Consider the following 72089-nt stretch of genomic DNA (forward strand, 5'->3'; position numbering starts at 1 on the left):
ATAAAAACAACTTCCCTTTCATAATGCTGTAGGCATGTGGTACCTCAGGTGTAACATCTAACAAAGATTAGAAAGTAAAGAAAGCATTCAGAGAAGAGATTAAGGATAGAGAGATTGCTGCTAACAGATTAGGGACTACCAGTAACAGAGAAATATAGGAGTTAGTAAGATTAGGAGGGTTACAAAAATAATAATAATAAAGAATAATTCTTCAACTATATATAATTCAGCAATATGGAATGTTCTCACTTACAATACTGTTTTTAGACAGGCAGCAGTTATGTCATGATGTCACAGAACACCATGTAATTTATTAATAGAATTGTCCCTGGCTCTGAAAAACATTCAACCTACATTATTTGATTTGCAACCAAACTGCAGGTTGAACTCAGTAAATTGAAAGGAGTAAAAACCAGAAAAAAAAAATTTTTAAGTGGCAAAAGTAATAATATGAAAACCTGGCAACCCTTCAGAAGAAGATGAGAAAAACATTCTTTTTGAGGTTAGTGTGTTCATTTAAATCACTACTGTTATATGCTTATCTATTATCTTGCATTTCTTAAGTGCTTTATAAACCAGAGAAGATCTCATATTATTAAGTGTACATAATTTCTTTGCTTTAATGAGTTGTAAATCTTTCAGCCTCATGCTAGCTTTGCAACCCAAGAATGCCTTTCTCAAGGACCTGAAGAGGTTCATTTCTGGACTCTGTTCTGTTTCATTTGTTGTTATGTCTATTTTTCTGTCTGTACATTACTGTTTTGATTACTATTTTTTTGTAATATATTTTGAACTCACAGGTAGTGCTTGCTTTTACTTTGTTCAAAAAGACATTTTTAAATCAGTCAGAGGTGTTTTGTTATGGACTGGGAGTTGTATGAAATCAATATGTCCTTTTAAAAATTTTGGCTAAAAATCACTACTCTTTTGTGAAAATATTCTTATCTTCATGCATTTTGGCAATATATCCAGAAATATATGTGGAGATGAAATCATTTGATATCTACAATATGCATTCATACACAGCCACAAAAGAACAGCTTCTCTTTCTCCTTCCTTTTTCTTCCTAGGTCTCTTCCTTTCATCTCTGAGAACACCCAGATCACATAGAAAACAGACCTTGGTTTCAACATACCTTGGAAAAATGGTTGATTTCAGGAGCAAGGCAAGGAAAGAACAATTTGAGCCTGAAATTATGTGTTTTGGGAAAAGTAAGGAATTTCTCATACAATGATGGAGACATATCAAAAGAATACAGAAGCCAATTTTAATGGGCCTCTGTTAATTAAAGCTAGGGAAATTTAGAATGAAGATGCTCCTAAAAATGGGTTATTACTCCTTGAATACAATAGTAATCTGTAAATCAATGCTGAAATTAATAAAGGATAAACAAATGGAAAGAAGGATATCTGTTCCTTACTATAGAATATCAAGTAGTAGCTATAGGATAAAATATTAAATTACAAAATCACAATTGCCAGTTAGGCATCTATCATATTAATCACTAATTCATTCAACAAATATCAATAGATGCAATAGAAATTGCAATAGAAAATGAGATTTTACATAGTCTAAAAGATCTTGTCATCAAGCTCTTATTAATCTTAATAGGAGTGGGATGGGGAAAAAGTAATGTTTTTCAGAACTGTGGTTTGAATTTAGGATTTCATGCATGCAAGGCAGGTACTATACACCTTGAGTTACACCTATAGCCAACAAGTCACTTTTTGGTAAAGAAACCTGGCAAATGTCATCTTCATTAATATCCCAAGTAAACATGATAATGGGTCAAATGAAGAACGGCTGTCATCTGATAAAATGCAATGAAAAGGTAATTCTATTTTTGTAGTAAATTAGCTAAACAATCCATTGTTATGGGATGTTGAAGAAACATCCCATAAATATAAATGCAGAAATAATCTACAAAATTGCTGCTTTGTGTTGAAGTCTCATCATCATGAAAGCCAAGAAAGATTGCTAAACTATTCTTGATTGAAGTCAAGAAGTTCAAAAGTCTGCACTTGCTAGGCAGACTCTTGGCCATTGTGCACACCCCCAGCCCTTTTTACTTTGGTTATTTTTCAAATATAGTCTTTTATTTTTTGCTCTGGACTGGCCTTGTATGATTTATTGGCTATACCTCCCATGTAGCTTGAAGGAGGAATGCACTCCCACACCTGGCTTTGCAACTTTTAATCAAGCATTTATTTGCAAATATTAGTGCATTTGAATAGTCTAACAGATATGTAAATTTCAATGAGTTTAGAAAATAGTTATTCAGGATTGGTACATTTTCTGTATTCTAAGTTTGAAACTTTGGTCATTTAGGTCATATAGAAGTAAATTTAATAATATAAAATGTGTTCTTTCATTAAAAAATACACAATAAAAAGTTGAAACACATAAAATTAGAGAGAATTAGAAATTAACTCCCCCATTTTCTCCTCTTGACTATTTTTAAATCACTGACAAAAACAAAACATGGAAGCTTCTTCTATTTTTTTTCAAAATACTGTTTATTTTAAATTTTGAAATATTTTCAAATTTATACAGTTGAATGAAAGAGGAGTGAGGGTGGAAGGAAGCCAGAGGGTAGGAGGAAGCCAGAGGGTGGGGGGAGAGAGAGAGAGAAAGAGAGAGAAAAAGAGAGAAAACGAGTATTTTATGCTTTGAAAATTATCAGCAGACTCAAAGAACTAAGTTCTTTCTGGTTGTGGGTTAGAGTTTTTCATAACTCATATTACTACCTCGTTGTGTCTTATGTAATGTGATAGACGGAATTTTACCAACTTGAGATCATCTCTGCATCTCTTTGTATAACTTTATACTTAGGATAACTTTCACTCTTAGCAACATAACTTTCATGAACTCCTTCAACTGTAAAATCTGAGATGTAGCTTTTTATGAGTTACTACTCTATTTAGCCTATTATAAGTTCATTCATTGTGCCCCTTTAAATGAAGTGGTAATTCTATATTACATTTTATGCTGGTATTCAATCTCACCTATTACCTCAAAAAGTCAGACTAGAACTGTTTAGAAAATTAAGAGTTGAAAGCAAATACCTTTTATTATAGCAATAATTGTCACATAGCACTGATTAAGCGTCTGGTGAATACTGAATAATGTTGACATTTGCGTGTTCTTGTTTCTAACCACTTCCCAAAGTGTTTGTAGTACTTCCCTGTTGTGGTTTAATATAGACTTCCTTCGCATGTATACAGCTACCCAGGTAAATTTTTGGAATTAATTATTTTTCCTAAACAATTATATTAAAGTAGCTAAAGCCTGTAAGGAATTCAAATTACATATTGTAATGGTTAATGCCCTCTTTATTGTGGTTTTCCACTAGATGCAAATTTACTCTTTTTACTTTATAATTTATTATTTTTATAGTTAGCATAATTTAGCACCGTATTCTAAGGCAGAAACCTACTAGCTTTTGAAAGCTCTTCTTCTCTTGCCTTCCATACCAAATCAATTATTAATGTTTGCCAATCCTGCCATGTCAACATCTCTGGATCATTACATTATCATGATCCAGAAGCCGTTCAATGTCTCTCCTTCATTTAATGGATAAACATTAGATATTTTCAAATGCTGGTGTAAGGTCTCTATGACTTTTCTCCCATTTGCACTGTAAACAACATTTGATGCCTTTTTAGATACACTAAGGTCTTTCGTATGCCTACATAGGCCTATGTACCTGGAATTCAGGACTTTAAATTACTTAGTATTTTGTCATGCTATCTACTCTTCACTGTATAGTGTGACTACAAATCAAGACACAGCTTAAATATCTTCTTTGATACCTTTATCTTATCCAGTTATGAAATATAACAATCTTTCTTTTTGTAAACACTTGTATTTAATATCATCTTACAGTACTTGGGCTATTTATTTACATGCTTCTCTGTCACCATGACACATCTAACCTCTTTGAGGGCAAAAAATATTTCCAATTTTTCTTTGAGTTGCCAAAAAAATTAAGTGTTTATTCAAACTGTGTGCTCAAATGATTATATGAATTTAGAATAGGCTTATCATAAAAATGAAGGAGGGAAATAAGGGCAATATTTCAAATCCTATTAAAATAAAACCTGAAAGTGGGGGTAGAGAAAACTCAGTTGGTCTTGTTAATATTCCCTCAGTGTAATCCTAATGCCAATGTTAATATTGAAAATTTTCTTACTTTGCAAAGAAATTCTAAAATTTAACTTAATAATAATTAAATATTGAATAGATTTGATAGATGGAAAAAGATGCTACCCAAGTGACTATGAGTTCTAAGACAATATTTTGTGAACATTTTGAAGATGTTTGACTGAATCTTAGACTCGTGCGATGGAAACAAGATTCATGATTCACATTACTGGGCAATAAAGGGTGTCTGAAAACATCATTTCCTTGAAGAATATTATATTATTATGAACAAAGACATTCATGAACAATTAAATGTCTAGTCAAACTTATCTACTTTTAAAACACCACTCACCATAATCTTCTTGTTCAATAAAAAATCAATAGAAATATTTGATATTTAATGAACAATACTCTGTGCTAAGGATTATGCTTTGTCTCAGTTCTTTTAATCCTCAAAGAGTCATACAGAATAGGGACTATTAGGGATGAGAAATATATTTGCTCAATTGATTAGTAGTGCTATGACATTTCTTGTGTGTGTGTCAGTGCTGGGAGTTGAACTCAGGAACTTGCACTTGCTAGGCAGGTGTTCTACCACTTGAGCCACCCCCCAGCTCATGCTAAGCCATTTAACCAGGCAAAGTGGCTCCAGAAAAACTTGCTTTTAATACTAAAATCTTGAAACATTCTGGAACCATGCTTGTTGCTGGAGGAAATACATATAAATCAACATTTACTTTTCTTACTCATTAGTAAATGTCAGCACTTTTTTTGTAATTTCCTTGTTTTATCTTAAAACTACAAGATGCTAAGTTTTCTATATATTACTTCTTTGTTTTCCTTTCGATTATTGTAGTAGAAACACACAGATCTTCCTTCTATGTATTTGTACATCATTTTCACTTGATGGATAAGGTAACATACCTCTGCAAAACTGTGTGTTTTTAAAACATATTTCCTTCATTCATCTATGTAAAATATGTTTGGAATCCAAATTTCAGGCAACCTGTAACATTTTGAATTTTTTTTTCTTTTTATTTACTTCTTCTGGTATTTTACAACTCATTTTATAACTATCTCTATAATCAAACTTCAATTAATATAAATGTACGAGGTGTCAATTCAAGTTTCAGGTTCAACCATTATTGATGAAAAGGATTTTAAGGTCTTTGACTCAATCTAAAACCCATGCAAAGGAAACAAGATTTATGATTCACATTGCTGGTTAATAGAAGATGGCCGAAATGTGTCATTCTATTTTATAATTTCTCACAATGCAACAAATTTTTCTCATAAAATAAATAGGTAAACAAATGAAAGTGAAACGTAAATCTGGTGTGTCACCTATAAAATGCTCTCATCAGCCCAGAATTTTTTGTAGGTAAGATTGATATTATTTATCACATACAGTTTTAAAGTCTGGTGGGCACTGGTGGCACATGCCTAGCTACTCCTAGCTACTCCTAGCTACTCAGGAGGCAGAGATCAGAGGATCACTGTTCGAAGCCAGCCCAAGCAAATAGTTCCACAAGACCCTATCTCAAAAAGTTCCTCACAAAAATAGGGCTGGTGAAGTGGTTCAAAGTGAAGGCCTTGATTTTAAGCCCCAGTACCGCAAAAAATAAATAAGTAAATCAATAAAAATAAAGTCAGATGTTACTACTTCAGAAACAGGAAACTGTGTGGAACTCCTACACAACTGCCTCTTTCTCTCAAGTTTATTTTTTAATGGATTTAATGCCATTGTCTTACACACTGATTCCAGGTTCAAATATAGGTAAAAAACAGCAAACAATATATTTTCATTTACCCAGGTGCTACAAAGTAAACTTCAAAGTACTATGCCAGTCAATGTGGGCTATAATAACTCCAAAACATCAATATCTCAAAATCACAAGTTTTATTTCTTTTTCACACTGTACAGATTTATCATGGGAACTGATTCTCAAATGCATCTACCTATGTGTATCCTCTATCACTGCCATTAGGATTTCAGTGGACAGAATGCATCCAATGACTACACCTCCTCAAGGTAACTATTATATTCCAGTCTGCTCAGAAACAGAGAGGAAGGACAGAAAGGCAGACAGTAGAACATCTACCACAAGTCCAAAGATTAATAAGGAAAGTATTTTGTGATATACTTTCAGGTGATTCCTATTAGGGCTATTCTACTCTTTTTAGTATTTCCATATTTGTCATTTTTGGTATGTTTTTGTATTCTAAAAATATGAATGATTAATAATAAGTTATACTTCTGTATTATTGCAGCCCACTTTCTTCTCTTCCATTTTTGATCTTCTTCCATACTTAATGATAACCTCAAAGAAACACAGAAGTGTTGCCTACACTTATAAAAGAGGAACTTTTGTTTTAAAATATTTTGAGGGATTACTTACTGCTTGGTATGGATTGAGAGATTTTTAATTGAAAGATTAACAATACTTTATTCTATTGGAAACAATTTTATTTAAATTCTTAAGCATTTAATAGAGCTTGATTTTAGCAAGTAAGAAAAATATAGAAAGATATTGGGTACTTTTCTGGGGGGGAGTTAAGGAGGAAAAAAAAGTGCTTTTGGATGAGAAAGGATTTTGTAAGAGAAGGTTTTTCCTAAAGGAATGTCTCAAAAATAAAAAAAGAGGGATAAGAACACACTATCAGAAGATTCTGAATGTCATATAAAGTTCCTGAGTAAATCTTAAAAGTGTATGATGGATGGAGTTTAAAAATTTATGTGAATAATAAAGTTGATTGTAATTTGAGTTACCTAAAGAATTTCCTAAAGTCAAAACACAATAAATTATTATAAAGTTAACACCTAGTTCTCTGTTTTAATATTCTGCTCTTACTAGCTGCTAAAAAGTGGTTTAGAGGAAAGGTTTTGTTTTTTTTTGAGATAAATAATTGCTTGTGTTTTGCTAACTTATGGGTTTTTGACTAGGAACCTGAGTTCTAACTAAATCAGTTAAGTATGTCTTTTCGGCAATTTAATTACGTAAAGCATGCTAAAAATATGTGGGCTCTGTTTCTAGATTTCATTTAAATGCTATACAAAAGTTTATAGGGTTAAAGTTATAGAAGCTTAATACAAAATGACCAATACTCAGTCAATAGGAAGCAAGTCTATTTGGGGGCACTGGCCCTCTCTCCCTAAGCTTGTAAGAGGTCTAAAAGTGCTGCTAAATCCTACTCTAAAGGTAAAAATTTAAATTAACATATGACATCTGTGTGGCTGTGATGCTAATTATTACTGTCTTTAAATGTTAAATGTATGTAAGTTCTCTAAGTATGTGTTTCCTAAAATTAAAAACAGTGCCATTTAATTAAGGATTGGACATTGGTCACTCATAAAGTTTATCCAAATAAAATATATTGGTGTAGTTTATTAAAAATTATTTTACTTAAAGCCAAAATTAAAAAGGGAATTTATTCTATTAGCAAGGTGTATATTTTGTCATTATAACACTAAAATAGGAGTTTTAAAAATACACGTAAGAGATAAAAAGAGCTTAATGGTACTAATAAGTGCTATCCCATCATAATTGCTATCCTAAATGTTGTATATGTAAGGAACTGCCTAACAGAGACCACACCACATGTAGAAAAGAGAGATTTATTGGGGGCCAGACTGTCGGGCTGACTCTTGGGTTCAGAGTGCAGCAGCTCAGCTGGAATGGGTAGGGAGCTTTATAGGAGGGGCCACACCATGAGGAGGGGAGGGTGTTCCTCCCAGAGAACAGCCAGGCCACTGATCCTAGAGTATCTGTGACCACCAGATGGAACAGGTTGGCACGCCTAGCTAGTTGAGAAACTGGAAGTTCCTGTGGTTTTGCAAGCAGGAAAACAAGCAGGGGAGTTTTGTAAGTGGTCATTAATCCAGGGGTCTGGTTTCGATGTTAGCCTCAGGACTCTCTGCCTGCCCCAAGAATGCCAGGTACTGAACAATAAACAATGTAAAGTATTTTACTGATTGCTGAACATTTTAAAACATTCTAACTGACTGTTCTAAGTTTTTGTCATCTACAGTTTGGATCCTTCTTTGAGGCATTTACAACCAAACTCCCAGAAAATGTCTCCAACAAGTGTCTATTTCTGAAACAGTTGTCTGTTTAAATATTTGCCATCATTGTTTTTGCTTTGTATTTTCCTTATAAAAGTCTTCTCTGTTTACATTTTGTAAAGTACAACATAAACAGCATATTTTAAAAAATATCCCACATTATCTATAAAACAAGAAATTAAGTTTACTTAAAAATTGGTGCCTTATAAACCCAGCGTAAGGGCCAGTTATTCTAAACCTCTCAGTTTGCTTAAATTGGTCACAAAAAAGGGTTTTATTGGCACTGACTCTCAGCCTATCTGATACTTGTCCCCCAATGTGGGATCACAGCACACATCAAACTAACCGGGGAACCTTGACAATGAGGGACAGCTAAAGCCAGACCAGAATGATTGGTCAATGGATGTCTTCATGAGGAAACTGAAGAGAAAAAGGGAAAGTTGTCAGAATAAAAATAGTGGCACAGCCTGTAATCCCAGTGATTGAGAAGCGAAAACAGGAGATCATAAATTAAGGCCTGGTTGAGCTACATTGAGAGTTCCAGGCCAACCTAAAATGTATGAAACCCAAAACAGAGTCATTCCTGCCATCCCTTTCAAAGTAAAGCAAGAGGCTAAAAAGAATGGGTCACTTATGTGGGTATTTTGGATAGGCAATTTAATTAGAGGTTTTATTCTTAGAAATTAAATCTATTTCATCATGCTACATCAATTATTAAGTATTATTATTTTGGTTTATTTTTTGCAAGGGATAACATTTGTTCTAATGCCAAAGACAAAAACTTTGTTCTCTAAAGCTCAAATGTAGTATGCTAGATTCTAAACTTGTTTTAAAGTCCTTTACAAACTGGTACCTTACTGGAGTAAGCAAATGTGACGTTTTATACAACAGAAGGCAATCAGAGCTGCAGAGGCATTCCTCCCCTGCCCAAGAAGGTCTACAAGGTTATCCCAACTGTAAAACAAAATAGAATTTGGGGGATCCATAATTCAAGAAACACCACTTGTTTTCAATAAAGATGGAATTTTCTTTATATTTGATCCATGAGGTTTGTACAGTAACATTGCAATATAACTTTTGCTTATGGACAAATTATACCTGGTGGGCACTTAAACAACTTGACTCTTACACATGAACACCTAGTGACACTCTGCAAGTAACTTAAGTCTGGTCTGGGTTCTAACATAAATTACTCAATTCAGGCCCCCCAACAAAAATCATATTAAGATTTTTCATAAAAACCTATCTCTTGACTTATATACTACCATCTCAAATAGACAACAAAAGGATATTTGTTGCCATCTGTAAAATGCCATTAATCTACTGTAATTTTTCTATGTACAGCAAGTGTTTTCAGTAGGCTAAGATTACACACTTTATAAATTTCCTTAATGTCATTATGATTCTTCTTAAAAATCCTATTAACTTTACCCATACAAAAAGCTTTCTTTTTCTTTTTTTTTACTTTCAAGGATGGGTTTCACTAATTTCTCTTTTAGTAAAAGAATAATTTAATGTCTTCTGGTCTTGATTCTGACAGCCCTTCAACTAAATATGTTGCAAACTAAATTTCCCTTGTCACCTCCTAAATTTCTCTTTGTAGGTAGGGTGAGCTCCCAGACTCAGTAGGAAGCAGCTATAAATGATGGACTGTAGCCCCTCTGCACCCCTTTTAAGATTAAAAGGGACCAAAGTCATTTAGGGGGGAAATAAAGTGGGATAGATTGATGAGAAGACAGGGAAATTATATTTTAATCATATTTAAAGAGCCAGACTCTGACAATAAAACAAGGAGGGCCAGAGCCCTCTCATCTTTAGATGCTAAGTTATAGAAACAAGGAGACAAAGAGGAGCTACCTGCTTCTGCTTTCCACTTTGAGATGTTAAAAAGCTGTAGAGTTCCTCAGATGGGTGGAGAAATAATTATGTCTAGGAAAGGGAAGTTCTAAAGCTTCCTATTGTCTCTGATTTAGGGTGTGATTTGAGATGGTGACCCCCTCTCTGTCAGCCATCTCAGCCACCCAAACCCATTACTTTTGACCACTTGTATTTCCCCAGCTCTCCAGTATAAAACTAGGAGTTGGAGGCCACCATATTGAGTCTTTGTTCCCATTTCCTGCATGTGGAACAGGAAATGTTTCTCTCTCTTTTCCTCTCCCCCTCCTCCTCCAGTCTATACTTTATCCTGTTATACTAAAATAAATCCTTGCTAAAACTTTCCCTTAAAACATCCAATTCTGTATTGAAAACAATACATTTTTTTAACTAAATCAAGCCACTGCCTTACTGTTTGTACTGAGGTCTTGACGATGGTATGTAAAATGCAATTTGACTTATCTTTGGACACAATATCAGCATTATTTGCCCAGCTAGAACAGAGTCTTCACAGAATGTTAAACTGCTATAAACTAGAAGCTGAAACAAAAATAAAATAAACTTACTTTTCTCAAAAGGCAGATATCAATGTCCCTATGAGGCTCTTAAACACACTATTTCAAATGTGTTTTCCTTTATTTCCCACATGATATGAATATTATATTAACAGCTACAGGGTTATAAATGTATCATACAAGCTCAAGAATATAAAATCAAACAAATAGAAATGTAGTCTTTGAAGGAAAGTGTACATTTAAATCCTTTCCACTACAATATTAGAGTACTTAATTTCATTAAAACTCAAGTCTTGCTTCTAGCTAAAGAACAAAACCACTTTTCTTTTCTGAAATAAAACATTGTACTATTTAAATAAAAGTGTATTGTAAAGTTAAACTATAACCTGACCTGTATGCAAGAATAAATTTACTTTTGAGCTATAGTTGTAATTCTATTATTCTAAAAAAAAAGTGCTTAGCAAATTAAAGTGCATTGTGTTGCTTCATATTATTACTAAGGAGGTTGATTATATGTGTATACATGTGTCATTGTTATTATAAAACCCTTCTTGAAAATACATGCCATGGACTCCAGCATGGATGATAATTAATAACATTGAATAATTCAGGAATTCATCACCCAAAACAGTTCTAAGAAAACAGTTTAAAATTGAAATCTGAGATGCTAAAGTCATACTTCAGAGTATTTAGGCAATAAATGAATGTTATTCAAAACCAGTTATTAAATACCAACTATATGAAACAAATTAAATATATCTTATTTTCAAAATTTTAGAATCTTCTCTCTCTCTGCTCATTCTCATCTTTCTTGCTATAACTACTTTCAAAATGTATGACAGTTTATATTTATAGTTGAAAAAGTACAATTGTCAGAGATTTCAAATATTTTTAAGTTAAAGTTCCTTTGTTCTTATAAACTGCCAGCAGTCATATTGTCATATAGTCTTCTGTCAATTTTATTTTCTTTGTATATTAACAATTATGAAATAATAATCTCCTTTGATATATATATGTGAAAAAAATTTATATTATGTAGTATATAATTTTAAATTAGATATATATGCATATTATATATAGTATTTACTAGTAAATTAAAAGTATACACTTTTTAAAAGGTAGTAAGTATAATAATAATTTTGGACAGATAAAAAGCAAAGTAAAACTAAAACCAATCCACCCAAATCCCTCTCACCAATAACTACTTAATTTTGTTTTTTGGGTGGAAATATTCATGTTTGAAGTCTTCTTATTTGGATGAGACATTATTTAAGTGGGAATGGACTATGTATCCACCCTTGTGATGAATCTAAAATGCTAGTGTGAAAGATTTCTGTATTATGAGAAAAGTTCCCAGTTGAGGGTGTCTGACATAAAAGCACAGCTATGAAATATTTTTCATAGATAACATACTATATTAATGAAGATTCTCCAGAGGAACAGAAGCAACAGAATAAAAACATACAAATCATAACATAAAAATCCATTAACATTTAATATATTAGTATTTATATTGTATATATAATCATAAAGGGAGATTTCTCAGAATGTCTTACAGAGTTAGAAGCTAGATAGTCCAACAATGGTTGTCTACATGCTGGAGAACCAGCAAATTCAGTGACTGCTTAGTCTAAGAAACTGGAATCCCCAGAAACAGGGTAGACCATGATGCAGCCCCAATCTGAGGCTGAGGCTTCAGAGACATCCTGGAGAGTCACTGGTGTGAGTCCAAAGTGTAAGACTGAAGAAGCTAGAGTCTAATGCCCTTGGGCAATGGAAGCAGCAATGGATGCTCTCTCTGTGGAAAAATGGAGTTAACAAACTCTGGCTGGCCTTCTGTTTTCACACTTTTATTCTGTTTGGGACCCCAGCCTATTGGATGGTGCTACCCACATTCTGGTGGTCTTTCTTCTCACTTTCTCTCTCACATACCAATTCTCTTTAGAAATGACCTCAAAGACACACCTAAAAATGTACTTTAGTAATCTAGATATCTCTCAATCCAGTGAAGTTGTCAATTATGACTAACCATCCCACACATTAATCTTAATTGATATTTTTCTCAAAATTTCCTGTTCATCCATATTACTATTTCCTTTCATTGTCTCCAACTTGTTGGTACAACTTGGTATCCTATTTGAAAGCTATTAAACATACAGGTCATGTTTTAGAACCATTGTTTGCTACCACTTAGGCCAGTGGATGATACATATCAAGGCTTTAGGCACCATATATGAATTGGTAAAGCCCCACTTCTATTTATTTTCCTATGGACTTTTCTATTTTTTTAATATTTTAAGTTATTTTTTAAACTCCTCAGTTTGTCACAGTTACTCAAGATATCCTCTAAGCTCAAATAGAGCAAACCCATTGTCCTTTTGTTGGGTGTTTTCACTTAATTTATATATGTCCTTCTTCTGTCATTCACTCTGAAAGGTCACTTATTAAACACCAAAATATATCATTAGGTACCAGATCATCATTAAAAATTGTTTCCACTGACAAAAGACTCTTATTTAGATATATAAAACCAGACAGAGACATACATACACACATATATATAAATATAATATTGACATATATATCACTTATTAGCTTCATAGAAGGCTATCTCTCATTTACCCCTTTTACTACCCCAAAAACCTGTAACTCTGAATAAAACAAAGGTTATCAAGAGGGATAGGCATGGAAGCATATTTCTATAATCCTATCTACTTGGGAGACAGAGATCCAGAGGATTGAAGCACAAGGCAGGCCTGGGCAAAAAGTTAAGGCAACTCTATTTCAATCAGTAAGCAGGGTGTGGGCTGGGCACTGGTGGTTCAGATCTGCAATTCTAGTTACTTGGGAGGGTGAGATAAAGAGGATCAACATTTAAGGCCAGTACAGGCAAATGGCACAGGAGACCCCATTTACAAAATAACTGGAGCAAAATAGACTGGAGGTGTGACTCAAGCAGTGGAGTGCCTGCTTTGTAATTGTAGTGTTCAAACCCCAGTCCCACCTGTTAGATTCAAACTATTTAACGAAGAAAGGATACATGAGAAAGAAAATGAACTGACCTCAACAGACTGGATGGGACTTTATTAAAAGCCAGAGAGGGCACGGAATATGCCCAGATGAATTCAAAAGTAAGTGGTGCATGGTTGAGGTAAAGTGTTGTTCTTAAGTAGGGAGGGAGGAAGGAAAAAAAATGTCATTGGGTAGCTGGTTCCAGGAAGTAGAACAGGTGTCTGGGTGGGTGAAATAAGTCATGTTGCTGTAGCAGGGAGGAGGATCAAAAGAAAACAGACTAGATCTGAGTCCTGAGAAAGTAGCAGGAAGGTAAGGATGGTATAGCGAGAGATAAAACCTGAAAAATGTGAACATGAGGAAGGTCACATAGCACCAAGGAGGGGAAAGTCACATAGCACTAGTTAAAAGTAGCCAATAAAATTAAATATAACCCTATATGGATTAAACTTTGCTTTTGGCTTCTGTAACCTGCTTGCAAGGGTATAAAAGGTGAGACTCCTTTGTTCTAGGGGCTCATCCTTTGGACACGGGTCCACTGAGTTTGTGCTGGCACAATAAAATGTTGCTTCCTGCTAATCTGCTTCAGAATCATGTATCTCAGCTAGCAGCTTCCCACATCTGTTGGGAGCTTGTTGCCAGGATTGCGGAGATGGTGAGTTATCCCCTCCCTCGTCACTGGGGATGTGACCTCCGGATCACCAGGAGAAGATCTCACCAGGCACCAATGGACAGCATGATCTGGAGGGGAATTTATCCTCCTGGAGAGTAGAGGTGAGGACCTCGGATGCACAATGGTACCCAGTGAGGCACAGGAACCAGTGAGAGGAGGGGAGCACTGCTCATCAGACTGGTAAGAACTGGGCTTCAAATTCAGGCCTGCCCCAGGAGGCAGAAGGGGAGACTGATCATCTCCCAGAGACTGCTATTAACCACCTTTTTGGGGTGAAACCATGTCTTTCATGTTCAGGGAGTAGGATGGATATACTGCGCTGTGTGAGAGTATATGAAAATGCGAGCTGAGATGCAATCCAGCTGCAAAGTGGGTGAGGAGTTCCCTCCTGTTCTGTGTCTGTCAGGCAGTTTAGTAATGGGAGGAGATAGGTGGAAATCAGAGTAAAAACACCCCCTTGGAGTGTATGATTAATAATTTTAAAAAGGGATTTAATGGACACTATGGAGTTAACTCCTAACAAGCAAAAGGACCTTTGTGAAGTACATTAGGCTGCTTTTGGTATAGGATGGCTCCTGAAAGGGTCACTAGATAAAACTGTAGTTCATGAAGTTTACAGAGCAATTGTAAATAAATAAATAAAACAGTAGCCCATTATTTTCCCTTTAGCGCATTAAGTCATATGGTTGGGATAGTGGAGCTGCTGATAGTTTGGGATTCTGTCAGTGTGTATTCCAAAAGTGAGTGGCTCACAGCTGACTAGTATCCAACAGAACCAGTTGCAAAAGAGCCTGAGGAGTGGCAGGAAGGGTGGGAGAGTGCGTGATCTCAAGTTTTCAATCTGAGACGTCCTTAGGAAAACAACAACAACCAAAAAAAATACCCTAACATCGAGGAGAATGGGAAAAGCAAAGAGGCTGAAATTGGTCTTCAAAAACCAGACTCTGTCATGTATTTAAATTCAGGTACCAATTTATTGGGTGAACTTAGGAGAAATCAGAGTCTTTCAGTCTTGATGGGTAGCTTTGGTGGCCAAGTTTGCACATCTTCACCCAAAATGGGCATCCTGAAGGAAGACTAAGGCTCAGCACTAACTGAGCACTTAAAAAAATTAACACATGAAGGATGGACCTGCACTGATATGTGAGATCTGGTCTGACTTGAAAGAAAAGGAATGTTGCAGAAAGGTTGTGAATGTGGAGAGAGGGAAGTGGAGGAATGAAATCAAAATTGGGATGAGGTCTTCATGGATGAAGTGAAGAGAGAGAGAGTAGAAAAAGAGGGAAGAGTGAGAGAGGGAAGAGGGAGTGAAAAAATAAAATGTCATAAAATGTTTGGAGACAGAAAAGGAAGAAAGTTTTAATACACTCCTTCAGTTGAGTTTTAATGTCTTAAAGATAAAAAGTAAATTAAAAAAACAATTTAGGATTATTAAAATATACCAGAAATACAAAACATGCTGGCAATTTTACTTCTAGGGAGTATAAACATGTGAGAAAAAAGAGCAACTTTTAATGTTGCTCATAAAAAAAAAAAAAAAAAAAAAAACTATTCCAAAAAGTTGGTGCAGTAAGGTTGGTCTGTTATTGAGACAGTCATGAGGTGCTTATGTTTTCCTTGCTAATGGCTGGTCAGATTATGCATCTATCTAATGGTATGCATGTATGTGTAAGCATTTTCAAAATGTTTCTTAATTGCTGCTATGAGGTTAATATGATACGCAAGGTAACCAAAAACAGGGTATTTATTTTAAAGATCTCTGTTGTAAACTGCTTAGGCTTTTTACACATAAACATGTAAACATCTTGAGAACAGTTCTTATTAGAGGGGGATGGGGGAGAGCTAGGGGGTGGGGGCAGGGGGGAGAAACAGTCCAAACAATGCATGCACATACGAATAAATGAATAAAAATATATATATAAAAGGTAAAAAGAATACTTTTGGATAAAGAAAGGGGAAAGCAGTTCCCCCAAAGGGTTCATATTAAGTTGTCAGAAAGATATAGATGCTTATGTAAGTGATTAAGTTAACTAAAATCTAAGAGTTACATTAAAGGTTTTTTAAGGTCAAAATTTAATGTACTGATGTTAAACTAAAACTTAATTCTCTAAGCTCATAACAACAATACTATCTTTAACATATTGTATTGTTCTTGATAACATTTACAAAAAAATTGTCTTAAAAATGTTTTTTATTTTTTCAAGATGTAACTGTCAAGAATTTTTGATGCTACAGGTTAATCCACATATAACGTTCTACTTCAAGAGCAACAACTAAACTAATATGCATATATAACCTCTATAGAGCTGTGATGCTGTTGCTAGTTCTTATATATTATGTTTTTCAAGTATATCAAGCCTTCTAAAATACAAAATTTAGATAAACATGGTAACAAAAGATTAGTGGTACTGATATACTGTTCTGTTTGTTACTAAATTGTCCATCAAAATTTTAACCATGACTCTTAAGTTTTTGTCATTACACTTCTGATCCTTCTGAGTCGTTTACAATCAAGTCCATAAAAACTGACTCTAATAACTACTTTTGTGTCAACAAGGTTAGCTTTTTAGACATCTGCTTTCATTAGATTTTGTTTTGTATTGCCCTTCTGTAGAAGCCCACTACCTAAGAACAAATCCTTCTAAGCCTCTTTGTTGCTGAAATTTGGCCAAAATGGTCTAGTTGACACTAACTCCCACCTGATTTGTTCATTATTCCCCCTGCCCCCCACACGGGACCAAGACCAAACAAATAAGCAAAATGCAGGAAAGAATAAATCCTGATGATGAGAAAAAATGACCAGTCAATAAAGATATTCAGTCTAAGGCCATACCACCCTGAATGCACCATATCTCATCTGGTCTCGAAATCTAAGCAGGGTCAAGCTTGGTTAGTACTTGGTTGGAAGACAGATGTTCAGAAGAGACTGCTCAGAGACAGTTTTAAGACAATGAGGGAATGCCATTAAAGTTCAAATGAAATCACTCATGCCAGACCTCTCAAAAATAACCAAAGCCAAGAGGATTGAGGAAATGGTTCTAATGCTTGTGTGGCTATCTGGCATTAAAACCCTTCTAGACACAAACTCATATTTTTAGACAGGGTCTTCTACTTAAATAGAGACAAAATAACTATTTTTACTGGCTGTAAACATGTCCTTTGATATTTAAACATGGTGGCTTTAATTTTTTTAAAAAAACAATGTGTTTTCTTGGACATAGATACTGATAATATATTACTGCCATGGCAATTCTATTCAGTTAAAAAAAAAGACATTGTCTGGATAAAAAATAAAATTTCCACCCATTAAAACCCCATTGGAGGGGCTCTTTTGTTATCTTGTCTACTATTCCCACCACAATTAAAGTAGCAGTGATTGCGCCTTGGATCCACCACTGTTGAGTCAAGTCAGCTGCTCTTGAGTGGGAGTGTATCCCTGATCCAGCTTCGCAGTGTGGGATCACCACTGGAATCTGAGCACCATCTCTCAACAGAACTCTGCTTCCCAGGAAACAACAGGAAATCAAGAACAACAGGATGACAGCCCTGCTCTACTCATCCTGAAAGCTAACTAGTGTATGCATGGCAGAAGCTTGAAGAGTCGAATCTCCAACAGGACAAATGGGTTGATTTTCACACTGGTTATCTCACTGTAATGCATTGTCACCCCTTATCTGTATCTGTTGCTGTAGTTCTCACCCTAGTCTTTGCCATAGGTTTGGCAGAAACCACCCCCACTGATTGGTCTCATGGTGAAAGGTTTTTATTTGCTCTCTTCTATCTCTTTTGAGCAAGATGAATAATTACTATTTATGGCTATTGATCTGGTTTAACAGAGGGATAAAATACGAAGCCCTCCTTCACAGGGGGAAAACTGCACCTATCTCCACCTGTAACCCTGTACATTTCACTGTATTTAAGCCATCTTATTAAACACAGGGAAAAATAATTAGCATAAAAATGGTCTTGACCCTGAGAGACCGATATACCTCAAATTAGTAACCATTACCCATGAGAGCCCTACCAAGGTTTTCACTCCTTTTATAAGGAGATGAAAAGTAAACATTCCATCTCGGCCAAAGCTAAAAACTTATTCCTCTCACTGGCTGAGTCTATAGCCCAAACACTAAACATCACTTCATGCTATGTTTGTGGGGAGACCAACATGGGAAACAATTGGACTTGGAAAAAAGATGACAAATGGGCTCCTGAGTAAATCATCCAGTATTATGGTCCTGCCATATGGACCTTATATATATATATGTATATATATATAAGTATATATATATATATATATAAAAAAGTATATATATATATATATATGTATGTATATATATATATAAAAGTATATATATATATATATATATATATGTATATATATATATTCAACTGCCTCTTCAGGCTACAAGCTGTTGTTAAAATTATGACTAATAAAACTACAAGAGCCCTCAATTTGCTGACAAAACAAAGCACTAAGATGTGTAATGCCAGCTATCAAAACCACTTGACTTTAGACTGCTTGTTTCCTTCTAAGGAAAAAGTTTGTAAAAAATTTAACCTAAACAACTGGTGCTTACAAATTAATAATTACAAAAAAGATTATAAAAGAAATCAGGCAAAATAGAAATGCTTGCCCATGTCCCCATCCAGACTTGGAGAGAATAAGATCCTGATAACCTGTCTGAAGGATGGTTCTCTGCTTAGGTGAATTCAAAACCCTGATAGAGGCAATGGGCCTAATCCTAGAAACATGCTTAATATTGCTCTGCCTGGTTCTCCTCATGCTGTAGTCTATGAAGACTATTATAATGGCCATTATAAAAAGGAAAACAGCCACACATGTAATTGTTATAAAATTACAAACCCCTAAATAAAGATGATGCTCTTTGACCTTCAGTGGGTCTGAGCATCAAAGGGGGAATAATGTAGCATGGAGGAGGATCAAAAGAAAACAGACTAGACCTGAGTCCTGAGAAAATAGCAGAGAAGTAGGGATGGCACAGCAGAGAGATAAAACCTGAAAAATCGGAACATGAAGAAGGTCATGTAGCACCAAGGAGGGGAAAGTCACAGCACCAGGGAAAAGTAGCCAATAAAATTAAATAAAACCATATACAAATTAGACCTTGCTTTTTGCTACTGTAATCTTCTTACAAGTGTATATAAGGTGAAACCCCATTTTTCTCAGGCCTCAGCCTTTGGACTCGAGTACACTGAGTCTGTGCTGGCACAATAAAATGTTGCTTCTTGCTAATCTGCCTCAGAGTCCCATATCTCAGCTAGCAGCTTCCCATAACATTGTAAGTCATACAATGGTTCAGGGGAGAGGAATTTTGAGGTAACCTCAAGGCAAGGTTATTTGTTCAAGTCTTTTGTAACCTTCCATTATTCCAGACTCTAAAGGGATATAAGAAGGAGTGGGGGTGGTGTTATCATATTCTGGCTGGTTCCTGCTGACTAAGGGGCACAGATGACACATGGAGATACCCTAAAACCTGGAGGAGGAGCATAGTCTTGACTTGTTCATGTGTTGTGGTCTGGGATATGGCGGTCACTTGATTGATCAAAAATCATTGCAGAAGGCTAATAAAGCAAGGAAGAAAAGTTAATAGTAACAAGATTATAATGAGAGGGGTTATAATGGGCAGGAGCAATGTGGGGAGGTTACCAAAGATAGAGAGCTGGTGCTCTGTTAAAAAATTAGTAATGAGTATGGATAAGATTGAGGGATCAGTGGTGTAGAATAAAGGGGGAAAGGTGTGCCAGAGTACAGGTTTCTGTCCAGTTAGAGGGCAGGCATATGTAAGCCTGATATCTGCAAATGAAAAACATTCCCTGTTTAAACTCCAGGCAGCTCCAGATGTGATCTCAATGAGAAGTTCTACCTAGCTTGTGTTGATCTCTTGGTGATAGGTGCTAAAGGTGGTGCTCAGATGTGCCACCATGAGGGGTTGTACCTGTGGTGAGCTGGTGGAGATTGCCAGATTTTCTGATGTCAGAATTGTAGTTTTGGGTTTTTTTTTTTTTTTTCTGTAGGAAAACATGGGTATTGGAGGGAGTGGTGGTAAGTCACCTATAGTCTTGTTGTGAGATTGGATCCGGAAAGGAGAGATCAAAGAGGGAGGTGGTCCAGACATCGCGGTGGGGATACAGGAGCAAAGAGCCATTGGGAGGTCAAGGCCCAGTGCAAATCCAGCATATTGACCAGGAGGTGTTAGTTTCAAACAATAATGATGTAGAGGAATTCAGGATAAGAATCAATGGTGGTGCTGTTGGTGCACTGCTTGGTGAAAGTGAAGCACTTAGAGAGAAAACAACAAAAGTATAAGGCAAAAGGAATAGAAGATTATTTGGTCTGGGATGTAGTAGAGGAAAGTTCCCTCGAGCCATAAGTCCTTGAGTAAATCTAGGGTCTGTGAGACAGAAAGGTTGAAAGAAGGAGAGTAGAGGTTTTGAAGGTCAATACTAAGGTTGGTTAAGAATTGTGTAAATTGGGGAATACAGAACATTAGTTAGAGGTTTCTTCATGTTCCAGGATGTACAGAAGCCAAGAGATCTTCAGGGAGGTGAGAACTGTAAGAGTGGAGCAATATGAATGAGGGGGTTATAGTTAAGTCTAGATATGTGGACCCATGCTGGGTATCCTTTCAATTTGGGGGCTGTGGGTGTGGCTAAGATAACTTTGTGTGGTCCCATTCATTTGGGTTTTAGGGATGTGCTAGAGTGAGGTGTGGTGAGATAGAAGGAGTCACCTGTTTTGATAGAGGAAGGGGTCTTGGTAGAGGGCAGAGGTTGGGGAAGGTGAAAATCTGAGTGTGCCCAAAGGGCAGCTCTGAGGGGAGATAGGAGCAATTGAAGCAGTGGTGAGGGCAGAGTAGCTGGGGGAGAGGGTAAAAGCCCTGGTATGAGGAGAGGTCACCCATAAAGAATGTCAAAGGGGCTGATTTTGAGGGGTTTCTTAGGCATGGCCTTATTCTAAGGAGGCTAAGGGTAGTATCTTAATTAAATCTAGGTGGGTTTTAACAGCCAGATTGGTTAGGGTGGTTTTTAAGGTCTGATTGGTGTGTTCCACCTTACCAGAAGGTTGTGGATGGTAGGGAATGTGGAATTTCCAAGGGATGTTTAGATAATGAGGGCTGTTAATGTAGGAAGCTGGATTTTTGAGGGAGATTAGGATGGGTTTATGATAAGAGGCTACCTGGGGTTTGGTTGTCTCCCATACAATAGGGTTGATGAGTGGGTGGTCTAGTTCAAGAGCCCTTGGGGAGTCAGGGAGAGACTTAGGAAATAGGTGGTCATCATCAGAGACTTCTTGTAAAAGAAACATGGCAGCAGAGGCAGGGTGCAGGATGTAAAGGAAAGCTCCTATTTTATGAAGGAGGTCTAGAAGACATATAGGGTATGGAGGCATGACAAGAAAAGAGTGGGTTAGCTTGAGGTCCCCAAACATGCATAGAACAGGTGGAGTTATATGAGGATACTCAGTTTTCCCTGAGATTTCCATAATGGGTTGGGAGTCCTTAGTTGAGAGGCCATGGCACTCAGTGAGAAGGGAAAATGTTGCCCTAGAGTCAACCACACAGGTGAACAATCAAGTGGCCACCATCCCTGTGATCCTAGGCTCCCCAGATGCACTGCTGTAAGCAGTGGGGGGGGGGGTGAAAGAGCCTAGGCCTTTTCATCCCAGAAGTTGGGTGTAGGGGAAGGTTACTGGTTCCATAGGCTGAACCAAGGGCCGGGGTGTCTGGCCTTGGGGGCAATCCATTTTCCACTGCCCCCATTGTCTGCATGTCAGACATGGCTTGGAGGGAGGTCTGGGTTTAGGGCACACCTTAGCCCAGCACCTTGGATTGCCACAGCAGAAGCATCTACTTTGGGAGAACCACAGGGGGCTCTGTGGGATGGACTATGGCTGGGAGTTTTATATGATTTAGGGGCCTGGGGATTTAAAGCTGACGCCAGAAGTTGATATTTGATCTTTAGATGTTTTTCCTTCTTCCATTTGGCCTCATCCTCCCTGTTATTAAAGACTCTGAAGGCAGTGTTTCAGAGGTCCTGCTGAGGTGTTGGAGTCCCTGTTCTAGATTTTGCAGACTTTTTTGAATATCTGGGGCTGACCGACTAATAAATTGAACATGTAAAAAGCGGGTCCCCATGGGTTTAGTGAGGTCTAAGTTGGTAATAGATATAGGCCATAGAAAAAGGGACATGGACACTGACAGCACCCTCCGCTCCCACTACCTCTCTGAGAGGGAACATGTGGTGGGGTTGGAGCTGAACTTTAGAGCAGGTGAGGGGGGTTTCAGCACCAAATGTTAGGTTCAAACTATTAAAGGAAGCAGGATAGATGAGAGAGAAAATGAACTGACCTCAACAGACTAGATGGGCTGTTATTAAAAGCCACAGACAGGCTCCAAAAGTAAGTGGCGCACAGTTGTGGTAAAACATGGTCCTTACATAGGGAGGGAGGAGGAAAAAAAGGTCACAAGGGAGCTGGTTCCAGGAAGGGAGAACAGGTGTCTGGGTGGGTGAAATATGTCATGTTGCAAGTCATGCAATGGTTCAGGGAGGAGAGGAATTTTGAGGTAACCTCAAGGCAGGGTTATTTGTTAAGTCTTTTGTAACCTTCCATTACCACCAACAAACAAAAAGTAGGGTGGTGTACACCTGTCATACCAATGGGAGGTCATAGGTAGGAGGATCATGATCCATCCAGGTCAGAATGGAAAAAAGATGAGATCCTCCTTAAAAAGTAATTGAAGCAATCAGAGTTTGGGGCATGACTGTAGTGGTAAAGCACCTGCATTATTCTGTGAGTTCAAATCAAGTAACACCAAAAAGAAAAAAACATACTCTTCATTATATTCTCTCTCTCTCTCCCTCTCTCTCTCTCTGTCTGTCACTCTGCCTAGATAGATACATGGATAGGTGGAAGGACAGATAGATAGAAATGAATATTCTTATATACATATAAATGTATCATCTCTATAATAAAAACACTTCTCAACTTATTTGAGTATGGGCATTTATTTAAATTTGGAAAATTCTTGAAAACTAATATTTCATCAAAGAGGTATTTGCAAATTTTGATTTAGAATAATGCATTCACTCTCCAATGGGTAATATTTTTAATGGCATAAAATACAAATTATTTAATTTCTTCATATAACCCAGGAAGAAGTGAATATTCTATGAAATGTTTTCAACATTTACAAATACACTGAAAACTCTCTACATAAAATTAACAAGAAATACTATATATAAATTTTTTTAGAGGGAGAAAACATAAAGATAAGTAAATGTCAAGGGAAATTTAACACACACCTTTACCCTTAATTTGGGAGTATGAAAGCATATATATTTCATATGAATCACCTTTCTTGGTGATGAATACAAGATACAGAAAAAGAAATCACAGGCCCATAAAAGAAACAAACAAAAGCAAAACAAAAAAAAAAAAAAAGGAGATACATTAACAACTTTGGTATTCATGTGATGAAAAGGAGAATATGTAGAATCTTATCAAGTACTTATAAGATTATTTTAACAACACTGAAGAAAGATTGAAATTTATGAAAACACAAATTATTTGACTTTCACCAAAAGAACATGACAGAAATTGTAATTAGTAGATAACTGAAAAGTCATTAAACCTCAGATCCTATAACTCTCCTATAACATCCTGAGACATGGGGAAAAAAATTCAGAGAATCAGTAGGAGGACATGAACAAATTGAATGCACACTGAAACATGAGGCATTTTAGTGAACAAAGGTAATTATTGATTCAGGAATTGTGAACCTAATTCAGATGGACATCAGGTGAGGAATCTGGGGGTCTGAACAAAGCTAATCTAGGTCTTTGGGTTAGATGAATGAATAGAAAATAACTCTATTGATACATTTGTGATATGGTATGTATTTATGGTAAGAGGAATAATTATACTCAGTAAGGATAGGTTCAATATTCAGTATGATATGGAAGGTATAGATATTATGTACCTTCAGATAGACTTAAGAATCTTGAGAGCAAGATGAGAGGCCATACATAGACAGAGTATGAAAGAATGTATGTGAAAGTAGTGGAGGCAGATGATACTAAGGAGCCGTCATGGGTAGAGGAGAATTGGGGAGTGTTATAGAGGATGTACTACAACAAAATGACCAAGTAGGATATATTCAAAAAGACTAGTTTGATTTGGCACTTAGATTCATTGCTACTTTGCATAGAGTTTCAATTTTGCAAGATAGAAAAATATGTGTAAATAGGTCTTAACCTTATAGATTAGAGAGCATTTCTCAGAAAGTTTATTTGATAAGCTTTCTGTAGAATTAAATGAAGTTATAAATTCTTTTCATTATTATTTTACATATCCAGAATCATTATGTAGAATTAGTAAAAGAAAATATGGAATTAGAAGAAAACTACCATAGAAAACTCCATGTTCCAGCCTTTGTTTTACAAATGAGGAAACAGATTGTGATGAGGAGGAAACAACAAAACAAAACAAAAAAAACCCACTAAAACAAACAGCTTTTAAATTGTCTAATTAGATAATCCTTCTTAACTAATAATTTAATGTATTGTGAAAAAGACCATAATATTTTATAATAATATATGAGAAATCTTGTTTTAAATTTTTCCAACTACACATAGAGATTTGCCTCAATTCTGTAACATAAAGCAGAGTTGATCATGACAACTGATTGACATTTATCAAGGTGCCTTTCAATACATAATTGAGTATTTTTTTTCATGCTTTGAGGTCATTATGATACCATGTCATTTGTAAAATAAGTCATAAAAAGCAGTCTATACTTGATTTTCCCAAATAAATTATATAAAAAAACTAAGAAGAGAAATCACTATTCCTAATCTTGTAATAAATCTGTTTTATTGTTATCAGTTTCTTACATGGAATGATTTTTCTTTAGTGGAAACAAGAAGAAATAAAAAACTTAGAATATATTTTTTTTTCCTGGAGTAGCCCAAAAGAGCAATTCACTAGTGACCACTGTAAATTGCTTCAGTACAATAAAGGCCTTTGATTCATTGGCACTGCACAAAGACAGGACTCACAGCAATAAAATGCCAAGAAAAGTAGGGTGATAGGATGTAAAGGGAAAAAGCTCACTAGTAAAATAAAAGGAGGAAAAGTACTAATATAATATTCTGTGGTGTAAAACTTCAGACCTAATGTAATATTTAAAAAGAAGAATGATTTTAGAAAAATGCACTATGGATACAGAAAGCAGAACAGTAAGCCAGCCACAAAGGAAGAGAAAGCAACCAAAATCAGCAGACCAAAAATACAGGAGGATTACAGATGTGGGAATTGAGATTGAAGAACAAAGCTTCACAAGACTAACGGGAAAAGGACAATGAAAGGTGAAGAAGTTGAGATGTAGTACAGAAAGAAAGCAACAAGCTAACAGGATGGAAGGGAGAAGATTCATTGCTCCAGTAATATAACAGTAGCAGCTGTATGATGACAGGGAAGACTGAGAATAAATCACATAAAAGGCAAGGGGGAAACTAGGAGACACTGCTAGTGATGGAGGTGGTTGGATTTAGTGAAAGCAGACATATCTTGCACTAAGTTGAAGGAAAACATTACTATATTTTCCTTGAGGGTTTGTTACTTTTATGCAATAAAGATGGTCTCATATTTAAGTAAAATGCACATTAAAGAAATCTACTTTGGATCATATTTGTCTTTTTTACTTTATTACTTTTTTATTCACTTATTTTGGTGCATATGCAAGATTTAACGTGGTAATTATTAAAACTCTACCAAGGAAGCCATGCCTTCTAATGGAGTATAATGGGGAATTTGAAATTTGTAAGCATGTAAAAATGATTTGGTGCAGTAGAGAATGAGCACTCAATCAACTAAATTTTCTCAAAGTAAGATAGTTTTCAGAGAGCTACCAAATTATATCTGAACCCAAGAGGTCAATTCAATTAGATTAGTCTGCTTCTGGTTTGGACTGGGAGTGAGAATAGGTGATAGGTCACACTCTCAGACATTAGATGATTCCAATTCATTTGATAGAGTTGACTGTTTTCTCCTTGTAAAAATTCTACCTTTTGTGACTTGTATGGCACTGTTTTTAGTTTGTGTTTTAATCCCTTTTATTCCTTTTTATTGTTCTAACAAAATATTGCCTCCATCTTCAGTCTGTCTCTCAATCTCACATGTTTCTGTATATTTCCTATGCAGCAACCAATTTTCTTCATATTCTCTTCTCTTCAAGCTCATCTACTATAAGTAATGCAACAGTTATCAATGAAAATAGCTCCAAAATCTGAATCACTATCTGTTAAACTTCCTCTAGGTTTTCCCAGTAATAGGTGGAAGTTCTCACTTTTAAGTTTTGCTGTCTTATTATGCTTGATATATTTTAGGCTGAACTCATTTGCTTTCTTTTTTTATAATTTTCACTCACTCTTTTTTTTTTTTTTCTGCTAATGACAGCATGTTATCTCAAGTACAAGTACTTGAAACCTTGGAAAACTTCTTTCACCTCACCCTTCACAAGTCATGGGTTATAAACCCTTTTGGTCGTCTCCAGTACTGTTCATATAATTAATTCATATTTTCATCCCACCAAATTCAAAATGTAATAGCAACAAAATAGAAAAATCTAGCCATGTACCAGTGGCTTATGCCTGTATTCCTAGCTACTTAGGATGCAGGAATCCGAAGATTGTGTGGTTCAAGGCCAGCTAAGCCAAGTACATCATGAAACCCTATCTCAAAAATCCCTCTCAAAAAAGGACTGGCAGAGTCGTTCAAGTTATAGAGCACCTGCCAAACAAGTTTGAGGGCCTGGTTTCAAATCCCAATACCAGAAAAAAAAATAAATAAAAATATGATACCAAGTTTATCTACGATTTTTCACGTATCACAAAAGCTGAAATGTGGAAGCAAATTTACCATCCACATCCATTCCCTCATTGTTTTTCTAGTTAAGAGAGATGAAAAATAGAACATAGCACATGCTTTCCTCAATAGCACATGCTTTCCTCATGCTCAATTAAGAGATACTTAATGGAGATGAGAATGTAGCTCAGGGAAGTACATGTGAGGAACATGTACAGGATCCTGTGTTTGATCTCCAGCAGGGAGGAAAAACCAAAAAACACTCTTTCTAAAAATTTTGTAGAAAATTTCAGTCTGAAGCAAGTTTTCAAGGTCTCACACTTGCTAAGGAAGTTCTATACCACATGAGCCACACCCCAGAACATTTGCTTTTGGTTTGTTTTTCAGATAGGGTCTTAAATTTTTGTCTGGGCTGCCCTCAAACCATGATTCTGTATCTCTGCCTCCTGAGTAGCTGAGTTTAAATGCATAAAACACCACATTAAGCCCAAGATTTTTTAATTTAGCTATTAATACCATTTTAATTTTAACCAATCATTAAAGATTTCTGAGCACTTCAAGCTTGTACTTTAAAAGATGCCCTATAGCTGGGGCTGAGGAGTTACTACACATTTGTAAGTTGATCTTACTTTACAAAAAAACCTCTAAAAGGAGATTTTTATAACATCCTTTAAAGATGGTTTTCTATGACGCAGTACTTAGAGTCAAGCATGCTTTCTTAAGTATCACTTAGTATAATTTATTTCAGGTTCACTTCAGTAAACGTAGAAAAATACTGAAAAAAAAAAAAAGCTAAATAAACTCCCTTCCTAAACACTTGGCAATGCATTTGGAGTTTTGGAAGAATTGTGGTTTTTAGATTAAACAATCTGTAATTTCTCCAGTCTTTCTAGTTGAACAACACTTTTGAGACTATCAATTTGTCTTCCCAACAACTTTTCTCTTGTAAGTCATTCCTGACCTGTGGTTATTGAAATGAGACAAAACTCTAATACAATTCTGCTCTTTTCATTTCTGTGTTTTTTCTAATATTCCTCATCTAAACAGTTATGAAAGCTTGCCAAAATGTGTGTGTGCTTTATTTTTCTAATCCAATCTTTGGTTAGGTCTGAATTTATTAAATCATACAAAAATCAGTTCAAAAATATTTATAGTATGCAGTAAATGAATACCAAAGGTCATTACAATTTTTAAATTTATATCAGGAACACTTTTACAATTTAGCATTTACTAGGAAGTGAAAGCCTGAAAAGACTTTTCATTAAACTTTGTAATAACTAATCAATAGTTTCCTAAATTATTTTTTCTTGTCAACTGGAAAGATTGTCTGTAATTACCAATGCCTGTTTCAATGCTGTAAAGCAACTGAATTATTTCCTTTCATTTCCATAATAATTTGCTGTTGCCTTAGATGAAAAGAGTGTGAGTTCAAACACTAAAAAAAGATTATATTCCAGTTTCATTTTGTCACTAAATATTAGCACTTCCAATTTATAAGATCTTCAGTTTTTTATGTTTCAAGCTCATTTCCTTTCTTTCTCTGTCTTTTCCTTTTTTCTGTCTGTCTGTCTAGCTCTTCCTCTCATCATATACCAACATATACATGCACCCTTGCATGAATGTGCATATAAACAACAACCCTGTCTCAAAGCAGAACCATGGTAGCTACCTTCTATCTTCCTAAGCAGATTGGTACTTGTGGTAGCAAACATGTTAATATTTTTAACAAAACTAATGTGAATTATAAAAAAAAAACCCAGCCTCTACTACTCCTAAGGAAAAAGTACAAGTAATCATTATCCCCATTCTTTTACTAAAGAAAACTGAGATCTACAGATGCAGTTTCTGATTATGGAGCAGTAATCATGAACTGTCTCTTAGACTGAGTGTGATTGTACATGCCTGTAATCCCAGCTACATGGGAGATTGAAATAGGAGGATCATGGTCTGATGACAGTCTGGGTGAAAGCATGATACCCTATCAAAACAAGCTAAAGCAAAAAACGCTAAAACATGGTGTAAGTAGTACAGCTCTTGCCTAGCAGGCATAAGGTCCTGAGTTCAATCCCCAGTACTGCCAACAAATAAACAAAAACATGTCACTCACTCTAGGATAAATTTTATCTCTGGATTAGCACACAGGTGCCTAGTTAATATAGGAGGAAACATCACTCAAGTGAAGAAATTCATTTCAGTTTTGAGTCTTTTCTATTTTATACTCTATAAATAACACTGCGTAGGTTAGAATTTCCAGGTAGCTATGGCACTGATAACAAATACATTCCAAATAGTCAAATGAGAGAACAAAATTTTGTTTGTATCATTCTGTATAATAATAGGAGGAGAATTCTGTATATTCAGTACCTTTAACCAGCATAGTACCATTCAAAGATACGAACCAGAGAGCTTTTGGGAAGGTCTAGCTCTCTCCTTCTCTCCTCCTTCTCTGGATCCCATGACTCACACTGTCACATGGATGGCTGTGTTCCACTTACAGGTGCTCCCTGGACTCTGACTCCATATGCTTTTGAGACCTTTTTTTTAAAAAAAGTAAAACAAAGAAAAAGAAGAAGAAAACTTTCTTTTCCAAAGCTTTTTGATTCACTTGTGTTCAGAATATTATCTACCTTTTTCAGTATTGAAAAGAACAGGTTTTCCTTTCATCATTCCTCTAGGCCTAAGAACTAAGTCAAGCTCCCTTATTTTCAAATAGCCACCTCTGAAAGTTGAAAGGAAAATGAACAGCTAAAAGCAAGGGAAAGGCAGTAAATTCAACTAATTAAAGTACATGATTAAGATTTAAGTCTTCAAGAAATGTTTAATAGCTATTCAGAACATGCTAAGAAAATGGTTTTCCTTTCAAATAGAAAAAAGGAACTTAATTCTCAGTAATTTAAAATATAATGAAAAAAAATATTTATGCATAAAACTTAATTGCACATATATGTGTGTATATATATAAATACGTATATTTAGTTTATTAATACATTTATTCATATGCACATATATTGTTCGGGCCATTTCTTCCCCTTGCCCCCCACCTCTTCTCTCCCCCACCTCCCTCACTTCCAGGCAAAACCTGTTCTGCCCTCTTCTCCAATTTTGTTGAAGAGAAAACATGAGTAATAATAAGAAATACATAGCGTTTTTGCTAGTTTGACATAAGGATAGTTATACAGAGAGATTCCTAGCATTGCTTCCATGCACAAGTGTATTACAACCTGAACTGACTCATCTCTACCTGACCTTGTCACTAGTTCCCCCTCACCTTCCCATATTGACCTCTGTCACTTCAAGTTTACTTTATTAACTCCTCTGCAGTGGGGACATCAAACACTTTCAAGTTTGGGTTTCCTATCTTTTCCTGTTCCTCCTGTATGTGTTCTCCTCTTAGCATGGGACCCACGTCCATTAATATTATTGTATTCGTTTTAGGTCTAAAGTCTGCAAATGAGGGAGAACATACGATTTTTGGCCTTCTGAGCCTGGCTAACCTCACTTAAGATGATGTTCTACAGTTCCATCCATTTACTTGTGAATGACAAAATTTCATTCTTCATAGATGAGTAAAATTCCATTGTGTATAAATACCACATTTTCTTAATCCATTTGTCAGTAGTGGGGCATCTTGGATGTATACATATATATTTATATACATAAGATTTTAGAACATCAGTGGTTATTCAAACCAATTAATTTTTTCATCATCAGAGAAGCTGAGGCCCATCATGGAGAGATAAATTGCTCAATTCTTACAAGTTAGAGACTAGCAGAGAGCTAGTATTACAAACCATTACTATGAAAAAGCCATAGAATGTTAATTTTGTGTTGCCATTTTCTCTTATAATAATGTTATAAGTATTTTTCATGGCTAACATGATTTTATTAAACACTTACTATGCTTCAGGCAATACCCAGTAGTGTTAAATGCTCACAACAAATCCATCCTAACAGCTTCTCTTCATCTGTTCAGTCAGCCTGTCTTAAACACTGAAACACATTTTTGTTCAGTATGCACTTCCTATCATCCCCCACCTCATTTTTTAAGTTGAAGCTTTCTTATTATTGCCCTTCCTTACTAATGTTTTATTATATGTCCAAATGAACCAAATAATGAATAAACTCAAATATAATTGTAGCATAGTAGAATTTGCCTCAAAAACTCAAGGTATTTTTTTAAAAATTGTTCTAATAAAGAAGATTCATTCAGGCATATTATGCATCATTATTTTATGAAAAATACATTTGGTATGAATGTTCAACATATAATATTCATAATTTCAATAACTTAAAGCGTGTCTAGAAAACATCAAACTACACAGTAACTCACATAGACTTTTATTGTAAATCTCTACAGATTTATGTTTCTAAAAATGCAGAATTATTTTTTTTTTGGGTATTTTCTTACTTTTTACATGTTTAATCTTAAATATAGAGTGGAGATTATAACTTATTTGCTTATTAAAAATTACTTGGGGATTATAACCAATAAGCTTTCATTAATGTTATATTTCTCAGTAAATCTATATATTTTCACTAAGATGTCTTAACATTGTAAAGTATTACTGTAAGGATCAAAAAGAGAACAGTTTATCACTAAGTCATCCATCTGCAGGATAAAATTTTAGTTCTTCCCTGTGGCATTTGTCTCCTCTGGTTAATTTATTTGGCTTGAAGTAAATGACTCAAAACCCGACCTAATCTCTAAATATTGCTCTGTGAAATGTTCTGTATTTTGTGTCTTCTATTTACTGGACTTTTGTGGAGTTGATATTTTTTCTACTCAACTGCAAACCTACTTTTGTATTCCCTTGTTACTTTCCTTAGCAGAGCAAACACTGTATTACTTTTTTTTTTAACTGTAAGAGTTGACTGCTGCCCTGCAGCCTCTAACCACCTCAATTCCCTTTGGTTTTTCAAAAGAAAAGATTGGAAATGCACATAACTGTATCTTTCACAAATTCATTGAACCTGAAAAGCTAAGAAAACCTTGTTAAATGTTGGAGCAGTGCACCAGAAAAAGTCTGAAGCAGTTCAGTGATATAACACAAAATTAATGATCTCACTGCATGAAGAAAAGAAATCAAAGTAGAAGGAAACGAACCCAAGGTTGGAAACAGGACAATAAGTGCATTTTAAATTCTTCATCAAAATATATTTTTTTGTCATTTAAAACTTTTTACATAGACACATATAAATGAGAAGGCTTAGTTTTGTTTTATTTAAAAGGTTTTTAATTATGCAGAGTATCAGACTAGGCTCTAGCTTTTCATGTTTATTGTCATGATTTTACAAATGATAGTTTCTTTCTAAATAATTTATTTATTTTATTAAATTATTATAAAAAATTACATGGATAAGTAAGATTTAAGAAACTGCTTGAATGAAGCAGAGAAAGAGATTTGAAAGAGAGAGAGAGTAATTTTAAGAAAATATTTTAAATGTAGAAGACTGGAAAATGAAGAGTGAGGTGAATCTTGTTCAAAGCACAACAATTTGAAATTGCCAGGACATATTTTATTTAGAACTATCATTGCAAGATGTACAATCATTTATTACCTGTTCCACACTTTATCTCATATGAAGTTGCTTTGTGCCTTAGCTCATTGCATGCAGGATTAATTTTTAGTTTTTCTCTGTGGGTTCTATGGCATTTAGCATGGTGCTTTATTAAGCATTACTCTGAAGGAAATAATCAGGAAAGGAAAGAAGACAGGAAACAAGGAAGAGAAGAAGAAAATCATGTTGTTTAGACAGTTATGCAAAACTATAGTGAAGGAGAGCATCACAGAATCATTTCTCCATTAAAATGTCTTCTCTGCTTTGTCAAAGACCCATTCACTATAATTTGCTCAGGTCTATTCCTGAACTCTCTGTTCTGTAATGTTTTCATTCTTTTGTTATTTATTTAGTGGTACTGGGGTTTGAATTCAGGGCCTCCTACTTGCTAAACAGGCCCTCTACCACTTGAGCCATTCTGTTACTCCTTTGCTCTGTTCATTGATCTATTTTTCTGTTTTCTCATCAACACCCCACTGTTAGTACTTTCATTACCGCAACTTTGCAGTAAATCTTATATCTGTTTTGTTTTGTTTAAGTTTCATTTGATTTGTTTTGGTTTTATTTTGTTTTGTACAGGAGATTGAACTGAAGGCTTCCACATGCTAGACATGTATCTACCAGTTAAACTATGATACCAGTTCTTTTGTTTCTATTTTGTTTTTGAGATAGGGTCTCTCTACCTTTGCCCAGGCTGACCTCAAACTTGAGATCCTCCTTTCTCTACCTCTGGAGTAGATGGGTTTACATGGGTTTACAGGGCTGTGCACCATGCCTTGATTATGTCAAATTTTGAGGTTGTGTACTAAAAATAATTTTATTCAGTAAAAATAAATTTAACATATAATCAATTCATACTTTTTTTATGAAACTGAAAAAAATTTAAGATGAAATGTCTCTTTCTTAGCATTTAGGTTATATTTTAGTTAAATTTAATGTTCGAAGCAATTATTACTGTGTCTTTATAATCTATGAACTTTTTAGAAATGCACTTTCTATTATTTTTCATAATAACTTTGTCCACTGTTTCAGTAGCTTTTATTTGGTCTTATTTTTGAACATCATATTTGTATTGCTTACTTTTGAGATGAAAAGCAATAGATAGATATAACAAAGCCATCTCAATATATATCTATGTATGTGTATATATGTATATATATGTATATATGTACACACACATAGATATATATACTTATATATGAGTATATTTAACTTTTTATTCAATCTTAAGCGAAACTAATGTCTTTGAATTATTGTGTGAAGGGGATATGTGTAAATTACACACCTAAGCATATTTCAGCAGGTTAACACAGGAGAGATAGAAAAGCAGAAAATATAATGGATTAGAACAATCACTTTTAATTGTTTCAAAGTAACCCTATAATTCAATAGCAGCTTGATGAACAAAAGTGTTTCATAGATCATGAATTACCTATCTTCTTAAACAAATGACTCACTACACAGTGAGAGAAGACAGTATTTAATAGATTATTTTGGGGCCTATAATTATGGTGACTTTATGTTTTAATTGGAGGGTACTTTATGGCCGAGAATTGTATGGGAAGAAACCATTGAAGTGGATATAAATCTGCAAAAAACAACAAACTATGTAATCCACAATGGATATATTATCTAAGGCTGAAAATAAGAGTTAAAGGTTTTGTCCTAATGGCCATATTACAAATAAGACTATCCCCTGTTTAATCTCTAACAATCATTACTTCTCAACTTTACATGAAAACAGTTCTTCAAAACCATCACAAGACATTTGTTAGTGGAATTATTAGAATATGCATGATTAAAATGGAAAATATGATATGTCAAAGAAGTAGTTTGTTGAAAATTTATTATATTATATATTACAGTTTTTTCTCACTAGATAGCTACTATATACGTTATAGTTTTTCTCCTATAATAATTTGTTAACATAATATCAAATATGATTCGAAATTATATTTTTTTATAAACTTTTAGTCAGACACTTTCATTTTCTATAAGTTAAGTATCAAATGCTACGTAGTTTGAAGGAATTAATAGACAATTTTCACTGCAAGTAATCTGTTAAGAATCCACAGTCCATTTTCCTTATAATAATGACAATATTATCTTTCATCAAAGGAAGCTATAATAATTTCACATACTTAACATTTTTTGTAAGAATAAAATATGCTTATACATACAGGATCAGTTGCTAGTAAAATATTCTATTTTATTCATGAGGAAAGTTTTTAAGCCATGTTGAGTATCTTAATTTAGGAATGATGAAATAAGACTTTTCTTTTTTTCCTCCATTTTGGCTGTACTGAGGGTTGAACTCATGGCCTCATACTTGCTAGGCAGACACATACTACTTGAGTCATTCTGCCAGTGCTAAATATGTATGGCATTTTTAATTGTTTTAAAAAATAAACCAAGTAAGTCAAACTTTTGTCACTGACTACATTATTTCACTGTTGAGAATACCAAATTGAATGAGCCAAATAACAAAGAAATGCCTGTCTGTGATATAAACAGAGGGTCAAAAGAGTTGCATAAATGTTCATAATTTCTTCAACACATAACAAAATAAGGACATGATTGAAAGGTACAAGAACAGAAAGCCTTGAATGTAATGTAGCATAGTACAGTATTATATTAGGAGAGCTATGTACAATCTCTCAATACACCAGGAAGTGTTAGGTGTCTTTAAGCAGTCATTTAACTCTCACTTAACTCCTTTATCTCTGACATACAAAGTTTAAAACAGATAATTTCACAGTCTCTTAGACCTTAAAAATAGGCCCAGCAAACTTAAGTGGACAGAAGTCCAAACTTATGACAGGAACATGCAGTTGCATATTTGTTTCATTGGAAAGTAATATATGCAAACTAACATTTAAAAATTATTTTTTCCAGGGATCATATATTGGAACAATCATTTTCTGGATACAAACAATTCATGTTAATTTCATGCTATAAAAAAGTTTAATCTTAGTGTTCATTACTGAATGAAAATGCCTTGGATTAATAATGGTAGATATTCTTTTTTTATTATAAATTTTTATTAGGTTATATTAATTATATGGTGGAGATTCACAGTGACAATTCCAATTAGACTTATATTGTACATTACTTACATTGCCTCCATTGTCTCTCCCCCTCAGTCCCCTCCCCACTCCACTTAAAGGAATTGCAGAAGTTTGTTTAGTTTTATTTCATATAGGTATATGAAGTCCATCAACCATATATAGTCATCTTAATCTCCTTCCTTCACCCTCCACCCTCCATGAAGTACCTCCCCTACCCCTGTCTGAACACAATGTGCCTATTTTTCAGACCTGGTTTTTGTTATTAATATTTAAGTTGACGTCCAAAGGGATTTCTCAGTGTATGCCCACTATGGGTGTTCAATCTCTTTGAATACTTTCCCTTACCCCTTTACCTCTTATCCTCCATTTTTCAACAGCTTTCAGTACACATCCTTATATCTTCTACCTTTACATCTTATGGTATGTGATATTCTTTTTTCCTTTCCCACTTTACCCAAGTTCCAAAGAGTAGTTCCACTGTTACAAGCATGTTCTACATCCAAGTTTGTATATGATGATGCCTGTTTTTCTATATATGTATATCTTTGGATCTATCTTCCACATATGACGGAAAACCTGTATTGTTTGTGTTCCTGATCCTGCCTAACTTCACTTAGCATGATGTCTTCCAATTGCATCCATTTGCCTTCAAAACCCATGTCGTTATTCCTTGTGGCTAAGTAGTGTAGTAGTCCATTGTATATATGTAAACAGTTTCATGATCAATGGATCAATTGTAGGGCATCTGGGTTGTTTCCAGAGCTTGGCTATTGTGAACAGTGTTGTGATGGACATCGGTGTACAGGTGTTTCTACTGTATCCTGTCTTACATTCTTTTGGGTAGCCCAGGAGCAGTATTACTGGATAATATGGCAGTTTTCTCTAGTTTTTTGAGGAATTGCCATACTGCGTTCCATAGTGGTTGCACTAATTTTCATTCCCACCAGCAATGTATAAGGGCTCCTGTTTCTCCACATATTCACCAGCATTATTGCTGTTATTACCCTTGATTATGTCCATTCTAACTGGGGTAAGATGAAATTTAAGTGTTGTTTTGATTTGCATCTCTTTTATAACCAAGGAATTTGAACACTTCTTCATTTATTTACTGGTCATTTGTACCTCTTCCTTTGAGAATTCCCTGTTTAATTCATGTACCCATTTTTTCATTAGGTGTTGATTCTTTGAGGCTGAGTTTTTTGAGTTCCCTATAGATTCTGCATATTAGTCTTTTATTGAATGAGTAGCAGGCAAAGATTTTTATCCCATTCTGTGGGCTGTCTCTTGAGTCTGGTGACTGTTTCCTCTGCTGTGCAGAAGTTCTTTAGTTTGATGTAATACCATTTGTTGTTTCTCTTAGATGATGAACCTTTTGAGTTCTGTTTAGGAGGTCATTCCCTGTACCTATCTGTTCCAGTGTATTTCCTACTGCTTCTTGGAGTTGTCTCAGAGTTTCAGGCCTTATATTAAGGTCTTTGATCCACTTTGAGTTGACTTTGGTAGAGTGAAAGACAGGGGTCTAGTTTCAGTCTTCTACATGTGGAGATCCAGTTTTCCCAGCAGCATTTGTTGAAGAGGCTGTGTTTTCTCCATTATGTCTTTTGGGCTCCTTTGTTGAAGATCAGTTGGCTATAGACGCATTGGTTTAGGTCTGGATCTTCCATTCTGATTCTTTGGTCTTCCTGTCTGCTTTTGTGCCAATGTCATGTTGTATTTATTATTATGGTTCTATGGTACAGTTTGATGTAAATATAATGATGCCTCCAGCATTGGACTTTTTGATGAATTGCTTTGGCTATTTGAGGTCTTTTGTGTTTCTGCATGTATTTCATGTTTTTTTTCTATTTCTTTGCAGGATGTCATTGGTATTTTGATAAGGATGGCATTGAATGTGTGGATTGCTTTGGGTATTATGACCATTTTCATAATGTTGATTCTACCAATCCACAAGCATGAAAGGTCTTTGCATCTTCTGGTGTCTTCTTTGATTTCTCTGTTCAATACTTTAGAGTTTTCATTAAAAAGGTCTTTGTTCCATTTACAATATCCTAAAAAAATCAAATACCTAGGAGTAAACTTAAGAAAAGATGTGAATTACCTCTGCAAGAGAATTACAAACCCCTGAAGAAAGAGATCAAGGAAGACTACAGAAGCTGTAAAAATCTGTCATGCTCATGGTTGGTAGAATCAACATAGTAAAAATGGCTATACTACCAAAGGCAATCTACATGTTCAATGCAATTCCCATTAAAATCCCAATGGCTTTCATTACAGAGACTGAAAAAGCTACCTTAAAGTTCATTTGGAAACATAAGAGACCACGAATAGCCAAGGAGACTCAGCAAAAACAATGCTGGAGGTATCACAATACCTGACTTCAAACTATATTACTAAGCAATAGGAATAAAAGAAGCATGGTACTGGCACAAAAACAGACATAAAGACCAGTGGAACAGAATAGAAGACCTGGATGTGAATCCACACAACTATACCCACCTCATTTTTGACAAAGGTGCCAAAAATATAAGATGGAGAAAAGACAGCTTCTTCAACAAATGTTGCTGGGAAAAGTGGTTATCCATCTGCAAGAAACTGAAACTAGATCCATGTCTATCACCCTGTAATAGTATCAACTCAAAATGGATCAGGGACCTTAATGTCGGACCGGAAACTCTGAAGTTAGTAAAGGGAGAAGCAGGAAACACTCTGGAACTAATAGGTATAGGCAAAGACATCCTCAATAGAACCCCAGCAGCTCAGCAACTAAGAGAAAGGATGGATAAATGGGACTTCATAGAATTAAAAACCTGCAGAACAAAAGAAATGGTCTCTAAACTCAAGAGATCACCCACAGAGTGGGAGAAAATATTTGCCAGCTATACATCAGACAAAGGACTGATAGCCAGAATATACAGGGAACTTAAGAAACTAAACTCACCTAAAATCAATGAACTAATTAAGAAATGGGCAACTGAACTAAACAGAACATTGTCAAAAGAAAAAATTCAAATGGCCAAAAAACACATGAAAAAATGTTCACCATATCTAGCCATAAAGGAAATGCAAATCAAAACCACATTAAGATTCCACCTCACCCCTGTTAGAATAGCCATCATCAAAAACACCACCAATAACGTGTGTTGGTGAGTGTGTGGGGAAAAAGGAACACTTGTACACTGCTGGTGGGAATGTAAACTAGTACAACCACTCTGGAAAAAACTTTGGAGGCTTCTTAAAAATCTAAACGTAGATCTGCCGTATGATCCAGTAATCCCACTCCTGCAGATATACTCAAAAGGAATCCCACACAGGTTACCCCAAAGGCATCTGCACGCCCATGTTTATTGCAGCACAATTCACAATAGCCAAGTTATGGAAACAACCAAGATGCCCCACTACTGATGAATGGATCAAGAAAATGTGATATTTATACACAATGGAATTTTACTCAGCCGTGAAGAAGAATGAGATCTTATCATTTGCAAGTAAGTGGATGGAACTGGAGAACATCATTCTGAGAGAGGTTAGCCAGGCTCAGAAGACCAAAAATCATATGTTCTCTCTCATATGCAGACTTCAGATCTAGGGTAAATGCAGCAATGTGGTTGGCCTTGGACCACATGACAAGGGGAGAGCACATATGGGAGATATGAGAATAGGTAGAAAACCCAAAACATGAAAGTGTTTAATGTCCCCACTCCAGAGGAACTAATACAGAAACCTTAAAGCAACAGAGGTCAACATTAGAAAGGGATCAGGAACCAGTGTAAAGATCAGTTAGAGATGAATCAACTGGGTTTGTACATGAAAGCAATGCTAGGACACTCTTTGTATAGTTATCCTTAACTCAACTAGCAAAAACTCTTTGTCTTCCTTATTATGCTTATGTCTTCTCTCCCACAAAATTAGAGATAAGGCAGAACAGGTTCTGCCTGGAAGCAAGGGGCAGAGAGGGGGAGAGAAGGGGAAGGGGGTAGGGGGGAGAAATGACCCAAAAAGTATATGCACATGTGAATAAGTGAATAAAAAAATGTCTTTGGTTACTTTTGTTAAATTTGTTCCAATATAATTCATTGTTTTTGAAGATATTGTAAATGGAATTATTTCCCTGATTTCTTTCTGAGTCTGTGCATTATTGTTATATAGAAAAACTACTGATTTCTCTGTGTTAATTTTTTATCCTGCTTAATTGCCAAAAGATTTTATGATTTCTAGTAGCTTTTTATAGAGTTTTTGGGGTCTCTTAGGTATAGGACTATGTCATCTTAAAATAGGGATAGTTTAACATGTTCCTTTGTTATGTGAATCCCTTTTATTTCTTGCTCTTGTATTACTGCTCTGGCTAGGAATTACAAAACTATATTGAATAGGAGTTATTCAGTCTCTGTTTGAATATTTTCTGGGTTTTCTTTTGTTGTTTAGATTCAGTGTTATTCCATTTTGATCTGATGTGATGCAGGGGATTAATTTGATTTTCTTGAATTTGTTGAGACTTGCTTTGTGTCCTAAAATATGATCTACTTTGGAGAAAGTACCATAAGCTTCAGAAAAGAATGTGTATTGCCTAGTTGTTGGTTGAAACACTCTGTAGATACCAACCATGTGTATTGGGTCTAATGAATGGAGTAGCTCTGAAGTTTCTTTGTTGATCTTTAGGCTGGATGACATATCTATTGGTGACAGTGGAGTATTTAGGTCTTCCTCTACCACTGTGTTAGTGTCTATCTGTGCTTTTAGGACCATCAGAGTTTTTTAATGTAGATGGGTGCCCCTATGTTTGGTGCATATATGTTAAGGATTGATATTTACTCTTTATGAATTGCTCCTTTCATTAACATGAAGTGACCATCATTGTCTCTTCTAATTGATTTTAGTTTGAAGTCTTCTTTGTCAGATATGAGTATAGTTGCTCCTGCCTGTTTATGGGGCCCATTTGCTTGGAAAACTTTTATCCAGCTTTTGACTCTAAGCAAGTGTTTATTTTTTTTCAGTGAGATGAGTCTCTTGTAAACAACATGTGGTTGGGTCTTATTTTTTAACCCAATTTGCTATTCTGTCTCTGCATTGGGGCATTGAGACCATTTACATTGCATGTTAATATTGAGAAGTGCCTGTTGTTTCCAGTGATTTTTATTCCCCTATTGTTCAGTTTTACCTATTCCTTGTTTACTGGTCTGCTTGCTCAGAAAAGTATATTCTTTCTTGAGTTGTCCTGTCTCATTCTAGTTTCTTTTCCTATATATAAAAGTCCTTTAAGTATCTTCTGTAGTGTTGCCTTTGTGGTTGCAAAGTCCTTTAGTTTTTCTTTGTTGTGGAAGGTTTTATTTTCTCCTTCAATTAAGAAGCTGAATTTTGCTGGATAGACTAGTCTAGGTTGACAGTTGCTTTCTTTTAGGGCCTGAATTATGTCTATCCATGACCTTCAAATGTTTAGAGTTTGAGTTAAAAAATCTGCTGTTACTCTAATGGGTTTGCCTTTGTATGTGGCCTGTCTTGTCCCTTTTGCAGCTCTCAGAATTCTTTTTTCTGTGTGCTGAGTGTTTTGATTATGATGTGACTGGGGGTGTTTCTTTTTTTGGTCCTGATGGTTTGACATTCTGTAAGCTTCTTGCACCTGGGTGACTCTCTCTCATGATTAGGGAAGTTTTCTGCTATTAGTCTATTGAATAAGTTATCACTGCATTTTAGTTTGTATCTTCTCTCCTTCTTCTACACCCATGATTCATAGGTTTGGTCTTTTCTTGGTGTCCCAGATATCTTGCATGTTCCATTCATATTTTCTTTGAATTCTTTCATGATCCTTTACTGTTAGGTGTAGTTCCTCTACTTTGTCTTCTGTTCCTGATAATCTATTTTCAACTTGCTTCACTCTGTTCCACAATTGTTTAATTGTGATATTTATTTGGGATATTGAGTTGTTTATTTTGGATTGATTATTTTTCAGGGTTTCCATATTTTTATTGATTTCCTTTTTCATATCCTGGATAGTTTTCTTAATTTCAATCATCTGTTTGTGTTCTCTTTGAGTGCATTTAATTCTTTATTCACATTCTCTTTGAAGTCAAATACTAACTTTTGTGTTTCTTCTTTGAGGTCATTAATCATTTTTACTATTGTTTTTTGGAATTCATTATTTGATAGCTCTTCCTCTACACAGGTATTTGGATGCTTGGTGGTGGAACTGACTTTTATTGGAGAGTGGTTGTCTTGCTCTTTCATTCTGCATTAAGATTTAAGCATCTGGAATTGTTTTTGGTTAGGGTTTTAATTCACTGTGTCCCTGTAGTTGGGGTCTTCAGTTTTTTTCCTCCTGAAGCTCCAGAAAGGATTTGCTGGATATGTTACCCCATGGAGGGTTCTTGTTGTGATATCAATTACCTCTTTTGTTTCCTCAGCAAGGGCTCTAGAGTTCCCACTCTTTGATTGGGGCAAAGGGGATCTCCTGCAGTCTCAGTGGGGAGTGCTGGTTCTCTGTGCACTGTGAGGGGAGACCTCTTAGCACCAGCAGAGTAGCTGATTGTCAATCAGTGGAAGAGCTGGGTTTCCACCTCTTGGACAGGGGAGATGTGACTCTTCTGCAGGAAGGTGCAGCATGAAGTGCTGTGCTTCTGTGTCCCTTGGGGAACATGACTTCTGGTGCTGCCTGCCAAATGGTAGATTATAGCTTTCCTCCCCTCAGTGGGGAATCTGGCATTCTCCCTTCTTGACAGGGGAGTGAGGGCTCTCTTGCTGTCAGGGACAGTGGGGAGGCTGGGCCTCTGTGCTCTGTGGGGAGGAAAGCCTCTTGGCACCAGCACATAGCAAAGTCTGGAGTCTGGGGTTTAGTTAGGTGGTAGTGACAGGCTCCTGGCACTGAGTAACAAGCTGAGGGTACCTGTGGAGCAGTAAAGACAGTAGGTTTATATCATCTGGTGCAGACAAGGCAGTGGAGGTGCTGGGGTCTATTTGCATTGGATGTGGGCTTCCACAGCAGCTGCTGCAGGTATAGGGGACCCAAGTTTGCAGGAAGCATGAGCCCTGAGGCTTGCTTACTGGCATTGGTCTACTCAGAGCCACAGCAACTGCTGCAGGTACAGGGGAAACAAGCCTTCAGTCAGAGGGAGTTCTGGGGCCCACTTCCTATATGTTGGTTCCAGGAGGGTAGCACTGCAAACATGGGGGAACCAAACCTGAGAGCAGCAGGAGTTCTGGGGCCTGATTTACCACAAGAGCTTCAGCAAGCACAACTCTGTGGTGCTGCTTCCAGAGAAGCTAAGCCTGTTGGCTTGCACATTTGGTTAACCATGGAGCAGTGGAAGCCCTGGGTCCTGCTTGCACAGAGGTGACAGTTTCCATGGTGTTTCAAGGGTGAAGGTAACAGTTCCTATAGTGGGGGTAGGGGGGTGTGGAGCTCTAAATTCCTATGCATACTGGGAAGCAGGAGTTACCACCAAGTAAACACCTAGTAATGGGACCTGGAGCCACACAGGCAGCTTCAGGGGCAGGGGATTGGGAGTGTTGAGCTACAAATCATTCCTACCACTATTCCCATGGCTAGTCGCTCCTCTACTTGCAGATGCAGAGAGGGCTTTGTTTCTTTCTGCTTATTGGACCCTGTGGTGACTTTTGAGGTCCTCTGATCTTCCTTTTACAGGGTAGTTAGTCACCATTGGGCTGTAGGAATGTCAAAATCCACAGTTTTCTTTCTCTTCTTCCTCCAGTAAAGTTATTCTTGACATCATTTATATGCAGGCACTCTCAGAGAAACAGCTTAACAATTACATTTATAAAGTTATGAACAAGGGTAAGATTTTTCCCTCTTTTACCCCGTGGGATTTTATGGAATTTTATTTCACAAAAGATAATCAAACACTCTGGGAATTAAAAACACTCAGTTGTCTATTAATTTTCCTAATATCTTGTGCTCCGTTTCAATAGCTTTTATTTGGTCTCATTTTTAAATGTCTTATTTGTCTAGCCTTATTTTGTGAAAAGAAAAAACAATGGCCAGATTGAATAAAACCATCTGTAATTAGTTTGATCTTTGATAGCTAAAAGCTACAAAATAACCAGAGAATTAAAGTATTTTTGTAAATTTGTCTACCATGAACATTCCAAGTTTAGAATATGTGTTATTTTTTCTTCTCTAATTTTTAAAATTGATTTTTGAAGATGATTTTAAGAATGTGACAAAATGATACTATTCCTTATATTTGGACTCAACTTTTCCTTCTCTAGAAAATATGTACATAAAAATATTAGCCTGTTACCAATATTATATCAAATAAAGTAACTCTTAAATCAAGATAATTATTTCAGCAAAATTTTTACAGCATATTATTCAATTTAAACAGAAACTCTTTCTGCTTTGTAAGTCTCTGATGCTTGTCCATCCAAAATCCATGATTTTATTGGAAACAAATTTCAAGGTAAATAGATCTGCATTCTCAATTTAAATGTGTAATAGTCCAATTTCTAGGGTAAGACAGAAATAAGAGACTCACTGACATGGATTTCCAAGGAAAGCAGAATGCTTTTCACAGTTCTTGGTTTTTTTTTTTTTTGTTTTTTTAAGAATTTTATATATCTTTTTCCTCTAGAGTCGTGGATAATTTGAATTCTATTTAGAGTCTTCACACTTAATCTCCATTCAATATTGGACGAAGTATCTATCTGCCATTTCTTCTAATGAACCACTATTTATTTTGTTCCTCAAACATTTCCAAATTTGGCATTAGGAACTCTTTCAGATTGTTCTTTGTGTCTATAGGACATATTTTATGTCCTCATTTCTTGAGTACCTAAAAAAAAATTGTGAAAGCTGTTCCAGGTTCATCTTGATTGTGCTATGCCTCACCCTTATAATCAGCCATTTTTTCCCAAGGACTTCTTGTTGCTTTTGTTGATTGATGATAGTTATGAACCAAGATCTTGATTATTTATTTATTACTTCTGAGATGTTATTGTTTCTAGTTCCTTTCAGCTGATAGAGCTGGGTAATACACTGGATATACTAACACATGTATGCATAGATATTTACAAATGTTTCTGTAACTGTCCATCTGTATGTATGTTATGCATGAGTTTACTCTGATATTTCTAATCATAATCTATTACTTTGTGATTTGTTCTAGCCTTCTATCCTTGGTTAAATGTTAACTTTCTTTCCAATAGTGAGAAATATGGCCCCCACACTCCAGCATCCACTTACTGATTCATTCTCAGTACACATGTTTAGTCAATTTAAGTGTTTAGTACATACCCCTCAGAGAAATACATTTACTATCTAGAATAAAGAGCTTTTGTAGGGTTTCTTGTATCTTAGTCTTAACTTTTTTGAAGTCAAAATACCATTTTCCATGTTTACTTCTATCAGCTCCCACTGCTAAGATTTTTAAGAGTTAAATTCATTTTCATAATCAGCATTATATTCTGTAGCTTTTGTATTCTGAATTTCAGAAAAAGTATCAATACATATTTATCTCATAACTATATATTTTTTCCCTTGAAAAAGAAATTCTTTCTCTTTCTTCCTCAATACCTTTCTCCCTATATTCCTCTCTTTCCCTTTTCATCTTTTATTTACTATTTCTGAATACTTTCATTATTTATCTATATACTGTCTTTTTTTCTATTCATTTAATCAGTCCAGGTTTTTTTGAGGATTTCTGCATCCTGCTGAGGTTATAATAGTAAGATAAATAATATTTTTGAATTAATGATTATTAAATTTAAGTAGAATATGCCTGAAAGTGTTAAGAATTGTTGAGGAAAACACAGTAAGAAAATAGAGAAAATTGGCATGGATTGAATGCTAATTTAAATAAGCATTAAATAACTTATAAAATTATTATTTTAGAGGATGACAGAAAAAATTGAGAGACTAATATAAAGCAATATCTGATGAACTCTAGGCTAGCAAGGAACACTTTCATCTGCCCTTAAATAAAGAATAGTTTTGTTTATTCAAAAAGGACAGTGTAAATGGACCAGAACAATAAGAAGAGTGGTCAAAGTGGAGATAAGAGAGTCAAGTCAAATGCAGGCCATGTAAGCTTCTGTCAGCTTTCTGTGGACTTTTACTATGAGTCAAATGAGATGATAGAAGGTTTAGAGCTATTATTTGACTCATACTTAAAAAATAGAAAGACACTCTAAGTCCTTGGAAAACAGAATTAGGTGACCAGCAAGGGATAAACAAGAGAAAAGAGCTATGATACTACTATAATAATCCACAGTAGAAGATTGTACAAGTGAATTAGCAGTATAAATGATGAAGACAGATTCTCAATAATCTGTGAAGTTAGATCCAACCAAATACATTGATGAAATGAAGGTAGAGGGAAATTCAAGATGTTTACAAAGCTTTGGGTCAGAAGAAATGTTAACACTTTGCCACTTATTGGGAAAGAGAGAAAAAGAAGAAGACTGTGTGGGTAAGAGAGAGAGAGAGAGAGAGAGAGAGAAAGAGGGAGAGAGAGAGAGAGAAGATGAAAGGAAAAAAGAAAAGAAGGTAGAGAAGAGGAGGAAAGAAGAGGAAAAGAGGGATTTTTAGAAGAATAAAGAAGCATACTAGGATTTTTATGACATTTTCAGATTGTGATATTTTAATAAACATGAATTGAAGATATCATTTATGTAGTTGGCTATGTAGTTGGTTAAGTTGAAGTTCACCTAAGAAGTCTTCATGGAAATATAATTGTGAAATTCTTTGAAATATAAATTTAACATTCACGGCAGGGGTGTCATCTACCTCAAAGAGGTGAGAATAGGTTTTGAATGGTTCAAAAAATCTGTGCTATTACAGTGGTCTATGACCATCTATTGTTCACACCTGCCTGAAAAATTCTTATTCCTTAATATTTAATTTCTCTCATTTGGAAGGATATAAATTCAATTTCATTTTTCTTATAAGGAGAATATTATTATTTTTAAAAAAGCATTCTTAGAAACACTGGTTTAAATTTACAAGATAAGGTATAATTATGTAAAATGTGAATTTAGATAAAGAATAGAAAACTCTGAAGAATGATCCCTGGGGCACCATAAATTATAGAAGATAGAGAAATATGAAAGAACCAATAAATAAAATGGAGAAGGATTGACAGGGGCAGTAGAGAGAGAAGAGTGTTGTTGTATACTAGGTGAAAATGTTTTTTCAACAAAAAAGATTCATATTAAGTGTTAATCACTATAGAAAGTAAGTTGAAGAAAACTATAGATAAATCTTTTGACTCTTGTGTAAGAAAAGGGAGAAATTCACATTAAAGATTTTGGTTTTTAAGAAGTAATAAGGTATTACTGTGTGTTTTTAAGCTGATGGTAAAAATGTGTAGTAAAGAAAGCAAATTCATACAGACAGGAGAGGAACCACAATCTGGATCAATACTTGCAGTAAGTAAGCAACTAGGGTTCTAGTGGATGAAAGGAACTGGCATTAGCTATGAGTACATTCACAGTTCCCTTAATTACAGGAGAGATGACAACAACTCAACTTCTGAGGAAGGTATGTCAGCATGTGGCAGGGAGAGCATTCAGAACACTTTCCTTATTGCTTTGGTATTCCCCACAAAATAGAAACAAACACATTACATGATAATGAAGAGCAAAGAGAGGATGTTGGAGTTTCAAAGAGAAACAAGGAACCATAAAATAATCTTCAGAGAGTAAGAAACTAAACTAGTTATAAGTGGTATGATTCTAGGTAGCTTGGAATACCCATTTGAGATTAAAAATCATCTAAAATTAGCTGAATTTATAAGGTTTTGTACTTTACTATGTCACATTTAATCACATAAAGCTCAAAATATGTGAATATTTGTATATTTTATAAAATTTTTCAAGTAGAACATTTAGTTGACAGTGTATATGCAATACTTATAATGATGGATGATGGAATCTGGAAAGTGTAAAAAGAAATTTTTAAAAAAGAAAAAGAAATAAACAGAAGGAACAGGGATGAGCAAAGTTAGGAAGGTAACTGCATATTGCATCCTAGAGGAAACTGAGAAACTATTGGATGGCAGTTGTAGTGTTGACATGAAAAAATAAAGCTTAGAGGTTAGCACATATGAAATTTAAATTATTGGTAATGTCAAAGTCTAGAATATTACTATGTACAACAGGGGCAGAGGTAAGGTGGAAGACAGATTCACAGTCAGAGAGATGCTCAATAATCTAAGAAGCAAAGAATCAGAGATGTTGAAAGGTTGTGAACTTGGTTGTTAACACACCAGGAACTATGACAAGAGTACTGTGTTAATAGTAAAATCTTAAAAGAATAGGAGGAATTAATGAAAAAGTTTAAAATAAGTGATTGTAGAAACAAGTGTTCATGGATGACATCAAATGATAAGAAATATGAACCTGAACCTTGGAGATTTTTTGGAAAAAGTTCCAGAAAAGGGATGTAGCCTTTTTCATTCTCAGCTAAATTTTTTGCATTATAGCACATTTTCTGAAATTCAGTAAGTGTTCTTCAAACATTTATTCACTAAATCAATGAAGTTATAAATATATGAATATATCTGTAAAATAAGGAGAATTGATAGAACTTCTTAATATTAGTTCTTAGTTGTAAAATTTCAATTTACATATAAGATATTAATCAATATGCCCTCTACTTTGTGTTGATTATAATGAAAATGGCTTAACAACTTGTAGCAAAACCACACTTCAGTCCCAGATAGCATCTCCAACCTTTGGGGGCTAGCCTACCAACCTACCTATACTCCTACCCATACCTCTCACATAGCTGGGATCAAAAGCAGGTGCCAACACTCCCAGCTTGCAGTGGGGTCTTCCTAAGTTGTTTGTGTTGGTTGGTCTCAAACTGCAAAATTCCCAAATCACTGGGGTTAAAAGCTTGAGTCTCCATGCCTAGCCCCCACTTTTATTTTTGACAAACATTGACCTATATGTATAAAATTATATTTTTAAATTTTCATGATCATATTTTGGTTGCCTACCTCTAGCTACAAAATCTCTCTTGCATTCCTAATTCTGTATAAAACCCAGCTTTCCTCTACATTCTAATCTGTCTTCCTTGTTTGTCTTTGTCTTATAACTGCTTAAATCCTGATTATGACCAATTTTAATAATCTCTTTAGGAAATATTTGTATGGGACATAGAAGTCAAATTTGTGATATATTTTAACAAATGTCCAAAAAATTTACAATTCTTTAGCATACTACTTATCAAGGGCAAGTAATAGTCTACATAAGTGGTACCAAAAAATTAATCTAGGCTTCATCAGAGTATACAAGTGTGTTCCACAATGGTGACAAACATTGATGCACACTCCATTCATCACTATACATATAACAAAGGAAACCTTCTGTGACACAGCAATTTCACGTGATAAAATAAGAATAAAAGTAAGCTAAATAAGCTTACTCTTCTGGTTTATGAGGCAAGAAAAGGGAAGATCATGGTAGTATGAGTTAGGTGAAAGACTTATTCTCTCCTGATGCCTTCACCAAGGGAAGGATGTACATTGTCATTGCATTCCTGTTCTCTTTTCCATTGCTTACTACCTTCACTTCAGATAAGTTTAGAAAATCCCTAACCGGTTATCATTTCTTACTCTTACTCTTGAAATCTGGTTCTCCACTAATAGCTTATTTTATGTTCTATTAGTATATGGAAGCTTAACAATGTCTTAATTATCAAACTCAAAAATCTTTTCAAGACTATGCCTAATTCTTTGGTAAAAGTTGTAACTTTTTATAAACTGTTTTCTAAAATTTAATTTTTCTTTCTCTTCTTCTCTTTTGTATTGCTTATGTATATTAATTTGGGGCTTTTATTCTTCCCATTTTCCCTTGAATATCCATGTTCCTTAAAAGTAACTGTGTTGTAACTATACAGTATAGTAAGTAACTATATTGGTTAAAACTATAGTCTCCTCACTCAGAGTCTATGAGAAATTGAGACAGTCCCTTTTTGTTTGATTCATATCCACATCTGTACAGTAAAACTAATAAACACAAAAGTTTTTTAGAATTTATTGGTCATCAGTCTATCTCAAAAGACTGATCTCTACAAGATCCTGTAGAGTATCAGTGAGTGAATGTTCCCCTGCCATAAACATACAGATATATTTTTACATGAGCTTAGGGAATTGAACCAAATGAATACCCTAAAATGTATATCTTTAAAATACATATAAGGAGTTGTTTAGAGTTAATTATGTATAATTTTCCATCTCTCAAAGACATTTCATGTATATAAGAATATATTTACATTTATAGCATGTTGACAATTGTTTTCCAATTTGTTTCATTATTTTGCCCCATGCATTATATCTGACAAAGTATTAGTCAAAGAAAATATATTAAATTGCATTTATTAGCACACTACATTCTAGGAAATGATGTGTCTCTAAGATACATATTGGCTTATACAAAGAGAAAAATTTTCTGTGATACAATCATAGTGTGCTCTCATATTCACTCACCATTTCATTAAGAAATACTAATATTTAGGCATTAATTTTCTCTCTTTAGGACAAAGAGGAAATGAAAGACAAGCTTTTCTTTGTTAACACTGATGGTGATATGAGAGAACACAATAAGTGTGTGAGAAACAAGAATTTTGTATAATAGCATCATCGTTTCCTTACATTTAACTATATTCTCTTGGTCTTCTTCATCCTTAAATAGTTATGAGTTAAATATTTTGAACATAGTCAAGTCAATTTTACTGTTCTTTTTGTTAATGCAGATTCAGAAATTTTGTCACTAAGTTTCAGAACACTTTTTAGAAATGTATGCATATCAAACATGATTTTCTTGACATTATTTTAATACTTGCTAGTGAGATCAATATGTATACAATTTTATTTCTGTGATTAGTTGTATGTTGATATTTAGAATTAAATCCTTTAATATTACTTTCCTTCTGAAAGTAAAATTCTCAATATCCAGCCAAAAATAATTAGAGTCTTACTAATAATGAGGCCAAGCTATGTGCTGTAATCGATCAACAGCCTGGCAGTAATGGAGTCTTAAAGAAATACATCAAACTAATGAACAGCTAAGACACATGAGAATAATTCTTGATGCTTTAGTTCTAGAATTTCAATGGCTGTTTGAAACACTTCAAAGACTAAGAGGATTCATTTTTACATAAATCCTTGAAATAAATTTCTTGACTTCTTGCAGTTGAAAATCATAACATTTTAGTTGAAATATTTATTGTGAAAACAAATCATTGTGAATTCATGAAAATGAGTACTACTCTCTTGCACTCCCTTCTCTTGGTGACTGAAGAATGACTATTATGTAGATAGAAGAGGATCTTGAAAACTTCCATAGACTTCTCTTTGCAAGAGTCATATAAAAATTGACAATATATATATATATATAGGACACAACTCTTGTAGTTTATAGTTATGAAATATATTGCATTTTTTCAAATTTGTAGGTACCTGCCTAATATGTACATTGTTCCACAAATAAAGTTGACGATGGCACCTGGTGGAATCACAGAGTCTTGAATGCCACTGACCAATTGAACTTCCTGCCCAACGATACAAATGTTCTATAATATGTGTTCTTTGATACAGTGTTGACTAGCCAGAGTTAAAATGTATCTAACACAGGTGAGATAACACATTTAGTATTTCTTTTAATTTGAATTTCAATGTAAATTTAAAGAGCCTGATATTGCCAGTGCAATATTGGTGAGAAGTGCTATTTCTTATCAAGTCAGGTACACTAAATGTCTATTTGAAACATAATAGTGTTTAAACTAATTTACCTTGAAATTCATGCTCCTAATCCCAATGATTAATTTTATTTTTATTACAGAAATCCTATCTTGATTGTAGCTCTGACCTTTTCTTAATTCCCTTATCTGCAATCCTAAGATTGCTCAGATCAGTATATTAAAGAACTAAAGGTTCAGGACAGCAATTATGGACTATAGAGCAGGATGGGTCATGTAAAAGGAAAGTTTAAATGAGTGCTCCTAAAATGTGAGGATTAGAGAATATAAGTGCAAACTTCTACCAATGTAAGGATTCGGATGATTGCCAAGCCTCTCTACCTTCTATCTCCTCACCAATGCTCCCATCCACTTTCCTTTTCAGTGCCCATGGCTACTACTGCAAACTAGGTGCTCTACAAAATAGAATTAATTTCAGGAAAATATATTATCTTTTGACTGGCATAAACACATGCCTTTTTGAGATGTCCTAATACAGCTGCTACTAAGGAAGAGAACACTAACAGAAAATAAAGGAGTACTATGTTTTAGACCACATTATTCTGCTTTTGTTTTCACATAGAATGAGTGCTTGTATATACTCGTTATTACTTTTTAAATACATAAATCTGAAGCAACTGTTTCCTACGTCTTACAAAAAGAGCCTCAACATGTAACAGAGGTTAAGGCAGAGGGGCATTGCAAGATTGGAAAAATGTAACACACATGAAAATGATAATGATAATAATAGCAGTGAATGTGAGGGAAGAAAATAAGTAAAAGAAGCACTATGAAGTTTACCATCTCTACCACCCATCCCTCAACCCAAGGTATAATGTCAGATACCATCCTGCCTCCAGTTAAAGATATTTACTTGGCAGTAAAGAAGTCAGAATTTTTAGCAACAGATGCCCTTTAGGAGAGAAGCAAATACAACAATATGAGTGAATGAAGTAGAGTGAGATATTTTAGCAATTATTTGCTTGAAATAACTATAACTTGGAGATTTTCAACCATCCCTGACTCAAGAATTAGTAATTTTCCACCTCTGCCTCTTAAACCTCTAGCTTTTAAATGAAAAAAGTCAGAAGATTACTGATATCCAAATTTTAAGTGTGTTTCTCTGTCTATATAACATAGCATTATTTACTATAAGTACAGATTGAAACAGGTACATGTCAATGGACCATTAAAAAACTGAAAAAATAATAGATGAAAAGATGAAATCTATCTAGAGTTTGGGAGTGCAAGCACTCAAACATACTGAATCTGAAAGGAAAAAGGTCTTGGACTGGAAATCCATGTTTGGGATGTTTCTTTCTTCAACTGCTTGCAAATATGTAAGCTTAGACATTTACTGTGATGCTATTCCTGTACCAGAGGCAACATTCATCTGGAAGAAAGTACCCTTTAGGTGTTTATGAATAAGATTCCCTCTATCAGCAAAACTTAGGTGTTTTGTGGTGATAGTTCATAGCATTGTCTTTGAAAGGACATACTTGGTATGGATATGGGGACATTTTTAGCTGTTGAATTTTGTTACACCAGAGCAAACAACCAAAACATCAACAACTTGTAAAACTCATGCAACTTACTAAGTTACAGAGAAACAAGGAACATTGTTTGTACTAAAATCTGCTTGTTTTCTTTTTTCCAAAACCATGGTTCTACCATCTTGACTAAGTAACTTCTCCCAAGACCCCATCTCTTAATATCATCACCTTGGGAATTAGGTTTTCAACATATATATTTTGAGGAAACACAAACATTCAGTTGATATCATTAGTTTTTATATTCATGTTTGTATTCCTAACTTCTGGTATAGACCTTCAAAATGACAGGTAGCAATTGAGTAAATGTATAGTTATATTATTTTATAAGGAATAATTCATGCCCCAAGGCAAAACATAGTCATAAGCAGAGTCTAAAAAGACAACTTATAAAAGGAGAAAATATATTTCTAGATAAGACAAAGGCTTTTAAATATTTAAAAGATAAAGACCAAAAAGTATATGAGAAATAGGAAGAAAATTGAAAAACACGTATAGAAAAATAAATATAAATAGCTCTTTAATACATAAAATGACACTACATATGAGAGAAGGTCAAAGTAAAAGTATAATTTCTCATTTGAACGGCATAAGTCTCAAGTTTGACAATATGTCTCATACATCATTGATGAAAATGCAAATGCCACAACTCATGTGAGGCCAACCTGGTGACATCTAACGAGTACAGCAAGCCCACTTATAATAGTCTATGTTAATAATACACTTGCAAAATGGCTTATGATCAATATTGCCTGCATTGCCATTATTTGTGATAACAATGTTATAAGCAATTAAAATGCCCATCTGTAAACAATTGTATAAAAAATATGAAAGAAACCCAACATCTTTTGACCACTAAGGGGAATGATGGCTATTGGAAACATATTGCCACCAAACTTATACAATGATATGAAGAGATCCCAAAATATATTAAGTAAAACAATAAGCAAGACACAAAAGAAGAATATGTATTATACACTTCTTGAATAAGAAAGTAAAAAATGAGAACACACAAATATACTGTAATTATATTACAAAAAACTAAAAGGAGGAGAAAAATAGAAGTAATAGCACTGAAAGGAATTCCTGTAGATTCTATATCTGTCTATCTGTCTAGCTGGAGATTGAAACCAGAACCTTGCACATACTAGGTAAGTGCCCTACCACTTCAGCTATAAACTAGCCATTCTGTTTTTAACTTATTTTTGAAATAAAAAATACCTACCTTTGCACAGGCTGCCTTAAACTGAAAATCCTCCTGCCTCTACCTCTGAAGTAGCTGGTATTACAAGGGTGCACAACCAATTTAAATTTGCTAAAAGAGTTTTAGGGAACAGGAAGGAAACCTAAAACATCAATGTGGCAGATATGCTCACTATATAGAGCAAATTTTTTTTAAAAAGTTTTTTGCAATCAAGACATAAATTAAATAGTAAGGAAATAAACTTAAAGTAAATTGAAACAAAAATAATTAATTTTATGTAATTTTTGTAACATAATTTCATACTTACATATTGTCAACGTTTTTAAAATCCTGATGCAAACTCCAATAGGCTTGGCAACCCTGCTCCTATGGCCTTGTATTTTGCAGACTATGTGGTCTCCTGGGCTGCCTCCACTCATTGTTTCTAGATTTGTTTTGAAAACATTTTATGTTCTTGGCTTCTCCAACATCCAGGGGTCTCTGCTACATCTTCAGCTTCATCCTTGAATTTCATGCATTATCCTTTCAGTGGACAACCTGCAGGGATCCTGAACTTGTCAAACGTGGCTGGTCTCTCAGGCCTTTCTTTGAAATCATGGTGAAAGCTTCCATGAACCCATCATTCTTGCATTCTGCTTGCCTGCTAAGTCAGCATCATGTGAAGAATGCCAAGGTCTACTTTAAGCTCCAGCAGTAGCTGGGCCCCATTAGACCACAGCTGCAGTGGCCAATGAATGTCTGAATGACTAAATCTGGAGAAACAGTTCAGTAGGTGGTGCTGTGTGAGCAGGGCGGCTCTCTCCTCTCAAGAAAAAGTCTCTCAAATGATGTTATACCATGGAATCTGTGATAGATGGGGTCCAGTCAATTCCTGAGATGCCCTCAAGTTGTCTTTCCTATTTTTCCTGTACAAAATGCTTGGATTCTCTTTAATGGCCTTAAAGTCTTATAACAACCAGGTCTTCCTCATGCACAACTTTCAACTCACTCCTTTTGTGGCCAGACTGGATAGTTTTTATGTTACAGGAAAATATGATCTTGAAAATTACCTCGGTTCTTGCATCTGGCAGGAGAAGAATTCAAGCAAGATGCAGGAGAAGAATCCAAGCAAGATGCAAACATTTATTAAAAGTAACAATAACGTTTATTAGGAGAGGAACAGTGGGGAGAAAAGAGAGAGAGAAACATTTCCTGTTCCCCAGGCAAGAAGTGGGAGCAAACACTCAAAATGGGGACCCCTAACTCCTAGTTTTATACTGGAGAGCTGAAGGAAATACACATGGTCAAAAATAATGGGTCTAGGTCACTGAGATGGCTAACTGAACAGAGAGGGATCACCCTCCCAAATCACACCCAGTCACACCCATAACCCACCCAAGTCATAGAGACAATAGGTGGGTTTTAGAACTTTGCTTTCCTAGACATGATTATTTCTCCACGTATCCAAGAACACTTGCAGCTCCTTAACATCTCAAAGAGGAAAGCAGAAGCAGGTAGCTCCTCTTTGTCTCCCTGTTCCTACTACTTTAGCATTTAAAAGATGGGAGAGGCTAACTGCTCTGGCTCTCCTTGTTCCAATATCAGAATCTGGTCCTTTAAATATTTATTAAAATAGTATAATTTCCCTGTGTCCTCTTATGGCCACTGCTTATGTCTAACTGAAACGCATTATTCCCCACTCAAGGACTAGAGACCCTGAAATCTTTCAGGGAAAAGGGGAGTCATAATCTGTCATTAGCTGCTTCTAGCTGGCCTGGGACATAGATATAAGTCACAGGTCTCTGATCCATGCTCTCTATCAGTGGCCAGCGAGGAAAACTGAAAACCCTTCAATATTCAGGTATGTCCAGTGGTCTATTATAGTGGGTCCTGCCATCTCAGGGCACAGTAACTGGCAAGAATTACCCATCAAGACATGGTCATAGAAGACACAGATATCCACAGGCAGGGATTAGGTTAGCACAACAGTGCAGACAAAACAGAGTGAGATACCAATTATTATGATGATGATGGTGAACATTAATGCCTTTTTCCAACAGGCAAATCCTGTAAACCAGGAGGAAAGTAGGTCTCTATTAATGCACAATGGCTGGTAGCATCATTTTAATCTCAGAGTCGAGAAGAGCTATACCCTAGGCTGTGTCATTTAATGCTTTTTGGTTATATTTAGTCATGGTCTCCATGTGTGAGATTATATCCTCTAATACCCACATGGGTAAGGAAGGATCCATTCTTTTTAATCTCTTGGCTTTACTTTGGAAGGGTTGAAAAGAGTGACTCCATTTTGTTGTCCATTTACATACAAGGTCTCATACAGTTTAGGTTGGCCTGGAACTCACTATGTAGCCCAGGCTAGTCTTAACTCCTGGTACTCCTGGAACTAGAGAAAAGGTGAGATCAAAAAGAATTAACCTAGAAGGTAACACACATGCACAGGAAATTAATGTGAGTCAACTCCCTGTATAGCTATCCTTATCTCAACCAGCAAAAACACTTGTTCCTTCCTATTATGGCTTATACTCTCTCTACAACAAAATTAGAAATAAGGGCAAAATAGTTTCTGCTGGGTATTGAGGGTGTAGGGGGAAGAGGGAGGGGGTGGAGTGGGTGGTAAGGGAGGGGGTGGGGGTAGGGGGAGAAATGACCCAAGCCTTGTATGCACATATGAATAAAAAAAAAAAAAAAAAAACTCCTGGTACTCCTGTTTTAGCTTCCTAATCAATGGGATTACAAGCATAAACCACCATGCCAGCATGTCTTTATTCTGGAATGATCCTACATTGGGGACAAGTATCAGACAGTTTTGAGAGTCAGTGTCAATAAAACCCCCCCTTTTTTTTTTGTGGTCAATATAAGCAAACTAAGAGGTTTAGAAGAAGTGGACCTTAGGCCTTATATAAGCACCCATTTTTAAGTCAACAGAGAACAGTTAAGTTTTGCAAGGAAAATAACAAAACCAGTGATGGTAAATACTTAAATAGACAAGTGTTTGACAAACTAGTGACGTTTTCTGGGAACTTGATTGTGAATGCCTCAGAGAAGGATCCAAACTGTACATGACAAAACACTTAGAATAGTCAGAATTTTTTAAATGTTTGGCAATTGACTAAACAATTTTTATTGCATATAACTGATAGAGTAATAATATCACCATTTTGTGAATGGGCCAAAATGGCAGACCTGCCCCTTAACAGAAATTCCTGCTCTCTAAGACAGCCCCACCCCTGCCAGAGACTACTGCGGTGCATGAGCTAACTTCCTTACCCTCCCCTTCTATAAAAGCCACGCCTGGCCCAGAGTCTGGGCTGCGCCATCTTTCCCCGGCCAGCCTGGCAGTTGGAGCCTGCCATTAAACCTTGCTCTTGGATATGAGACTTTTCTTGTGAGCTTTCTTTGTGAGCTGCATTTTTCCTAACAATAACATTTTAGGACAATAATTATGATGGACAGCATTAATTAGTACCAGTAAGCTCTTTTTATCTTTTAAGTATATTTTTAAAACCCCTATTTTAGTGTTAAAATGACATAATATACACCTTACTAATAGATAAGTCCCCCTTTTAATTTTGCCTTTAGAGTAAATAAATTTTAAGTAAGTTACAAAATGGTTTTTATTACAGATGTACCTTATGAGTGACCAGTGGGCACTCCTTCATTACATGGCACTGATTTTAATTCTAGAAAACCTATAGAGATGAAATAGATCAAGGTTACTGTCCATAAAATAATGTCTGCATTTCAGTTAGGCCTGGTTGACATAAATTCTTGGAAAACTGGTTTTTCTAAAAAAGTAGTAGCAGAAGTGATGGGGGAGAGTAGAGAACAGAAGTAGCAATTCCTTCACGTTAATTTTGTAAGCACACATAGATTTAAGAGCTCAAGAATATGCAGAAATTAACTAAGTGGCCACAAGGACATTTCAAATCTTTCCACTCTGCTTATTTGCTCCTGATTCTCACTACAACTGGCAAAAGACAGCTTGCAATAAGCAGGCCACAGCCTGAATGCTAAGCTGTCTTGAAATTTCTTCCTCCAAATTAATTAACACTGTCAATTTGAAACTCAGTCTTCCACAAATTCTTAGGACATAGACAAAAAAAATATCTATAAATTCATTGCCAGAATATAACTCCTTGGTCTCTAGTCCAGTTCCTTATAGAGTTCTTACTCTCATCCGAAACCTCGTAAGACGGACTTTTGTTGTCCATGTTCCTATCAGCATTCTGGTCTTTGGAGTGCCCACAAGAATTACAGTATTCTTTGGCTTCTATCCCTCACACCTGCAAACTCTTCCATATTTCTTCTGCAAAACTGTTCTAAAGGCTTAAGGAACAGATGGTCAGGTTTAATAACAGCAATAACCTGGCTTCTCTTGCTCTGGTTTTCTATATTAGATTTTCTCACTTACCAAATACCTGAGAAAAACACCTCAAAGAGGGCAATTATTCATTTGGGCTCAGAAGGTCTGTCATGGAGGAGAGTGTGACAGAGGAAGAACCAGTCACATCATGGCCAATAAGAAGCAGAAAAAAGGAAATACTGGAGAAAGTTAGGTCAGGATCTATCTCCCAGGGACATTCCCTTGTTGAACTCCATCCAAGTGGACCCTACCTCCTATCTTTGTTCATTGTATTCCTAACACCACCATAATGTTGATACATGAAGAGATTAATCCACTCATTAGGTTTGAGCCGTTATGATCTAATCATCTCTACAAATATTCTCACAAACACAACCAAAGAGATTTGCCTTATTAATCTAATCTAATCAGACTGACAATCAAAATTAACCATCACAAGGCCCTCAGGAGTGTAAGAGGTACCTAAACTGCTTTTGCTAAAAAACCCTGACTTTACTTAATCCCATGAATTAACTAAAAGCAGGAGAAAAGCATGGTCTCTCTCCTTTCATTTCATATCTGTCTTTGCTCTAAACTGTTCTCTTTGAAGTCATTTTGCAATCACCTTGAATTCCAGGAAGGACAGAACTGATAACATCTTTATGACATGGAACAGAAACTACTCTCAACAGTACAACCTCCTCAGGATGGAACACCCTCCAGATAATAACTCTGAACCTCTTTTAGAATAAGGATTGAGATAATGACAACCAGACCACACCTGTGACTGAAACTGTTTAACTATGCATACTTTTTGACTCCTGCTCCCAGCCCTTTTGTCTACTTAAATTTATAGCTCATGTCTGTATCCTGAAGATGGACTGAGTGTTTTCTCTGCCTTTTTCCATGGCAAGTCATGAGCCCATGTATTAAATCTCTTTTCTCTTCCCTTCATCATGATTCCTTATTTGGTGTATGGCAAATGGATGGACCTGGCATTTAGAATCACAGGAGTTTGGGCCTGGGGTTCAAAATGCTGGTTTCACTGGGACTAAATATATGAGGAGTTTGATTTGAGCTTCCCAGGCTCTGGAATTTTGGTAAGTAAATGTTAGTTGTTTTAAATCATACACTAATTTAGCCATTTGTTATAACATTCAGAACTGATGAAGATAGAAAATTTCAGATTAGTAATTCCATACAAAAGGGACAAGATCCAGTAAGAATGTACTATTAATGCTTTCAGTTTGAATAATTTGTATTTTTATTAAAAATGATCACTATAAGGACTTGAAAACTCCAAGTATATGAAAGTCCCTGTGTGTGTGCATATGTGTGTGTGTGTGTGCACGCACTCATGAAATCAATCAAGGAAGAGTAAAAAAATGTTCATTAGAGAAAACTGGGATTTTTCAATATACCAAATAATATAAATACAATTGATAATTAACTGAGAAAAAAATGGGACTTTATTCTCTGCTTCCTATATGTACTATATTTCATAGTTACTAACAGATGAGCAGGAGGAGTGGTTAAAAAGATTAATTTCCACTAAGAAATGTAAAAAGATTGAAAGAATTAGAAAACCACAATTACAAAAAGTAACTTATTTAGACAAATTATGATCTATATTATTTGTTGGCTCTGAAGGTGGAAGCACCAATGGAACAAGAAACTTATGAAGTTTACAAACTAGTGGCAAGTAGGAATTTCTTTTTTTTGGTGGCACTGGGGCTTGAACTGGGCCATTAAACTTTCTAGTCGGTGCTCTACTCCTTGAGCCACTCCACCCACCCTGTACTATTTTCAATGCTTCCATATAATGGCTTTCTCATTGTATAGGAATATAATAAGATAGTAGAGATAGAGAACAAGAGTTAATTGCTTTCCTTCCGAAAGAGTTTAATATTTTTTTGGATCTGAAATTAGTTTCCTTTTCTTATTAAAAGAAACTCTGCTTAGCTAGGAAGTTGCTGTGAAACATTAAACACTGTCAATTCTTAGTGTGATACCACATTAATACTGCATACCATCAATATTTTACATTAAGGATGTTAATCATCTCGGAATTTCTGGAATACCTAATAGTGCTAACGTACTGGTGCACTAATTTTATTTTTAATTCATTTTCTTTCTTCTGTTGGCTCTTCTCCCTGGATCTGTTTTTTCTCCCTGCAGTGAGAAATGAGTTAAATCAGTTCTCACTGTCAACCAGAACAGCCTTGGAGCTGGGTTAATTCATCACCCACTGACAAAAGGTTAAAAATATTGAATATCAATATCCAGAATGTTTTCCAACTCACAGCAATTGTTTGGCAGTTATAATGTCTGAGCTCTGGGAAAAAAGTGAAATTTCTGGCATTCTCTGTGTCCATGAATTTACACTTTAAAATGTACTTTATGTATGAATGTAATGCAGATTTTACCTTCAGCTTTCTTTCATCGTAGTTAACACAAGAGATATAGAAATTTTGCTATTAAAGCTACTGTAATATTCAAATGTATACATCTACATTCACAGTTAAATTTACACAGCTGACTTTCACAATAACTAGCTGTACTTATACATATCCATGCTATTGATGTCTATCTGATTACAAATTCACAACTTTAGTCACAACTAAAGACAGAAAAATTACACCATCAATTTTTTAATGTATTTAATTCAATTGATGTGTAATTGGCTCTGTCAGACAGTCGGAGAAGTACCACATGGAATTCTACCTCTATACTTAGAGGACACATATTTTAGGAGTTCAGGTTAAGTTTATGTGTATGCTGGACACATATGCACATACACACTACACACACACACACACACACACACACACACACACACTGATACATCATAGATTATAATGTGTGATAAAACGCCTTAGAAAGCCATGGTGACCAAAGATCATAATCATCACATACATTCCAATGCATAGAATATAGTATGAAGATGTGTACATGGGAATGGTTAAAAATATTAAAGTTCCATTCACAATAGCTAAGCTATGGAAACAGCCAAGATGACCTACTACTGATGAATGGATTAAGAAAATGTGGTATTTATATACAATTGAATTCTTTTCAACCTCAAAGAAGATTGAAATATCGTTTGCAGGTAAATGGGTGGAACTGGAGAACATTATCTTAAGTGAAATTAGTTAGGTTAAGGCCAAAAGCCACATGTTTTCTCTCATGTGTGGAATATAGACCTACTACAAATGTAGCAATATTATAAAACAGGTCACACTAAGGGGAGGTCACATACAAGAGGGGGAGGGTAAAAGAAGGAAGTTAAGGTGACTATGGTTGATGTACTCTCTATACAAGAATGAATAAAGAACTTAAAAACTGGTTGAAACAACCATAAGAGAGGGACTAAAGTTGAAAAAAAGAAAAATAGAGGAAATGAACCAAATCAGGTGATAATACATATATACATGAAAGTGTCACAAGGAAATTCCCTATGTAGTGATCTTAAACAAGCAAAAATATCATTTCCTTTTCCTTTCTTTTGAAAAATTGGAGAATAAGAGGGAGGAACAGGGTCCTGCCTAGGGGGGTCTTGGTACCAGTGGGAGCAGGGTGGGGGAAGATGTAAGAGGGTGAATATGGTGCAAATACTGTGTTCACGTAAGTGTAAACAGAAAAAAGATAGCTGTTGAAACTATTTTTCGAGTAGGGGGAAGAGGAGATAAAGGAAAATAATGAGGGGGTGAATTCCAGTATGATATATTTGATAAATTATAAGAACCTTTGTAGATACCACAATGTATTCCCACCCAATACAACAATATAAAATTAAATTAAATTAAACTTTCCATGTAATAAGAGTGCTGTAAAAAAACATTAAAGTTCCAATTTAACTTTCCAAAATATAATGTGCCTGAGCTGGAGATGACAGGATCTTTTAATCACAAAGATGTTAATGATATCAACAGCATGATAATTATTAACTCGGCAAGAAGTGAGAAACATAAACTTAGTTAGGAATGTCTCTAAAAATAGAGACAATGTCAGATATCCTTAAAAATATGAACCTTGCTTTCAGGGTTGTACTAAGATGTATTAGTAGAAGGCAGATTACATGTTAGGATGGGAAGAGTGTCTACATTATTCTTGGGAGGTACAAGGAATTTCAGTTCTAAGATTTGGTCATGGCACATTGACAATGATAAACAGAGGTAATATAGACTTACAGACAAAGTGCATCTACTTGAACTTGGTAGCTGTGGCAAGAAAAGTGTGAGACAATACTGAAGTTTCAGGCTTCAGCAACTGATGGCATACAACAATGATATCTGGAACTGGAATGTAAGGAGAGAGAAAACACATATGTGGAAATTATGTACATATTACATTAAAAACAAATACATTCATGCAGTCTACTGCCATCTAAAAAGGAATTTGACTACATGGGTTTAATGTTGAGGTAAGTGTTCTAACAGAGCATTTAAATGGTGATTTTCAGAGGTCAGAGAAAAACTGAATTGAGGCTGTGCTTAGATGATTCAGTTGGAGTTAGTGACAGAAAAAACAATAAAAAGATTATTAGAGGTTACCTTCACTTGTTAAAAATTAAATCTCATCTTAAACAAAATGGAATGAATTTTAGTATCTATACTTTAGACATATTTTCTAAAGACATCATCAAAATTTAGATAGGACATATTTTACTTATTTTCTCCACATGTATACAAAGATCAATTACTAATGATTTATTATATGGTTGGAAAAGCTCTTGTAGACTTTTAACTAGGTGGTTTCTGATACCAAACTTCTTGTAACATATGAGATTTTTTTTCTAGAGATCTCCAGTGAACAGATACTTAAGACAACTCCAAAACTAAATGTGGTAATTTTTATTTATGTAGTACATTGGAAATTATTTTTTGCATTGTATAGAATATTTAATAATTTTCAATGAAGTATAAAGCTTCAATATATGTAAAACCTATAGATATGTGTATATATATATATGATAAGGATTTAATTTGTTTCAAAATTTCACTATTGCAGTAAACCAACATGAATCAGTATCTATAATTATGCTTGTGAGTATAATTAAAGTGCTATTATTATTATTAAATCATTGAAAAATAGTAAATTGCTCCTGAACTTGTAAGACGTGCATATGATACACAACTGTCTCATATTGTTCAATATTTTTCAAATTGACCCTATAAATAAATAAATATTCCATAATTCAACCATGGTATTCTGAAAACATGTTATACAGCAAGTTGCCATACTTGTCTGAACTTCTCCTTATATCTCATAATTCTGTCAGTACACATGATCATTTGTACTTTTATGGATTGGGAGAAAAAGGTCCCTAAGATACTGAAATGGTATTTTTGGAATTATGTTTTTTTATAGTTTAAATTGCAAATATTTTGAATTTTGTAGTCTTCTTATCAATACATATATTCCTTTTTTTCTGGTCTCCTGTTACATATTCAGAGAATACTATCTATGTTATTGAGAATTTTTAATGCTTATTGTGTCTTATTTCATGGTCCAGTATTTGGTAAATGTTTCATAGATGTTTCTTGAAGATATATAAATAATTTCTATTCTCTGATTGTGATAGCAATCTCCATTAAATCAGATTTGATGGTCATAGTTTTGAAATCTTTTTTAGAGTCTCTTTTGCTGTATAAATGACTACACTGTTAAACTAAACTTCATTTTTATTGTGTATTTTAAATTTTCTCCTTATAATTGTGTCTTTTTTATGGAGCAAATATTTTGAAGTTGTTCTTACAAAGGAACAAAAGTTCTACATTTTTAGGCTTGTGTAGAAATTAATTCTTTGATACACTTTTACACATACAATATTATCATTTTTTAGCATCACAGGTTTTTTACAAAGGATGCTTACAATTATGTACAGTTATATATTGACAGTTCTCTTAATAAATAGAAATCAAAAACATTTTCATGATTTTTCTCCTTTACTAGTCTTTTGTAAATGGCTTCACTAACCCTGTGTCACTCCATTTGACTGTTTTGGAGGAGGAAAAAACCCAAAAATCTTTATTCAGCATTTTTACTCTAACTTAAAGTACTTTTTATCAATCTTGGGTGCTACATTTTTATTCCTAATGATGTGGGGGCATGATATCAAGAAGCACACCAACCTTTTCATGTTTACCAGGTATATTCTCATCCATCCTTTTACTTCAAAATTGTTATATTCTTATGACATTAAAAACAGCTATGTCTTCTCTAGGAAGATATTCTTTTTTTTTAAATTCCATTCCCATCTTCTGATCTCATTTCTACTTGACTTCTGATTGCATTTTTAGCATGTTTTTCGATAGAAATATAATTTCCTTATTTTTATTTTTCCTCCACTAGATGTAATTGTAGTAAGGCAAGTCAACTTACTTATTTCTATTTTGCTTTCAACTGTATTCCTGGCTGCCCAGAAATGTGGCTGTGTTGAATGAATTAAGATTTGGTTACATATTGCATTCTATGTATTTCACTTGCTAATTGGTAAGTGATAATTTAAATATCTGTATTTATTTCTATTGTTATATTTTATAATTTCAATTTTACTTTCTAGTTCTATGCATTGATTTAGTATTTCTATTTTAATAATTCAGTATTCTTTACATCCTTACTTCTGTTTTTATCTGCTCATTTCATAAATCTATTTAAATGTTTAAAAACATAATTGACTTAAGTGATTTATATTGACTAAGCTTAATTATTATTTATCCAAATAATATATGTAAAGATTACAAATATTTTTAATTTATTTTCATTTAACATTTATTTCACAAGATTCGTTTTTGATGTACATTACACTTGTTACTATTTTTATTGTTTTGTATATTTTGTGCATGTAAATTTCATTATCTTTCTTATTCATCATGGTTCATCATTCACTCCTCCTTAATTCAATGTTTTTCATGAATCCTCTAGTAGTCAAATTTATCACACTAAGCAGAGGTCACGTACAAGAGGTGGAAGGTAAAAGAAGGAAGCTAGAATGTGAATATGGTTGATGCACTTCCTATATAAGATTGAATACAGAATTTTGAAAGTTGTTGAAAGCACCATAAGTAGTGGACTAAGGTAGAAAGAAGAAAAATAGAGAAGGTGAACCAATACAAGTTATAATACATATCTACATGGAAATGTCACAAGAAAACTCCCTGTGTAGCTATATTAAACAAGCAAAAATGTCATTTTTTTTCTTTTACAAAATTGGAGAAGAGGAGGGAAGGTCAGGTCCTGCCTGGGGAGGGAGGTACCAGTAGGAGGGGGAGGATGTGGGGAAAGAGTGTGGGAGGGTGAATATGGCGCAAATACTGTGTACACATGTATGTAAATGGAAAAATGAGACCTGTTGAAACTATTCCAGGAATGGGGTAGGGGGATAAAGGAGAATGGTGGAGGGGTTGAATTCAAGTATGATATATTTGATACATTGTAAGAATTGTTGTAAATGCTACAATGTACTGCCACCCAACACAACATTAAAAAACAATTCACTGTGGGTGACAAAAATGGAAAATGTTTCCCAATGCTGGAAACTGATCATGTATCAACTAAACTGATTGTGATTCAGGTAAAAGCTATAGCTCTAGTTTACTTAAAAAAAATTGAGGACTTTGCTTACTTTTGTGCAATTTTACTTATTCTTTGAAGAGGATGCCAACACTATTTTAGTGATTCTCTCTCTGTGTCTCTGTCTGTTTGTCCTCTCTCTTTGAAGAGGATGCTTACAATATTTTAGTGATTCTCTCTCTGTATCTGTGTGTATGTGTTTGTGCACATGCTTTGTGAGACAGTCTTCTTTTACTTCTCTGGCCTTGAGGTGCACTGGCCTTGAGGTGCACGTGCAGAGTCTGGGTAACATATTCGTTCCATTCATCATCTTATGCTGGGAATTTAAAGTCATTAAAAATAACATGTTAAAGTCCATCTAGAATAAATTGCTCAAATAAGGAAATTAGTAACTTAGAATCAATCTATTACTTCAGATGACAAAACACAAACATTATCAGGCAACAAAATTTGTGAATATATTTTACTCAGAATTTTTTTCTCATTATTCATTTATCTTCTTAAAAGAATATATTGTGTCCAGTATATTTCTCTGAGGAAATCATTCCATTTTCCCTTTACTATAAGCATGAGTTCAAGAGCAGGTGAGTACTGTACTTTACTTTCAACATGAACTTTAGTTTTATTTTGGGAGTCTTTTATGAAACTTTGGGCACAACATTAATGACCTCCATCAGCATCAATGGTCTATCAGTTGAGTTTTATTAACCCTGTTATTTAAGAGTGCCAGACAAAATAGTTTCTGCTGGGTATTGAGGGGGTGGGGGGGAGAAGGAGGGGGCGGAGTGGGTGGTAAGGGAGGGGGTGGGGGCAGGGGGGAGAAATGACCCAAGCCTTGTGTGCACATATGAATAATAAAAAAAAAATTTAAAAAAGGAGTGCCAGAAATTAAAATTTGATATTTCTATTTGTTTGTATATTTAAAATATGTCCATGTATCCCAACAACTCTCATTTTCTGGTGAGAGAGAAAAATTGTGATAAATGTATAAAAGCAATGCAAAAAATGAAACATCTGAGAACAATGTTATTTTGTCGCAAAAATAATTGCTAGAATTATCAGTATTTGAGGATTCAATAATGTTTTGCCCACCAAGGTCTACAAATCAAAGAAAAGGTTGTTTTTGAAAATTAAACTGCAAATACAACATCTACTCTTTTAGAACAGAGACACACAAAGTGATCCTGTGCTGGTGACATGTGAATGCCACTTTAAGAAAAGTTTCTGTAATGCCTCTAAAGAAGTGACTTATCAATGAAGAGTAGTATTCTTACCATCAAACCATAAATTGTCCAAATTTTTTACTGTATTTAGAATTTTTGTCCATGAAAAAAAGCCTAAGACTTTGTTGTTCAATATTGTAGCACCTAACCATACATGGCAATTGGAATTCAATTTTAAGTTAGTTAAAATTAAAATAAATTAAAAATGCAACCTACTTATATTTTCCATATTCCGAGTAGCCAGCAGCCCCAGCCGCTTACAATACCAGATAGCACAGCAAACATTTCTAATACCACAGACATTTCCACTGCACAATGTTAGTTTAGACAATAAATTTCAGATATTTAGAGTTGCATTGTACTTATCACAACCAACGTGTAGATAATCAACTTGCCGTATTCTAATCACACATCTAAAATTGTCCTCATCTTAAAGCCATGCCAGTGTGATTCCATTACCTGTTAGAAGCTTTTGCTGCTCTTGTTTTAAACCATGTCAGCAATATTCACATGGTCACATGATTAAGCTAGTCTACCAAAATACAATGAGTTACTTATGATCTCTCAATTATACCACCCCTTATTAAAATATTCTTCAATGCCAACGAGTAAGCTGATTATCTGATTTTATTTGACTTTGCAATTCAATACAAGTTTTTCTCCCCAAAAATCAGTTCTATTGTTTATTGCAGATTAATGTTATTCCCCATCTTTTTTCATTTGCATGTCCCTGGTTATTGCACCCAAGATGGTATGCCAAATCTTAACATAAAAAAACTATGTGTTTGAAAAATTTGATGATTATCCCAAGTTGTTAGGTATGAGATTATATACAAACTTGCAATAAAAATTTATTAACCAAATACACAAATGCACACACACATATTCTGAGAAAGGCCCAGACCCACAGGCTCAGCACAGCTCTCCTTTATAAATCAAACCACTTTCTCAAAAAGTAATAATACTAGCAGAATGCATTTTAAAAGAGAGACCAACAAATATGATAAGGTAGAACAAAGATAAACAAACCATATAAGCTTAAGTATTAAATAAACAATTGAGCTTTTTTATTTATTCTTAGGTGATACATACATACCAAATTACCAAACCTTTCTATACTTATGTTTTCTCACTTATAAAATTTAAATAATTATTTCTGCCTCATAAGTACAGCCATATGTCTTTATGCAGTCTACAATATTACTACTACAGTATTCTTTCAATAAATAACATCTGTTATTATTATAGTATATTATTATAATGATCATAAACCATCATTTAAAAGGCCTAATGGCTCACTCCTAGAATCCCCTCTATTAGGAAGGCAGACATTAAAAGCAACAGTGTTTAAGGCCAGCCTGAGCAAAAAATTTTACTAAGATCACATCTCAACCAATTAAGCAGGTTTGGTGGTGTGTAGCTATAATCTCAGTTACACAGGAGGCATAGGTAGGGGTATCTTACAAGGCCTGCCTCGGGCAAAAATCAGAGATCCTATATGAAAAATATGTAAAGCAAAAAGGGCTAGAGACATGGCATAAGTGATGGAACAACTGCCTAGCAAATGGGAAGCCCTGAGTTCAAACACTAATACCACCAAAATGCATGCATACCACATAAACGTGTGTTATTTTTGGACACTATAAATTGATGTACTTGATTTTTAGAAAAATAGTTAATGAATTAAAAGCATAAAGAACAGGAGAATTTGACTATGATCTTAGAATAATCAATAAAAAATAATTCTCAGAGCATGCCAAAATGTGAAGTACTAGAAATATTTGAATGACAAAGAAATGCTTTAAAATTCTCTAATAAAAATCTGTTGATTACATTTATTTCAGATCATAATGAGGGAGTTCTATATGTTAAAAAGAGATAATATCCTAAGGTGGTTTTTTTTGTTTTTACAAAAAGATAAGTTATTTAGGTGACACATGAATTTGTATTTAAAAGGTACTAAAGTAAGAAAAAGCTTACATGGAGATGTTGAAATAATTCCTCATGGAACAGCCTCAGCTCAAGGAGAGTGAGGCAGGGAGTCACCCATCCTCCACCTTGCTTTTCTGCTCTGGCCTTTCAGTGCACAGGATGATGTCCTTCCATAATTAGATTTTTCTTATTCAGTTAATAATTCCAACACCAAACTCATACAGACACCTCCAGAAATAAGCTTGCTTGCTATCTAAGTACCCTCAGTCTAATAAAATTGATGCATAAAGTTAATCATCACAGGCCTCTTCTATGCAATAGTTTTCTTCATTATTTTGTGCCATCAGCACATGTTCCAAATCAGGCATCATGTCCCAAATTATGAAAGTGCCTGTTATCTTGTGCTCATTTGTGCATTACCGTGTCTTTTTTCTTTAGATTACATTTGTGGTACTTCTGTAGCAGGAAGTACATGTACTACCTTCCCTTACCAACATTATTATCTTAACAGCTAAATAATATTCCATTTTGCACATAACCTACATTTATTGATTGACATTTGGTTTGTCCATTTTTATTTTGAATAACAATGCTATAAATTTCACATTTTTGTGTTTCTATGTATTTTAAATTTGATCTTGGATGGATTTCTAGGAGGGAGATACCTGGGTTATGTAATAAGCTTATGTTTTCCGAAGAGACTTCACTATGTTACATTCACAAGTATTGGATTATCATTCCAAGATCCCAGCACCTTCACCAGCAGTTTTTGTTGCAGCCATTCAAGTTTGTATCTATGAATGGACTCACATGTACATTTATTATTTATACCTAATCCATCAGTTATGTGATTTGCTACTGTTCTTTTCCAGTGTGTAACTTGTCTTTTTCTTTTCTTTGTGGTATCTTATGAAGCATCAAGTTTTTAATTTTGAGTTTTTCCCTAGGATATTTGGTGGCTCTTTTCTAGATATATTGTTGTTTGATATTTCTTATTTATTATTTTGCCAAGGATAGAGCTGTGAAAACTGTCTCCCCTGTAATATGGGGAGTTGATATTTCTCCATGGTTTTTGTTTCTCTTTTCTTCTGAAATTATTTTTAAACTTGACTCATCAGGGATTATTTTTGTATATGTGTAGTTTAGTGATCACCCAGTGATTGGACAGAAGTTTTTCTCAAATATCTTGGTTCAGTTAGGAATCTCTTACCTGATGAAGTATCTCTGTGGATAGAGAAGTGCATGCAGGGTTTGCATGGCTGCTCTGGCCTGTGCTTTCTCACTGGACCTTTACTGCCTCACTTCAGTGTGAACAGCACAGTTTCAGGGTTTTCCAGGAGCATGGGGTTAGCTTAGACTTTCTCATATCTTCCCTATGCTGGAGAACCAACCTCAACCAGGAATATCTTTGTCACAAGCAACACAGAAACCCCAGGACAGTAAAACTCATCCACCTCTGGGTCATGATATCCACCAATGATGACACAGAATCACCCAATGTGTGAAATGTAGTGAGCTTCCTGAGACTGTAGCCAAGAGGCTGCCTTTTCTCACGGACATTCACCTTAGTGAACCTCCATGCCTAACAAGCTGGGGCAGAGGAGAGTTAAGGCAGTCATTCTAGTGGCAAAAAAGTCACCACCAATCCCCTGTGTTCTGACATGAGGTATGACTTTTTGTTTGTTTTACTGGGGTTTGAACTCAGGGCTTCAAGTTTGTCAGGTAGATGCTCCACCACTTGTACCAGTTTCTAACTGTTTTCACTGTGATTATTTTTGAGGTAGAGTCTCGCTTTTGGTCCTGATCAGCGTTGACTGCGAGCCTCCAATATTACATTACCCATAAGAGCTGGGATGATAGGCACAAGCCATAGCAACATGCTATTTGTTGACATGGGATCTTGTGAACTTTTTATGCTGGTCTCAAACAGTGATCCTCCTGATCTCAGTCTCCAAAGTAGCTAGGATTAGAGGCATTATCAACCAGTACCTAGTTTGACATTTTTTGAAAAAGAATTAAGAATTCATAAATATCTTTGGAACATTTCCAAGTCACTGAAATATTTGGAAGTTTGTCTTGTTTTGTTGTGTTTTCAATTTTGTTCAGTCTTATAGTCAGTTTTTGTAGATAAATTTTGAGATCCTTTCACTTTGATATAAACACAATTACTCTCTTGTTCTTTCTGAAGTACAATCAGCATGCTCTTGCCTGAGTCTAAGCAGGTTCCTTTATCTCTGCCTGAATGCAAATATGTATAGGCCTTTGGCTCATTTCACTAAATGAGACTCATATTCTTTATCCTCTTATTGGGGAAGCTCTCCTGCCTGGAGGATACCATTAGTTCTATGTCATATTTCCCTTGCATAATTTTGCTGCTTCTTGCTAATCATCTGATATGTGTTTATTAGACATGTAATAATTATAGTATGTATTTACTTCTTCCTATCCATGACAGCCAACTTTGTTTCATTCAGTGTTGTATAACAAAATGTACAAACAATAACATCTGTTGCAGAAGAGGTGCTCAGTAGATACACAGTTAATGACTGAGCTAATAAAAATTTTTAAAAGGTGGAGAATAAAAAACAAACCAAAAAAACCTTTCAACCATCTCCCCACTAAGCTGTCTGACAAGAAGGGCAGCACCATTCCCCACACAGCCCAGAACCAAGAACCAGTACAGAGATTGGATACCAAAGGAGTAAACTGAGAACTTTTGCTAAGCTGACTGGACTTTCTGTTGTTGTTGTACCTGGTTTCTCTCATTTTTTTTTCTTTTTAGTA

This window comes from Castor canadensis, chromosome 10, assembly GCF_047511655.1.
Source record: "Castor canadensis chromosome 10, mCasCan1.hap1v2, whole genome shotgun sequence".
Taxonomy (NCBI): Eukaryota; Metazoa; Chordata; class Mammalia; order Rodentia; family Castoridae; genus Castor; species Castor canadensis.